Source organism: Zingiber officinale, chromosome 4B, assembly GCF_018446385.1.
Source record: "Zingiber officinale cultivar Zhangliang chromosome 4B, Zo_v1.1, whole genome shotgun sequence".
NCBI classification, from domain to species: Eukaryota; Viridiplantae; Streptophyta; class Magnoliopsida; order Zingiberales; family Zingiberaceae; genus Zingiber; species Zingiber officinale.
In genome coordinates, this window is record NC_055993.1 from 82,733,295 (window position 1) to 82,803,257 (window position 69,963).

At 40.8% G+C, this 69,963-nt stretch overlaps 8 protein-coding genes, 1 non-coding gene and 1 pseudogene across 14 annotated transcripts; 4 read left to right on the forward strand and 6 right to left on the reverse strand.

The window, feature by feature from the left end:
• The first annotated feature begins 20,484 nt into the window (after positions 1-20,484).
• On the forward strand, positions 20,485-23,204 carry LOC121975302 (dolichol-phosphate mannose synthase subunit 3-like). 3 transcript variants are annotated; one of them, XM_042526872.1, is made up of 5 exons: positions 20,485-20,862; positions 20,953-21,167; positions 21,962-22,096; positions 22,181-22,288; positions 22,981-23,204. In XM_042526872.1, the coding sequence occupies exons 3-5, from the start codon at positions 21,995-21,997 to the stop codon at positions 23,038-23,040; spliced, it is 270 nt and encodes an 89-aa protein (XP_042382806.1). In that variant the 5' UTR covers positions 20,485-20,862; positions 20,953-21,167; positions 21,962-21,994; the 3' UTR covers positions 23,041-23,204. The 3 variants fall into 3 exon arrangements, with proteins under 3 accessions (XP_042382806.1, XP_042382807.1, XP_042382805.1); XM_042526873.1 differs by lacking the exon at positions 20,953-21,167 and having other exon boundaries at positions 21,967-22,096; XM_042526871.1 differs by lacking the exon at positions 20,953-21,167 and having other exon boundaries at positions 20,486-20,862.
• A 2,442-nt stretch (positions 23,205-25,646) lies between these two features.
• Positions 25,647-26,638, forward strand: LOC121975303 (endochitinase EP3-like). Its single transcript, XM_042526875.1, has 2 exons — positions 25,647-26,085; positions 26,182-26,638. Exons 1-2 carry the CDS (start codon positions 25,899-25,901, stop codon positions 26,592-26,594), a joined length of 600 nt encoding a protein of 199 aa, XP_042382809.1. The 5' UTR covers positions 25,647-25,898; the 3' UTR covers positions 26,595-26,638.
• Positions 26,639-27,969: 1,331 nt separating this feature from the next.
• LOC121978340 (zinc finger protein ZAT9-like) lies at positions 27,970-28,614 on the reverse strand. Its single transcript, XM_042530699.1, has one exon. It carries the CDS (start codon positions 28,612-28,614, stop codon positions 27,970-27,972), a length of 645 nt encoding a protein of 214 aa, XP_042386633.1.
• A 754-nt stretch (positions 28,615-29,368) lies between these two features.
• On the reverse strand, positions 29,369-32,989 carry LOC121975305 (annotated as a pseudogene).
• A 272-nt stretch (positions 32,990-33,261) lies between these two features.
• Positions 33,262-35,359, forward strand: LOC121975308 (dolichol-phosphate mannose synthase subunit 3-like). Its single transcript, XM_042526877.1, has 3 exons — positions 33,262-34,277; positions 34,362-34,469; positions 35,145-35,359. Exons 1-3 carry the CDS (start codon positions 34,176-34,178, stop codon positions 35,202-35,204), a joined length of 270 nt encoding a protein of 89 aa, XP_042382811.1. The 5' UTR covers positions 33,262-34,175; the 3' UTR covers positions 35,205-35,359.
• A 1,616-nt stretch (positions 35,360-36,975) lies between these two features.
• On the forward strand, positions 36,976-38,064 carry LOC121975304 (chitinase 6-like). The gene is made up of 2 exons (XM_042526876.1): positions 36,976-37,444; positions 37,541-38,064. Exons 1-2 carry the CDS (start codon positions 36,976-36,978, stop codon positions 37,951-37,953), a joined length of 882 nt encoding a protein of 293 aa, XP_042382810.1. The 3' UTR covers positions 37,954-38,064.
• An 897-nt stretch (positions 38,065-38,961) lies between these two features.
• Positions 38,962-39,606, reverse strand: LOC121978341 (zinc finger protein AZF2-like). The gene has a single exon (XM_042530700.1). The coding sequence runs from the start codon at positions 39,604-39,606 to the stop codon at positions 38,962-38,964; it is 645 nt and encodes a 214-aa protein (XP_042386634.1).
• A 614-nt stretch (positions 39,607-40,220) lies between these two features.
• On the reverse strand, positions 40,221-43,345 carry LOC121975309 (40S ribosomal protein S14). Of its 3 annotated transcripts, none has more exons than XM_042526879.1 (5): positions 43,242-43,345; positions 42,903-43,025; positions 40,927-41,012; positions 40,703-40,832; positions 40,221-40,466 (listed from the first exon to the last, which is right to left on the reverse strand). In XM_042526879.1, the coding sequence occupies exons 3-5, from the start codon at positions 41,005-41,007 to the stop codon at positions 40,399-40,401; spliced, it is 279 nt and encodes a 92-aa protein (XP_042382813.1). In that variant the 5' UTR covers positions 41,008-41,012; positions 42,903-43,025; positions 43,242-43,345; the 3' UTR covers positions 40,221-40,398. The 3 variants fall into 3 exon arrangements, with proteins under 3 accessions (XP_042382813.1, XP_042382814.1, XP_042382812.1); XM_042526880.1 differs by having other exon boundaries at positions 40,927-42,806; XM_042526878.1 differs by having other exon boundaries at positions 40,927-42,816.
• Positions 43,346-43,473: 128 nt separating this feature from the next.
• Positions 43,474-43,553, reverse strand: TRNAL-UAG. Its single transcript has one exon. It is a non-coding gene; the product is annotated as a tRNA-Leu (tRNA).
• A 7,111-nt stretch (positions 43,554-50,664) lies between these two features.
• Positions 50,665-60,177, reverse strand: LOC121975311 (phosphatidylinositol N-acetylglucosaminyltransferase subunit C-like). Of its 2 annotated transcripts, none has more exons than XR_006110299.1 (4): positions 56,520-56,774; positions 56,335-56,393; positions 51,386-52,483; positions 50,665-51,163 (listed from the first exon to the last, which is right to left on the reverse strand). XR_006110299.1 is itself a non-coding variant. In XM_042526881.1 (4 exons), exon 4 carries the CDS (start codon positions 52,441-52,443, stop codon positions 51,562-51,564), a length of 882 nt encoding a protein of 293 aa, XP_042382815.1. In that variant the 5' UTR covers positions 52,444-52,483; positions 56,335-56,393; positions 56,520-56,633; positions 60,136-60,177; the 3' UTR covers positions 50,665-51,561. The 2 variants fall into 2 exon arrangements, 1 of the variants encoding a protein (XP_042382815.1); XM_042526881.1 differs by adding an exon at positions 60,136-60,177 and having other exon boundaries at positions 50,665-52,483; positions 56,520-56,633.
• Positions 60,178-69,963: the final 9,786 nt, after the last annotated feature.

A 69,963-nucleotide genomic window follows, 5' to 3' on the forward strand; every position in this document is an offset into this window, starting at 1 on the left:
CACTTAATTATCTTGAAATTAAAATTCTATTAAAATTAATACTTAATTAAAATTAATTAGAAAATTTAAAACTTAAATTTTAATTAAACTTAAACTTAACTTAAACTCTAAGTAAAATTTTAAACTAAATTAAAAAAATAATAAAAAAACTAAAATTTTAAACTTAAGATTTAAACACTTAAAATTCTATTAACAAACCTTGATCTAACTCCTACGTTATATATAGGAATCTAAATTTTTAGATAAATGGAGTTTGGACAATGACTGCTCCAGGCATATGACTGAGGATCGGTACAAATTCATAAGTATCAAGTTCAAAAATCTATTATCAGTTACCTTTGAAAACAATGACAAACTAAAGATAATTAGTATATGAGAAATTCAATTACAGTCGAATATATAAATTAGGAAAGTATTGCTCCTTGAACATTTTCATTAAAACTTGCTTAGTGATCCGGCGGTAAGAATGGGGGACCCACTTCCTGAAGGGTCCCAGCTTGAGGACAGATGGAGGGCTGACTAAGCGGTTAATGGTCGCGCCGAGCAGTTGAGTAGGTCCGAGCGGAGCCAAAGATAACCCAGCCATGGGCTTGGGTTTCCGACGCCAAGGCGGGAAGACTGAATGGCCGAGCGGGTGTCCGCCCGGCTGGGACCGAAGGGCCGAGCGGGTGGTCCGCTCGGCCAGGATAAGGGCGAGGATACAAAGATTAGCCGAGCGGCCTATTCGTTCGGCTCAGGATTGTTGGGATCTCTTCGTACTCGGCTAGAGAGGGGGGGTGTGAATAGCCGCCCCAAATCGCTCGTTTCTTCCTACAATTCGTTAGCGCAGCGGAAAAATAAACTAGAAACGAAAGGAAGAATACAAACCTCAAACAAACCGATGTAACGAGGTTCGGAGATTAGGGCTCCTACTCCTCGGCGTGTCCGTAAGGTGGACGAGTCCAGTCAATCCGTCGGTGGATGAGTCCCCGGAGAACCGGCTAATACAAACTCCTTATGGGTGGAGAAACCTCGCCAACACACTCTTACACAAGTAAGGAAATCTGAAATACAAAGAAAGACAAGAAATACAACGATGAAAACTCTTGCTTGCCTTCTCTTGGAAGAAGCGGCAGCTCAGCGCCTACAACGGTGACCCGGCCAAAGGAAGCTCACGAAAGCGCTTCAAGAACTCAGAGCTCAGCGGCGAAGAAGAGAAGAAGAAGAAGAGAGGCGCCAAGATGCCTCGATCCTTTATACTGCGAAGAAGAAGCGGTGAAGAAACTAGCGTTCCGTCAGCTAGGACCTGACGGTCCACGGACCGATCGGGGAAAATGAATCGGTCACGGACCGATCCCTTCCTTCCTTCTCGCGATGCTCGTCTCGATCGGTCCACAGACTCGATATAGTTCGATCGGTCGTGGACCGATCTAGCCTCGCCTTTTCGGTCTCATGGGGTACAACACCTAATTCGATGCTCACTCGACACAGTCCGATCAGAGAAAGTATCACTGGATCGGTCTGGTGACCGATCCAGAGCTTGGTTTTTGCCCAAACCAAGTCCCAAGACTTCCAAACCAATATCCGGTCAACCTTGACCTATTGGTACTTCATCCCTAGCATCTGGTCACTCCCTTGACCTGCTAGAACTCCCTGCCAAGTGTCCGGTCAATCCCTTTGACCTACTTGGACTTTCCTCAACACCAGATGTCCGATCATCCCTGATCCATCTGGATTTTCCCTTGCCTGGCTTCACTCACCAGGACTTTCCACCTGGCTTCACTCACCAGGATTTCCACACTGCCTAACATCCCAGTTAGGACTTTCTCACTGCCTGGCTTCACTCACCAGGACTTTCCAACTGCCTAACATCCCAGTTAGGACTTTCCCACTGCCTGGCTTTACTCACCAGGACTTTCCAACTGCCTAACATCCCAGTTAGGACTTTCTCACTGCCCGGCTTCACTCACCAGGACTTTTCCCGTGCCAAGTCTCCATACTTGGACTTTTCGCGTGCCAAGCTCCCTGCTTGGACTTTTCCAGTGCCAAGTCTCCATACTTGGACTTTTCCAATGCCAAGCTCCCTGCTTGGACTTTTCGCGTGCCAAGCTCCCTGCTTGGACTTTTCCAGTGCCAAGTCTCCATACTTGGACTTTTCCAATGCCAAGCTCCCTGCTTGGACTTTTCGCGTGCCAAGCTCCCTGCTTGGACTTTTCCCGAATCAGGTCAACCTTGACCTAAGGTTGCACCTACAATCTCCCGAACACCTATTCTTGTCAAACATCAAGAATACAACTCTCTTCTCGTCAAACATCGTCAAACATCAAAACACAACTCGAGTCAGGTCAACTCGAGTCAGGTCAACCAAGTCAACCTTGACCTAAGGTTGCACCAACAATCTCCCCCTTTTTGATGTTTGACAAAATCCAAAATCAAGTTAGGTTAACCCGATAACCTAACTTAGGTTTTCCAACCATCTTCCAATGTCCAATGTTCTTTTCTTGAACATTCTCCGGACATTCTCCCTTGAACGTTAATCCCCCAAACTTAGGTTCTCCATAATTCTCCCCTTTTGACACACATCAAAAGTATTCCAATGTTCTTCCTCGAACATTCCTTGACATTCTTCCCTAGCTTAGGTTAACCCGATAACCTAACTTGGGTTCTCCAATAATTCTCCAATGAACGCCTCCCTTTTGACACACATCAAAAGAAAAGGAGGGTATCAAGGTCAAGAGTTTCTTCCTAATGAAAGTCTCATACCTTTCATTGAAACTCTTAATTTCCCTTGATACTAAACTCAACAACCAACTTAGTGATAATCCCATATCACTAATCCTCAAGGAGTAAAAACTCCCCCTAAAAGTCAACTCCCCCTCGACCATTGCACCAACAATGTCTTGGAGAGTTTCAAACCTTTAGAAATCCACAAAACCCAACTTCCAGCTGAAATTTCAGACCAACAGCTGAAAATCAGAAATTGGCACGCACTGATCGGTCCCCAGACCGATCAGAAGCCCCCTGGATCGGTCCCCAGACCGATCCACGCTTCACCGATCGCACTGGATCGTCACTGATCGGTCACCAGACCGATCAGAACTTCCCTGGATCGGTCCGGTGACCGATCCACACTCTGAAATCAGAGATTTCTGATTTTCCTTCCCGGAAGAAGTTCAGAAACTCATAGAAAATTACAGAAAATTCCAAAAATTACAAAACTTTGAGGATACATTCCTCATGTCATACACTATCAAGGAAAAATAGTTTTCTATGAAAATAGTTTCCATTTTTCAATCTTGATACAAAGTTCAAAAACTTTGAAATAGTTCAAGTTTAAGTCATCTTTGTATCATCTTGCTCAATGAAGAATGCTATCACTAGGAAAGCTTCATCAAGGTTTTTCAAATCAATTTTAAAATGTTTTAAAACCATTTGAATTTAGGACCATAATCTTAGGGCTAGATGTACATGACTTGTACACAAGCTTTCCCTATGATCCTTAATTTCTTGAATTAGGGTCATCTAGGTACAATGACTATGCACCTTGATCCTAACTCATGATCCTAATATCTCACACACATCTAAGGTGCATCAAACCACATTCAAGTCAATTTGATGTGAGATATGGGTTAAGGTCAACTTAGGCTAAGGTCTCATGCATTTTCTAAACACAAATTTGATCTCAATATCAAGATGTGTTCTTCATCCTTAAATCAATTCAATTGATTATTAATGCAAGAGATGATGACATGGCATAAATGATATCATAAATGGAAAACATGTGCCAATGTCATGATGTCATGGCATAAAGTATGAAAACTTAAATAGAGCATGACATATAAACTAGCCTAAGCACTATCATGACATTTCAAATGATGATAAAACTAAACATGATGTCATGACATGTCATATGGCAAACAACCATGGTAAGTTAACACAAATAAAATACCTAGATTACCTATCTAAGTATCCTTAATCACTTAGTTAACTTAAATTCTAATCCTAGATTGCCCAAAGTGCTCCAAGAAAATGTCAAAACCCAAATTGGCATTTCTTGATCTCTTGTTTGATTTATACCATTTTAAAATTTTACAAGAGTAGCACTTCTAAATTAAGGCCCGGATTGCCTTGATTACCTAAGAGAATATCAAAATCCCAATTTGATATTTCTCTAGGTTTTCCACATTGTGTCAATTTAAAGTAAGATTTATATATTCTCACTTTGGCACACTTTACTCTTCCAAGGAGTGAATGATAAAGATTATTCCATTTCATTTTCAAAGGTTCCCAAAACCCTTGAAAATGCTCCTTGAGTGTCAATTTCCTCAAAGTTGGGTTAACTACCCTTCTTATTGGAGTTGACACTCTCTAACCCATCTATGGGGTAGAGAAAATGCTCCTAGGAACCCAATACCTACTTGAGCTCATTGGGTTCACTAAAAATTCACTAGGGATGACTTCCCTAGCAACCCTCCTAATGACCCTCTTAGGCTTTAAAGCCTTGGTCATTTGGGTCTCATCAAGGTCAACTATAGGGGTGACTCCCCTTGTGACCTTGGTAATGGTCTTCCTAGCCTTAGGTTTTGTTCCATAATCGAATGGAACATTATGATAGGTGGGCTTGACCATTTGGGACTTAGGTTTGTGACCCAAACCCTTTTTGTCCTTGGACATTGGTTTTTGACCCTTAAACCCTAGAGATGACTTCTCCAAGTTTTTAAGAGCCTTTTCCAAAGTATCAAGTCTTGACCTCAAGACTTGATTCTCCTTCTCTAATACCTCAATTTTTGATTTGTCATTCTTCTTTGAGGCATTCCTAGGCATGTGTCTAGTTGATTTGGGGTTTCTACCTAGGTTTTCCTTAACCTTAGAAGTGTTAATCCTAGGGTTAGCATTCCTAGTAGTATCCCTATCTAGGTTGACATGTTTAGCACCTAAGCACATGTATTGATTTCTAGTGTTAACATGTTTATCATTATTGACTAATGCAATAAAATTACTAGCATGTATCCTACTAGACTTGCACGAATGAGCCTTAAAAGATACCTTAGGGTTTGCCTTAGCTCCCCCTATCGATGTGCCCGGTCTCTTGCCCTTGTGAGGTTGCCTCCCCCTCGGACAATGGCTCCTATAGTGTCCCCGTTGCTTGCATTGAAAGCACACCACGTGCTTCTTGCCTTTGCGTGTTGGGACTCCGGCTACCTTGACCTTTGGCGCCGGTGGAGTCTTCCTAACTCTCTTTGGACATTTGCTCTTGTAATGTCCATACTCCCTACACTCAAAGCATAATATATGTAATTTATTTGAAACTAAAATGCTTGAGTTACCTAGGGTTTGGGATGGATGACTCTCTCCTTCATCCCTTCCGGAGGTAGAATCTTCTTCTTGCTCCGATCTTGAACAAGAACTCTCCTCCTCTTCTTCCTTGGATGTTGAGTAGCCCTCAACTCCCAATTCGCTCCCTCCATGATGTGAGCTACTTGGCTCACTAGGCTCCTCTTCATGGCTTGAAGTGGAGCTCTCCTCATGGTACTTGGCCAAGTTATCCCATAATTCCTTGGCATTGTTGTAACCTATCTTACACAAGATGTTAGTAGGCAATGAAAATTCAATTATTCTCGTTACCTCTTCGTTGATTTCGGATTTGTGAATTTGTTCTCTTGTCCACTCCTTCTTCTCAAGTGGTTTTCCTTCCTTATCCACCGGAGGAGTAAAACCTTCTTGTACACAAAACCAATTCATTATGTTAGTCATAAGAAAGTACTTCATCCTTACCTTCCAATACGCGAAGTCGCCGCATTCGTAGAAGGGTGGAATGGTGATGTCTTCTCCATAGAGATCCATCTCTAGCCCGTGCTCCCCCGGGTGTTGATCCGTCGAAGAGCGGCCTCGCTCTGATACCACTTGTTGGGATCCTTCGTACTCGGCTAGAGAGGGGGGGTGTGAATAGCCGCCCCAAATCGCTCGTTTCTTCCTACAATTCGTTAGCGCAGCGGAAAAATAAACTAGAAACGAAAGGAAGAATACAAACCTCAAACAAACCGATGTAACGAGGTTCGGAGATTAGGGCTCCTACTCCTCGGCGTGTCCGTAAGGTGGACGACTCCAGTCAATCCGTCGGTGGATGAGTCCCCGGAGAACCGGCTAATACAAACTCCTTATGGGTGGAGAAACCTCACCACACACTCTTGCAACTAATGAGAATGAATACAAAGAAAGACGAAGAAAACAAGAAGAAAACTCTTGCTTGCCTTCTCTTATTGGAAGAAGCAGCGGCTCAGCGCCTACAGCGGTGACCCGGCCAAAGGAAGCTCACGTAAGCTTCAACGCTTCAAGAACTCAGCAGAGCTCCACGAAGAAGAGGAAGAAGAAGAAGAGAGAAGATGCCCTCGATCCTTTATACCGCGAAGAAGAAAGCGAAGAAACTAGCCGTTGCGTCGCATCGGCTAGAACGATCGTCCGATCGGTCCATGGATGGATCGGTCCACGACCGATCCCTTCCTTTCCTTCTCGCGATGCTGTCTCGATGGTCCACGACCGATCGGGACATACTTGATCGATGCATGGACGATCAGTACCTCTTCGCCTCTGTTTTCTTGCGATGGGTCACGGGCCGATCGATAAACGAAGACGTTGATATCGATCGGTCACCGGACCGATCGAGAAAACAAGTATCCGGATCGGTCCGGTGACCGATCGAACTTTTTTGCCCAAACCAAGTCCCAAGACTTCAAACCAATATCCGGTCAACCTTGACCTATGGTACTTCATCCCTAGCATTTGGTCACTCCTTGACCAAGACTCTCCACCAAGTGTCCGGTCAATCCCTTTGACCTACTTGGACTTTCCTCAACACCGGATGTCCGATGTCATCCCCATTTGGATTTTCCCTGCCTGGATTCACTCACCAGGACTTTCCGCCTAACATCCAGTTAGAGTTTCTCATTGCCTAACATCCCGTTAGGACTTTCCATTGTATCACCTTCACACTGCCTAACATCCCAGTTAGGACTTTCCCACTGCCTGGCTTTACTCACCAGGACTTTCCAACTGCCTAACATCCCAGTTAGGACTTTCTCACTGCCCGGCTTCACTCACCAGGACTTTTCCCGTGCCAAGTCTCCATACTTGGACTTTTCCCGAATCAGGTCAACCAGGTCAACCTTGACCTAAGGTTGCACCTACAATCTCCCGAACACCTATTCTTGTCAAACATCAAGAATACAACTCTCTTCTCGTCAAACATCGTCAAACATCAAAACACAACTCGAGTCAGGTCAACTCGAGTCAGGTCAACCAAGTCAACCTTGACCTAAGGTTGTACCAACAAGGATATGGGATGTCAGCAAAGGCATGTCTGATGATTACGCCGTACACAAGAGTGCACGATGGAGGATCTCGCCGTCACATCATGGAGAGGTTGATACAGTAGCGGTATGGCCTTATGGATGTCCTTCTGACAAACTCATACCTGAGCATGGTCGAAAGCAGGTGATTGCTTTGATTGGCGCGCCCAGGCTCCTTCGAGAGGTCTATATAAGGCCTCCATTTCTTCATCGGAGGTGTTAGGACCGTTCGTACTCGGCTAGAGAGGGGGGGTGTGAATAGCCGACCCCAAATCGTCGTTTCTTTCTACAAAACGTGTTAGCGCAGCGGAAAATACAAAGAAACGAAAGAGAAGAAAACCAAACCTTAACACAAGGATGTAACGAGGTTCGGAGATTAGGGCTCCTACTCCTCGGCGTGTCCGTAAGGTGGACGAGTCCAGTCAATCCGTCGGTGGATGAGTCCCCGGAGAACCGCCTAATACAATATACTCCTTGTGGGTGGAGAAACCTCGCCACAGCGTCACAAAGAAATACAAGAACAGAATGAAAAGCAATACAATATGAATACAATAGCACTCTACCAATTGCTTGCTTTCTTGTCGTCGAGGTGAAGCAACAACTTCACAACCCAAACGCAGCGACGATTGGAAGCTCACGCGAAGCTTGAGGCAGCTCAATCAAAGCTCGTGAATCAAGCACAGAAGAAGAAGTTCTAGAAGAAAGAAGAAGAAGTCGAAGTGCATCGACCCCTTTATACTGCGAAGAAGACGAAGAAACACAGAAGAAATCGATCAGACTTCAACCGATCGGTCTGGGGCTGATCCGATCGGTCGTGGGGACCGATCGGGCGTATCTTGATCGGTCCCGGACCGATCGAGAGGCTTCAGAGTTGCCCAACTCTCGTGTGGAATCTGATCGGTCCGGACCGATCCCTCTCCAGATCGGTCGTGGGGCCGTCAGGCATACTGATCGGTCCTGGACCGATCGAGCTCTTTCTTCACTGATCGTCGCTGATCGGTGCGTGGACCGATCGGAACTCCTGATATGCTCTCGGTGGAATCGATCGGTCACCGGACCGATCGAGGAAGTTCTGATCGATCGCCTGCAGACCGATCCAACTCCTAGGTTTAGAGTGCCCTCTCTAACTTAGTTCGGAACGAGCTACCGAGCCCTCTCCGACTCCATATGCCAAGCTTCACTCACTTGGACTTCTCAACACGGATGTCCGATCACCCTTGATCTATCTGGATTTTCCTTGCCCGGCTTCACTCACGGACTTTCACCCGGCTTCACTCACCAGATTTCCACCGCCTAACATCCAGTTAGGACTTTCTCCTGGCTTCACTCACGGGACTTTCCAACCGCCTAACATCCCGTTAGGACTTTCCCATCAAGCTTCACTCACCGGGACTTTTCCACCTGCCTAACATCCCAGTTAGGACTTTCCACCTGGTTTCACTCACCAGGACTTTCTACCTGCCTAACATCCCAGTTAGGTCTTTCCCTCGTGCCAAGCTCCCTGCTTGGACTTCTCCGTGCCAAGTCTCCATACTTGGACTTTTCCAGTGCCAAGTCTCCACACTTGGACTTTTCCGAGTCAGGTCAACTCACCTCGGGTCAACCAGGTCAACCTTGACCACGGGTTGCACCCACAATCTCCCAAGCTTGTATCCTTGTCAAACATCAAGATACAACCATTGTCAAACACAACTCGTCAAACATCAAAACACAACTCGAGTCAAGTCAACTCGAGTCTGGTCAACCAGGTCAACCTTGACCTAAGGTTGCACCAACAGGAGGTACGCGGGTCTTAATCTCTGAAGCCACCTCTTTGTTATTCCTCGCCTGACTTGAGCGTCGGAGGGTCGTCGCCGGGACACCCCTCCCGGCTCGGTTTGTTGCAGGTTCGCCGGAGCACTCGAGGGTCCAGCAGGGAGCGCCACGTCCCCAGCGTCCGTTGACTTCTGATTCGGACAGGATCAATTTGGCGCCGTCTGTGGGAACGCTCCTGCTTCCGATCGGAAACAATGGACGAAGCTGGACGACCTCACCGTGACGCTCTCCCAGGAGAAACTCGACGCTCTAATTGAGGCAAGAGCAGCTAAGCTTGTGGAGCAACAGAAACAGAAGGCTCAAGCTGAGCGGATATCCGAGCGGCCCAGGAGGAACGACCGGAGAAGCATTAAAAATGGGGTTCCGACCGGAATTCAAGTGCGAGCAACGCCTGCCCCGATATCGGTCCGACGAGGAAGCCTTGATGAGTTTCGACAAGTATATATATTCTTCTCACTCCACGGGTATTCGGGAGTCAAGAAATTGGGTCAGATCCCCTGCTGGTCGGCAGGTCAGTTCTTCAAATTTCTGTTGCTCATAAATTTGTAGTTTCTTGAGTAAAAACTCCCGCGCCGCTCGGCCGGGAGTGTATTAGCCGAGCCAAAGGCTCGATGGGAAGACCCCGAGCTGCTCAGCCGGAGGTATAGTATCCGAAGGCCCCGTGCCGCTCGGCCGGAGGTAAATTATCCGAGCCAAGCGCTCGACGACGAAGGCCCCGAGCTGCTCAGCCGGAGGTATAGTATCCGAAGGCCCCGTGCCGCTCGGCCGGAGGTAAATTATCCGAGCCAAGCACTCGACGACGAAGGCCCCGAGCTGCTCAGCCGGAGGTATAGTATCCGAAGGCCCCGTGCCGCTCGGCCGGAGGTAAATTATCCGAGCCAAGCACTCGACGACGAAGGCCCCGAGCTGCTTAGCGGGAGGTATAGTATCCAAAGGCCCCGTGCCGCTCGGCCGGAGGTAAATTATCCGAGCCAAGCGCTCGACGACGAAGGCCCCGAGCTGCTCAGCCGGAGGTATAGTATCCGAAGGCCCCGTGCCGCTCGGCCGGAGGTAAATTATCCGAGCCAAGCGCTCGACAACGAAGGCCCCGCGCCGTTCGGCCTGAGGTAAATTGGTCGAGCCAAGCGCTAGAGGAACGAAGGCCCTGCGCCGTTCGGCCGGAGGTAAATTGGTCGAGCCAAGCGCTCGAGAAGTGAAGGCCCCCGAGCCGATCGGCCGGGAGGTTTATATATTTAAAGACTCTGTAAGCAAATAGCCCGTGTTGTTCGGCCGGGCATAAATATTGTTCGAGCACGGGATATCGAACGAAGGCCAAGGCCGCTCGGCCTGGTAAGGAGGTAGCCTTGAAAGGCCGACGAGCTCCGTCGTTAAAGATCGAGAGCCGCGCCGATAGACTATAAATATCCGCGCCGATGAGCTCCGTCGTTAAAGATCGAGAGCCGCGCCGATCAGCTATAAATATCCGCGCCGACGAGCTCCGTCGTTAAAGATCAAGAGCCGCGCCGATCGGCTATAAATATCCGCGCCGACGAGCCCCGTCGTTAAAGATCGAGAGCCACGCCGACCGGCTATAAATATCCGCGCCGACGAGCTCCGTCGTTAAAGATCGAGAGTCGCGCAGATCGGCTATAAATATCCGCGCCGACGAGCCCCGTCGTTAAAGATCGAGAGCCACGCCGACCGGCTATAAATATCCGCGCCGATGAGCTCCGACGTTAAAGATCGAGAGCCGCGCCGATCGGCTATAAATATCCACGCCGACGAGCTCCGTCGTTAAAGATCGAGAGCCGCGCCGATCGGCTATAAATATCCGCGCTGACGAGCCCCGTCGTTAAAGATCGAGAGCCGACCGCTATAAAATCCGTCGAGCTCCGACGTTAAAGATCAAGAGACGAGCCGGCGTCTATAAACGTCCGAGCAGAAGGCCGACGAGCCCCGTCGTTAAAGATTGAGAGTCGCGCCGACCGGCTATAAATATCCGCGCCGTCGAGCTCCGACGTTAAAGATCGAGAGACGAGCCGGCGTCTATAAACGTCCGAGCGGAAGGCCGACGAGTCCCGTCGTTAAAGATCGAGAGCCGCGCCGACCGGCTATAAATATCCGCGCCGACGAGCTCCGTCGTTAAAGATCGAGAGCCGCGCCGACCGGCTATAAATATCCGCGCCGACGAGCCCCGTCGTTAAAGATCGAGAGCCACGCCGACCGGCTATAAATATCCGCGCCGATGAGCTCCGACGTTAAAGATTGAGAGCCGCGCCGATCGGCTATAAATATCCACGCCGACGAGCTCCGTCGTTAAAGATCGAGAGCCGCGCCGATCGGCTATAAACGTCCGAGCGGAAGGCCGACGAGCCCCGTCGTTAAAGATCGAGAGCCGCGCCGACCGGCTATAAATATCCGCGCCGACGAGCTCCGTCGTTAAAGATCGAGAGCCGCGCCAACCGGCTATAAATATCCGCGCCGACGAGCTCCGTCGTTAAAGATCGAGAGCCACGCCGATCGGCTATAAATATCCGCGCCGACGAGCCCCGTCGTTAAAGATCGAGAGCCGCGCCGACCGGCTATAAATATCCGCGTCGTCGAGCTCCGACGTTAAAGATCGAGAGCCGCGCCGATCGGCTATAAATATCCGCGCCGACGAGCCCCGTCGTTAAAGATCGAGAGCCGCACCGACCGGTTATAAATATTCGCGCCGTCGAGCTCCGACGTTAAAGATCGAGAGACGAGCCGGCGTGTATAAACATCCGAGCGGAAGGCCGACGAGCCCCGTCGTTAAAGATCGAGAGCCGCGCCGATCGGCTATAAATATCTGCGCCGACGAGCTCCGTCGTTAAAGATCGAGAGCCGCGCCGATCGGCTATAAATATCCGCGCCGACGAGCTCCGTCGTTAAAAATCGAGAGCTGCGCCGATCGGCTATAAATATCCGAGCTGGGAGCTCGAGAGAGAAGGCCCCCGACTGTGAACTTACTGGACGGAACTAAGGACGCCAAATAACGAGCGTTCGCAAGTACTAAATTGATTAAGTCCGATCGGCCATCGGTTTGCCAATACTTCGCATTCACTGAATACAAATAGTGCAGCCAATCGCTAAACGATTTCGAGGAAAACAAGCCAATTGATTAACCTGATCGGTCGTCCAGTGGGAAACACGTGGAGCTTAACTGATTCTACGAATAAGCACCAAACAGACTAAAAAAGGGCAATGAAGGGCAAACAAAAATACAGGCAAAGGAACACAATTTGGCCGATCGGCACATGCAAAAATTTACATCAGCAGAGCGGATGAAATACAAGAAGTACTTGGAAGAACTCGCCTCACTCCGGGTCCTCAAAATTAAAAAAGGCGTCCGGGATATCATCTATCATGGCCGCCAGGTCGGAGGCAGGAATGTGCATTCCCGCAGGAAGGTGGCCACCCTTCTTCAAGTACGCCATGGTGACCTTGACCGCCTCGGCGAAAGTTGAGGAGACGTTGCCACCGAATTTTGTGCCGAACCGCTCCGAGCGGAGGTATTCTTGGCGCGCTGCTGCTAGGCGACTCGGCTCTCCCTCCTTATATTTTCTGAGCGCCGCCCGGGAGGCAATAAGTGAATCTTGGAGAACTTTCTGGTCGACCTCCGCTTTAGTACGTTCAGTCGAGCGCCCCTCCCGTTCAGCAGTTAGTTGGGCTTCTAGTTTCTTAGATTGCTGATCTAGGGCTCGGACTTCAACTTTCATCTTGTCCAGATCAGCAATCGCCCGCCTCTTCCGGCTACTGGCGCGCTTCACGTCTCCGTCGCGCTTCTTCACCAAGTCTTCGAGTCGAGCCACCTCTGTAGCCAGGTCGGCGGCCTTCTTCTGTTCGGCCTCGAGGGCTTGTTTCTCCCGCTCGGCTGATGGACCCCCCGAGACTTGGAGTTTTTCCATGAGATCCTCCAGCTCGGCTAGCCGATGGCTAGTGGCGATTTGCTCGGCCCAATGCTGTAAGGAAAATAATAAAATCAGGAACCGAACAGTAGCAGGGTACAAGAAGAAAAATGAACCTACCTGAGTGGCCTGTTGCATGTTGTTATCGCCTAGCTGCTTAGGCGTCATGAGGGCCACCCGAATCTGGGCGTCCTCGAAAAGCTTGGCGAGCGGACCCGTCAAGGTTATTTCATGAACGGGGCTTGATAGCCGATCGGCGGACAATAAATATTCCTCCGAGGGGAATCGAAGGGTAGTCTTGATGGTAGGGTGGCTGACCGACACTTCCTCAGACGCAGTCGCCTGGCCCGAGGACTCCCCTATGGTTGAAGTTTCGCCCAACCGTCGTAAGCGACGACGAGTCCGTGGAGGAGAGCCAGAGGGCTGTGCGGTGGGCGAGGCCACTGGGGTCCCGATCTGCGATGGCGTGCGATCTGGCGAAGCGACCCCGATCGGCGCTTGTGGATCGCCCTCTTGGGTCGGCGGAAGGCTAGAGCCTCTTCGACGTTTTCGCCGAACTTCCAGTGGTGAATCCTCAGCTCGGGGGACTCCCAGCTCGGCTGGAGCGGAGGAAACAGGATCCGCCTCAACCTCCGTTGAAGCGGACGGGGCAACCTCTGTTTCAGGGGCGGACTGCGCCCCCCCTCTCCTGCATCTGCCGGGCGGCTGGGGATGAGACCCCGCTCGGCGAGTTCTTTTTTGGTAGCCGCCTCGATTTCCACGGCCTTCAGTTTCAGATGATCGGTAGCCTTGGAGCGCCACATGACTTCAGCTGCAGTGGAAAAAATTAAAATCAGTTAGATAAAAAAGGCGAAGGGAGTAAAGAGTCCTTACTCATGCGGTAGGGGAGATTGGCCCGAACGGGAGATAGTCCAAAAATGTACAACACCCCCTTGAGAAGCAACTGGTCGATTTTGTACCGCTGACCGGACAACCAGTTTGCCGCATGAAGGTAGGCTGGATTGCTTCTGAATTTGCCGAGCTCCGGTTGGGTCGGCACAGCGGTCTGCCATTTGGTTCTGAATGCTGGCCACTCGGGAAGTCGTATATAGAAGAAGAACTCCTTCCAGTGCTTGTTGGAGGTCGGCATATTCTCAAAAAATTTGAAGTCTATTCTACTTTGGAAAATAAAAGTACCCAACTCGGATTGTTTGGGGTAGAAGAAATAGTGGAATATCTTGGGGTCGAGTGGGATACTGTGCAGCTTAAAGAGGACGACCACCCCGCTCAGCAGCCTAAAGGAATTCGGCACAAGTTGGCCGAGCGGGATGCGGAAATAATTACAAACCTCCAAAATAAAGGGATGGGTAGGAAATCTAAGGCCGCCCTGGAATTGGTCTAGAAAAAAACAAACGGTGCCGATCGGAGGGTCATGGGGCCGGTTGGTCGGGTCGGCTATAACTATTTCATGGTCATCAGGAATCCCGTACGTCCGAACAAGGCGCCGAGCGCCCTCTTCATCAAATCAACTCTCCATGGTCAGATACCAAGGGCCATGAACATCAACAGTGGGTACGGAAGTGCTTGCCATGACTAAAGTACCAAGAAAAAGAAAGAAGGAAGCCGAAAGAAACTCGGAAACGGAGGACAGATAAAAGTTCGCAAGCAAGGGAACGAAAGAAGTCCCACGCGAAAGGGAAAGGCCGAACGAAAGGAAGGGAGAAGCTTACTGAGGGAAGATGAGCGGAGAAGATCACCAGAAAGCCGAAAACCACCAAGAGGCAAGAACTAGGACAACAGGAATGAGGCAGCCGCGGGCACCTTCGACGGAAGACGCGGAATGAAACAGAGACTGCAGTGTAAAGGCGAAGACGAAGGCTTTATGCGAACGAGGTTGGTCGGCCTCGTCCGTCGGATGCAGGTCACGAGAGGCGAGGTCATCATCTAACCGTCCATTTCAAAGTAATCGGCGTCCCATCGTACGGATCATCACCGCCACGCAAGAAGAGCCACGTGGCGCTCTGTCACCAGGCGCAATTAATGCGCCCATACCGCGCATGCTTCGGCTTAATGAAGAGGATTTGCGTGATTTTCGAGAAGATTTAGACAAGCAAACATCCACGTTGAGCGACAAGACAACCAAAACGAAGAGCCGAGCGGCTGAATTTGGCATAAGAGTCGAACGGCTCAAGGGATATTATAAGCGACGGTAAGGCGACGACCGCCCGCTCGGATACATAATCCAGTCAGTCGGACTCACTGCCTCCTTCGACTAGACTTGAAGGGAAGGCAAGTGATCCGGCGGTAAGAATGGGGGACCCACTTCCTGAAGGGTCCCAGCTTGAGGACAGATGGAGGGTTGACTAAGCGGTTAATGGCCGCGCCGAGCAGTTGAGTAGGTCCGAGCGGAGCCAAAGATAACCCAGCCATGGGCTTGGGTTTCCGACGCATAGCCGAGCGGGTGTCCGCCCGGCTGGGACCGAAGGGCCGAGCGGGTGGTCCGCTCGGCCAGGATAAGGGCGAGGATACAAAGATTAGCCGAGCGGCCTATTCGTTCGGCTCAGGATATGGGATGTCAGCAAAGGCATGTCTGATGATTACGCCGTACACAAGAGTGCACGATGGAGGATCTCGCCGTCACATCATGGAGAGGTTGATACAGTAGCGGTATGGCCTTATGGATGCCCTTCTGACAAACCCATACCTGAGCATGGTCGAAAGCAGGTGATTGCTTTGATTGGCGCGCCCAGGCTCCTTCGAGAGGTCTATATAAGGCCTCCATTTCTTCATCGGAGGTACGCAGGTCTTAATCTCTGAAGCCACCTCTTTGTTATTCCTCGCCTGACTTGAGCGTCGGAGGGCCGTCGCCGGGACACCCCTCCCGGCTCGGTTTGTTGCAAGTTCGCCGGAGCACTCGAGGGTCCAGCAGGGAGCGCCACGTCCCCAGCGTCCGTTGACTTCTGATTCGGACAGGATCACTTAGTATAAATCAATTATGCGATTCTGGATTTAAAATAAAATTTCTATCTTCTGAATGTCTAATAAGTTACACTAAATCAACAAACATATTATTGAAAGAATTTAGAGATAATAATATTTACTCAATAAATCTACCAAAAGCCTCACCCAAGTATCTTTTGACACAATAAGAAGAAACATGGTTGTGGCATAGGAAATTAGCTCACTCCCATGTTAGAAATTTACTAATATTAAACAAAAATAATTTAGTTAAAGGTTTACCTAAATTAGGAATCTTTGAAAATAAAATCGGTAACTCTTGTCAATAAGGAAAATAATTAAATCAACACGTAAACTAACTAACCAAAACATAACAAATAAAATACTTGAATTATTACACTTAGACTTATTCAACTCCCATGGAGTTAAATTATTAAATGGAAGCCTTTACTGCCTAATTATAATAAATGATTATACCAAATATACATGGGTAAAATTCTTAACTTATAGAGATAAAACTTTTGAAATATTTAGTAACTTCTACAAACAAATAGAAAATGAAAAAGAAAATTAGAAGTGATAATGGAGACGGGTTTAAAAATAAAAATTTTACAAACTTATGTCTAGAAAATAGTTATCATCATGAATATTCATGCCCCAAAACCTCATAAAAAAATTAACTAGTAGAACGTAAATTAGAACCTTACAAGAAGCTGCAAGAACAATACTAAATGAATATAATTTACCTAACTATTTTTAGCCTGAAACCATTAATACGGCTTGTTACGTCTAAATAGAATTATAATAAAAAAATTTCTAAATAAAACATTATATGAAATTTATTTTAATAAAATCCCAAACATAAAATACTTAAAAGTATTTTGATGCAATGTACACATTTTAAATTTTAAAGATTACTTAAGAAAATTTACATCTAAAACTCAACAAGGAATTTTCCTTAGATATTCATCTACAAGTAGAGCTTATAGGATTTATAACTGATCCTGTCCGAACCGCTGAACCAAAGGACGCTGGGCACGTGGCGCACTCCTAGTCGATGGAATGGATCTCCGGCTGGTCAAACGAAGCTCCGGCGATCCTGCACCAAAGTCGAGCCGGGAAGGGATTCCCGGCGGCGACCCTCCGACGCTCAAGTCAGGTAAGTGGTGGAAAAAGTGGCTGCCAAGCTTGTATCATGCGTACCTTTGGCGGAGTAATAGGCTCTTTATATAGGACGAAGAAGGAACTAATGCACGTCCACCGAGGTGCATACGTGTCAGCAACCTATACCCCGGTATGCACCTGTCAGAGAGCTTACCTGACACCATACTGCTACATTCCGAGCATGTTCTTCGATGGGACAACAGGACCCCCCGTTGTCAGACTAGGAGTATGGCGTAGCCATACGACTTGACGGCTGTCAGAAGATGTTCCCATCTGTTACCCACTGCCTGACCGGAACGTCCGACCGGCCGGGCGGGCGAAGAACGTCGTCCGGACGGCCTTAATTCCTTGAGCCGACCGGGAGGCACGTCCTTCCGCTCGGTCATTATGTACTGCTTTATTTGAGCTTCGGAACCCTGGTCCCTACCAGGGTGCCTTTTACTATCAGATTTCCCTTTCTTCCGAGTCCGATCGGCTCGTCCCTTTCCGGCGAGCCACTGGACCCTTTGACCTCCCCGTGACGTTGACCCCTCCTTATGGGGTTCCGGATTCTTACCGCCGGATCAATAACAAATCTACTCTAAAAATTAAAGAAACAACAAATGACATTTTTGCTGAAAATATTAATAACAATTTAAATAATGAAATAATTAATCTTAAGAAAAATAATAATAAATCTAATTCAACAAATTATGAAGAAGAAGAAGAACAACTAACACAAAATGAAGAGATAGTAAAAACGAACCCAAGAACAATACATCTAAAGCCTGATCATCTAATTGAACAAATAATAGGAAATTCCGAGTTAAGAGTTCAAACCTGATCATCCTTTAGGAACTTAAGCCAAATAGCTCTAATATCTAAAATTGAACCCAAAATCATAAATGATGTATTGTTTGAGCCTGATTGGGTAATTGCAATGCAAGAAGAGTGAGGTCAATTAGAAAGAAATCAGGTTTGAGACCTAGTACCTCCACCAAAATGTAAGTTGATTACTGACACTAAGTGGATCTTTAGGAATAAATTAGACGACAAAGGAGAAATCATTAGGAATAAAGCCTGACTAGTTGCCAAAGGTTCAGTCAAGTCGAAGGACTCGACTATGATGAGACTTACGCCCCAGTAGCTGGCTTGAATCCATAAGGATGTTGTTGGCGTATGCAACATACAAAGAATTCAAGTTATTTCAAATAGATGTTAAATCTGCATTCCTAAACGGGCAAATTAAAAAGGTGGTCTATGTTGTTGGTGCAATATCCCTAGGTCAATGTTGACATGATTAACTAAGCTTGAGTTGGCTCAAGCTTGAGTCTGATGTTTGAGTTTTGATGTTTGACAATACATGGAGATTGCAGATGCAATCGTCCGATTGGGGAGATTGTTGGAGCAATTCCCCTCTGGTTAAGGGATGACCAGTTTGATGTGAAGAAGAGTCAAACAGTCAAGGTTGACCGGATATTTGACTGAGAAAGTCCTAACTGGAGGTTAGGCAAGGAAAAACCCTGGTGAGTGAAGTCAGGTGAAAGTCTCGGTGAGTGAAGCCGGGCAGTGAGAAAATCCTAGTAAGTGAAGCTAGGTAAAAATCCTGGTGAGTGTAGCCAGGCAGATAGAAAGTCCTGGTGAGTGGAGTCAGGCAGAAGAAAATCATAGTGAGTGAAGTTAGGTGAAAGTCCTGGTGAGTGAAACCAGACAAATGGAAAGTCCTGGTGAGTGAAGCCAGGTAGATGGAAAGACCTGGTGAGTGAAGCCAGACACGTGAAGATCCAGATGGGTCAAGGCTGACCGGACACCTGATGTTAGAAAGCCCAAGTAGGTCAAAGGATTGACCAGATACTTGGCACGAGGAAATTCAGATGGGTCAAGGGTGACCGAACATCTGGTGGAAGTCCAAGTGGGTCATGGAGAACCGGACACTTGGCACGAGACGGTAAGCCCAAGTGGGTCAAGGTTAACCAAACACTTGGCACGAGGAGAAAAGTCTATGTGGGTTAAAGGATTGACCGGACACTTGGTGAAGAAGTCCCAACAGGTCAAGGTTGACCGGATGCTAGACATGAGAAGTTTCAACAGGTCACGGATAACTAGATGTTGGGTTTGGGAACCTTGGACTTGAGTTTAGGCAAGTCAAGGTTGGGGCAATCGATCAGTTGATCGATTGACCTAAGCCCAATCGATCAGCTGATCGATTGGGAGAGTGATGCGACAAGTAACGGCTCAATCGATCGGCCGATCCATTAGGGAGAAATTGTCGCGAGCATAAAGAGCTGCCCAATCGATCAGCCGGTCGATTGGGCAACGCCAATCGATCGGGCGATCTATTGGGCAACTGGGAATCGTGCGAGTCACGATAAAGGCTGAATCGACCGGGCGATTGATTCAGGCATTCTCTAGCAGAGCACAGAGGCGGTCTGAATCGATCAACTGATCGATTCAAGCCTCCCCAATCGATCAGCCGATCGATTGAGATATGACCGTTGCACAAGATGTAGGTTTTGGATGGCTGGGATCGCGCTGATCTGACATGGAAATCGACTGTGAGTAAGCCCAATCGATTGGGAGCCCTAGAAGCGCAAGGTATAAAGTTGTGGCGAATCTTCGTCTTCGCAACACTTCTCTCGATTCACAGACATTCTTCCTCGACACTCATCGCTAGTTCTTGGAAGCTCTTGGAGACAAGTGCAAGTGCACTTCCAAGGTTCAAGAGGCATCAACAATCAACAAGTGAGCAAGAAGAAAGTTTTTATTTGTATTCTTGTATTTTTCTTCTTGCGTGTGTTGTATCTTGTTGTGTGAGTATTGTATGAGGTTTCTCTACATCCGGTAGTTACTGAGAAGGAGCATTTTTCTTAGTGGAGAGCGTCGTGTGTGTGGATTCTTGGATTAGTCACCTCTTTTTGAGATGAATACTAAGTAAATCCTTCGTGTTACCGTTGTAAGTGTGTTTCGTGTTTCATTCCGCTGCATATCATCATTACGAAGCAAGACAACGAATGCGACGAACTATTAACTCCCCTCTAGCTACAAATCAACCCTAACATATGTAAGTCAACATCATACTTTGAAAACCTAGAATACCCAAATCAAGTTTTTAAACTAAAAACGACACTATACGGATTAAAACAAACACCTAGAACTTGGTATATAAGATCTGACAATGAAAATAATAATTTTATTAGATTTTTTAAAAATTTATAAAAAAAATTTAAAATTTAAATAGAGTCCGTATTATATATTTAAGGAATGAATCGAATAGAGGTCTATTTGATATAACCATTAAATGGGAGTTAATTAGGGAAATTAACTTGGGTTAAGTTGATTTAACCCTACGAATATAATCTCTTCATCTTCCGCTAATACCGATCCCCACTCACGCCGACGCGTCTCTGCCCCGACGCAACCCGGACGCCATAGTCTCCGATCGCGACGGTGTTGTTCCGCCGATCGAGCCCCTCCTCCACCGATCGCTGGAGTTCAGCCGGTGGTTCTTCTTCTTGAGCCGTCGTTCCTGCACGGGTAGATCGTTCGTTAAGAGGGGTTCGATCCCTAGATTTGATCTATCGCCGCCGCACCTCTTCACATCGCAGTTCCGACCACCGGACCGTGTTACTCTAGCCAATCTGTGCCCTAGTTGCGGTGTCACCCTATCATCTGCCTCGGCTTACCATCACAGCGGTATTCCGACTCTCCGTGAGAGATCTCGGATCTGATAAGGGGTAAGTTATGCTTAGTGTTAGATAAGCATAGATTTGATTTCGTATGCTGTTTTCGGATGTCAAGCTTAGTGGTGCGACCTATTATTGTAGCTCCAGCTAGGAGATTGGCCGCGGGTGGCTAGCCGCTGCCACCAGATACTTTGCTCCGGCTAGTTCTCTAGCTCTAGGGTCAGTGTTGGACCTTTATCTCGGGTTCGACGTGAGGTTTTTGGCCTGGATCTCCTAAAGAGCGCAGTTCCAGCCAAACAACTCTGTTCCGGTCAATTTCTCTTTTGATTTCCTCACATGGGAAAGTTGAATTGCTGGTGATGCTTCCTATTCCTCTCAGGATGTGGCATAGCAATCTACTAGAAATGACCGAACTATTTCTGCTTGTATGTAGTGGCTATTCAATAGGAAAGATGAAAAGGTTGAAACAGATGCGAGAGTTAAGAGGAGCTAGAGGAGAGGATGAATTGGTAGGAGAGAAGATTAGGCTACAAGTGTTAGATTTGATGGTTATATTGATTTAAACAGAAATGAAAACCGCGTTAAACCTAGTTCCAAATTGTTGGTTGAATCGTGATTGGCATGATTTTTTTGAACAGCACTATATCAGGTGGCTGTTACATTCTTGTTTGGAACTTATTTAGCCATAGATTTGGTTGGCCCTGGAGAAGCTTCTGCAGACGTTTATTTTCTTCCTAAGCAAGTATAAGATTTTCTTTTTGCAGTAGCAGCAATAGCAGCTTAGTTCAAATTTACCTAGCTTGATCTATGATGATGATTGTATGCCGATACTGTATCTGGTTAGGCAAATTGTTCTGTAACTGACTTCATCACTATATATTAATACTAGTAGGTAAGTCCTGCCTATTTCTTGCTTTCCAAAATAGAGAAAATAAAATGGAAACCAAATACCTTTGTCCGACCGTTATTGATATGGATGGAATATTTAGTTTACTTCTGTTCCATTACATTATTGAATAGCACATTCATATCAAATTCTAGAATACTAGGGAACAAATGTGTCAAAGTGTGTACACTATCAAGCCAATTAAATAAAAGGGATACAAATTGACATGACTAAAATGTTTGCAATACTTTTCTTTCCTTATAGATCAGAATTCCAAGTAATTGTTTTGAGCTGAATATGAAGCACATTCTAAAGATCTTGGCTTTACTGGTTGTTGTTGCTGCCACTTGGATCACCTTACTTGAAACATCAATAGTTCCTCATCACTACACTTGGCTGGTCAGGTTTTTGTTATATGTACTTCCTCTTTAAAATGGTCTAGTTTTTTACTAAGTATTAACAATTTTGTTTTCTCCTTTCCAGCTTCCAGTTTATCTAGTCGTCTCATTAGGCTGCTATGGCCTTCTTATGGTAGGAGTTGGTTTGATGCTGTTTCCAACATGTCCCCAGGAAGCTGTACTTTTGCAAAAGGTTGTTTAAGACCATATCTTCTGTTTCTTATTAATTTCCCTCCCAATATTCATGTTCTTTTTATTAATTTCCACCCAGTCTTCTGTTTCCAACATGTACTTTTGCAGAAGGTTTATTTTCTGATATATTACCAACTTCAACCACCAAATTACCTTAACTGAATTTTTAGATGCTAATCCTCCACAAACTCAAGAACTGAATGATCATTGTTAAAGTGTTTGAGAACGAAATTTTTATGCTCTGATCTGCAAGAGGCTTCTTGGTCTTTGGCATTGTCTAAAATTTAGGCGAATGCTATTATAGGTTCAATTATTGCTCGGTTCCTTTTTTCTGATGTTTTACCATTAGATGCTAAACCTGCAGAGTTGATCTAGAAAAACTCAGAGGCAAATGTTAAAGTGTTTGAGGATGAAATTGTAACATTGTGATCAACATAAGGCTTCTTGGTCTGTGGCATTGATTTCTCTTCATCCACTTGCTCGACTAATCCATTGAAGAATAAATGTCTTTATAGTATCATATTTAGTATTTGTAATTCAGTAGAAAATAAGTTGCATTGTTTCTTTGCAAACACAATTCTGTGTTTACTTGTAGGTGCTTGTAGTTTATGGTTAATATTGGAACTTTTGTTTGCATCACTTATAGCATTGTATTTGGACGCCAGAAACTGAATGTTTATTCTTTCAATCCAGGATATTGTAGAAGCCAAGGAGTTCTTGGGACGAAGAGGGGTGGATGTGGGTTCTGATTAAAGTGACTTTCATCATTCATCGCTCATCAGCTAATGTTGCTTCTTCATTCATCTCGGTACGGTCTCCAGCTCCATTGATTTTCCCTTTCTCTGTCATTCTATGTAGCTATTCATGCAGGATGAAATTTACACTTTTCAAGATAATGTTAACTCATTTTGTGTCCATACTTGTTTTCTCTATCACGTGAAGAAAAAGGAAAAAATCATTTTTCCTATGAATTTTATGATTTGAATGAGATATTGAATTCTGTTGGCAGAAAATTGCAGCTCAAGTAAATGAAGTTTTGGAAGTGAATTAAGTACTTATCTTAACCATATAATATATTTGGTTACTCAAATCAAATAATTGCTCACTGAATTCAAAGCTCTCAAGAATGGTAGAAATTTTCCTACCAAAAAATGGTAGATATTGTGACCGTCTCTGTCTTCTTTTCTTTCTGTATATTTGAAACGGCATGTGATGTTGATGTTTCCAAAGGAAGTTTGACTAATGCTACAACAATAATCAAGCTTTATCTCATTAGGTGGGGTCAATTTGATCAATCTAACTAATAATCAAGCTTTATCTCATTAGGTGGGGTCAATCTAATCAATCTGACTAATGCCATGAGGAAAAATTCCTACATCCATTAATTTTCATCCATTTGATAATTTTTTGGATCATAATTCAACTACAATCTGGAAAAGTTGTTATGGGACATGACACTTGGAAAGTCAGATGAATAGTTGTTCATACCTGTTTTAAGAGTTCATCTTAATAAATTATTTAGTAGGGATTTACTAGAACAATTTTCTATCAGTCTCAGATTGAGAAAATTCCCAACATACACCAATCCATACTTTTTCCTTTTCTTCTTCAAAATCATTTCTCATAATTCACAAAAATTTAGTGATTCTTTCATCGTCTGTTGAATAGCTAATAATTATTGAATCAAGTAGTTTTTTCTAAAAATTCTGAGAAACATATATGAACAATGGACTTATTTATTTTGAGAATAATGGTGATGCCTCTTGAGTAATGTCAACCAATTAAGGAGCCATTTGACCAATTCCAATGTCAAATAGCAGGAGGAATTCCATGTTTTCTTCTTCATTTATGGCTTGATTTTTTCCAAAATGATTGCCACCAACATGGCTTATTGCTAGTAGTTGTTGACTAATCAAGGATTCTCGATGGTGTGATCAATTTGAACATTTAATTAATTTCAGAAGAAAATTAACAGAGGGGAAAACATATATTATGAACAGAATTTGTTTGTTTTTCTCTCAAATTTGAGGGCATTTAAATTTTTTTTTAATTATTATATTTCACTTCTAGAACATTGGTTCTTCTTTGACATTTAGATTGCATGCACGCTGCTGCGTTCTCATTCGTTCTCTCGCAGTCGCGGGGAAGTTGTGAGTTGCAGTTCTGTCTTTAGTTTCTTGATATGAAGAGATAAATTTATCGGAAAGGGTGTTTTAGGGCATCCAGTCTTTGATACCCTCAAAGAATTCTTTTAATATCACGTCAATGTCAAGTAAAAATAAAAATTTCTCTAATTTTTTCTACTATTAAAAAATCTCCCATCAACTTCTTTGTAAGAGCATATGCTGTTAATATCTCAGCGTTAATGCCTGCGTGGAGTTAGCTGTAGAAGTACTGTGAAAAAGTATATATATATATAATAAAATATTATGTTAAATTGAACGTGTTAATGTTACAAATTACAAAAAGTATATATATATATAATAAATTATTATCATTAACGCGTGATGCGTTAATGATATTGTAGTTATTCTAAAGGGTTCTACATTTTTTTTCATATATATTCCTTATCTCTATTTATTTAAAAAAAAAATAAATACAAAAAAAATTAAAAAAAAATAAAAAACTGACGAAGGAAGAGGTGAGCTCCCACTGGAGTCCAAAAAGATAATTTAACAATCGACGATATTAAATGGGAAAAGTTGATGATCGATGACGACAATGATAAAAATGAGTAGGGCTATGGTTCAAAACGGTTTCTGAATCAATAAAAATGTTGAATCTTTGTTTTTCCATCCAAATTCTAAAAATCCTGCGCGCGTATACGCGCAACCCTTCCAAGTCAAACATTCAACACCGACACAGCTCACAATCCACCACCTCCTCTCAGCTCTATAAATTCCTCTCATTTCCATCGTCTCTTCTTCCACCTCTGACCGGAACTGAATTCATGGCTCTCCTCGGATCTAACCCCATGGCACTTTTTGTAACGCCCCGGCCCAGGCGGGCCCCACCTAGACCGTACCGGGAACGTCACTAGAATTGTCCATCGGGTTGACGACTAGCTCCACAGACCACCGGAGGTCCTTTCAGCGTGCTTTGTCCTCACTCGCACGCACCCTGGAAAACTTCCCAGGAGGTCACCCATCCTCAGATTTCTCCAAGCTAGAATTGTCCATCGAGTTGACGACTAGCTCCACAGACCACCGGAGGTCCTTTCAGCGTGCTTTGTCCTCACTCGCACGCACCCTGGAAAACTTCCCAGGAGGTCACCCATCCTCAGATTTCTCCAAGCCAAGCACGCTTAACTTTGGAGTTCTTTGAGTTTGGGCTTCCGAAAAGGAAGGTGCACCTTGGTGATATGGATAGTATCATCTAACCCTTTAAGTCATACTTAATCAGAATCTCAGAACCGGGGTATTACACTTTTGGTGGCCTTCCTTCTCGTCGGAATCACAGCCGTGGTTGCCCAGAACTGCGGCTGTTCCGCCGACCTCTGCTGCAGCCGCTACGGCTACTGTGGCACCGGCGACGCCTACTGCGGCGTCGGGTGCCGGGAGGGCCCCTGTTACTCCTCTCCGACCAACGACGTCTCGGTGGCCGACGTGGTGATGCAGAGCTTCTTCGACGGCATCATCAGCCAATCAAACAGCGGCTGCGTCGGCAGGCGATTCTACACGCGCGACGCTTTCCTTGTCGCCGCCGGCTACTACCCCAACTTCGGCCGCACCGGCTCCGCCGACGACTCCCGCCGTGAGATCGCTGCCTTCTTCGCCCAAGTCACTCACGAGACCGGACGTGAGTTTGAATCGGTTTGCTTTCTTCACCGGCCGTTCGGAAGTCTAATTAAAATCTCGATCGACGTCTTTAATTAATTTCCTAAATTCTTTGCAGATTTCTGCTACATCGAGGAGATCAACGGTGCATCGAATGACTACTGCGACGAGACCAACACCGAGTGGCCGTGCGTCGCCGGGAGGAACTACTACGGCCGTGGCCCCATCCAACTGTCGTGGAACTTCAACTACGGCCCCGCCGGGCGGGACATCGGCTTTGACGGCCTGGGCGCGCCGGAGACGGTGGCCAACGACGTCGTCATCTCCTTCAGGACCGCCCTGTGGTACTGGATGAACCATTGTCACTCCCTCATCGTCTCCGGGCAAGGATTCGGCGCCACCATCCGCGCTATCAATGGCGCGCTCGAGTGCGACGGCAACAACCCGGCGACGGTCAACGCTCGGGTGGGCTACTACACGGACTACTGCAGGCAGTTGGGCGTTGACCCCGGCAGTAATCTCACTTGTTGAGTGAGACTTCTTCGTAATAAAATATAGTAATAAAAAATAATAATAATAATGCATTTTTCTCTTTCAAAATGAATAATAAAATGTTCTTTCACAGTAGAGAACAAAATAGAAACCAAACGTGTCCGGGTAATGGTGGCTAAATAAATAAAAAAATAACCGATGATTTTTAACATAGATTGATTTAAGAAAGTTGGATTGATTAGTACTTTCGAATTTATTTTGATGGTATATAAAATTAATAAGTTTAAAAATTAATCGTACTTAAATTAATTAAAAAAATAGAAATCAAATAAATAAAAAGTAATAATATTAAACAGATCAAACTGTCATACTAAAACGGAATAAATCAAATCGATTAAAAATTAATTAATTCCATAAAAAAATAAAATAATTAATTTTTTATTGACGGATGAATAGTCGAATCAAATTTCTAAATTAATCATACATTTCGTTCGATTAATACACTTTGATTAATATTTTACTAACCCTACGAATGACACGAATAAACTTAGTTTACATTCATAAATAATTTATAAATAAATATATTTTAAAAAGTAATTATAAATCTATTTATTTTTATTTTTTATTTCAATTTATAAAAAGCATATAATTCATAAACTTTTATAATTTAAACTATTCATAATATATTATAGATAAAAAACGGTAGGGTACTATAAAAAAAAACCTTAGAATCTAATTTAGTATTTGATAGATAATCAAATTAACTAATGAAAATAAATTCAATTAAAATATCTTATATTAATAATAATAATATTAATGACACTAATAGATGAAAAAATAAATAATAAATAAACATATATTTTTAATAATTTTAATATATATATATATATATATATTATTAAAAATAATAATATTAATGACACTAATAGATGAGAAAATAAATAATAAATAAACATATATTTTTAATAAATAAGATTTTAATTAAAAATTAAGGATGAATATTTATTTATTTATTTTGTTAATAAGTCTAAAATTTAATATGCGAGTGTTTTATTTCCCAAAAGGCCAAAAAAAACGAAATTAAATGAAATTGCAATGAGATAATTGCAGATAGAAATATCAATCAGTCAATGTTTCTTGACAATTGCAGTTGAATTGCAATGAAATTGTGGACAAACAGTCAAAAAAACAAAACAAAAAGATAATTTTGTAGTTTAATCACTTTTATAACATTTTAAATGATTAAGTACAGAAATATTAACAGAATTTACAAAAACTAGTTAATCACAATCACTATCCACAAACTAAAGCAGTAATTAATCAAACTCATTGCCCTAAGATGAAATTAAAGCAGCGAGGAGAGGAGCAAATTGATCGGCGGCCAACTCCCACCGCCGCCTCTTCTTCCATAACCCTAATCCATTCCTATCGCCGGCTGGTTGAGGTCGGTGCTCAGTCCCTTCTTTGGCGAGCACTCCGTCAGTGAGGCCGATGACATCGCCATTGCTCTTCTCGCCATGACAAGTCTCCTCTGCTTTTCTGTCCGGTCGTTGGCCGCCCGACGCTTCCGGTGAATGCTTTTGTGGCCGCCGAGGGCCTGGTACGAAGAGAATGCTCTTCCGCATTCCGAGCACTCGTAGCGACGCAGATCGGCCGTTGAAGGCGTCGCAGGGGAAAGCCTCTCGTTCTGCTGCCGCCGTTGTTGTTTCAGCGCCGTGGACGAAAGCAGAGGCTGCTTTTTCTCCGGCGGAGGCAGAAGCGGCATTAGCCCAGGGAATGAGATCAGATGCGGCGATTCTTGCTCCTGCGCCTCCGCCGGCGGAGGCGTCGGCGATCGGGGAGGAAGAAACAGCAGCTGCTTTGGGGCTTGCGGCGGCGGAACCCCGCGGCGAAGGTCGAGCAGGGCATCCGACAGCATGAGGAGCCCGAGGATGCAGTCCTCCTCATCTTGACTGACGAAAACCGAGGGCGGAGGCGAAGGGCGACGGCCCTTCGTTCGCCGGCGCTTTATCCCCCAGGAGGCAGCTGGCAGCGTGCATCGGAGGAGTCTAGCGGCCATGGCGAAACAGAAACGGAATTTGCGAAGCAAAAGCTCTTCTTGAACCCTCGCCGTTTCGGACGGAGAAAAAGCGAGAATGTAGAACGAGTGCGGGTGACGGCGCTATTTATAGAAGCGGTCGGAAATGGGCAATTTCAGTCCTAATTCCCTAACGGTAATAAATTTGTTTTTAGTTCCTTCTTATAAATTATAGTGTTAGAGCACCCCAGTTTTTCTATCCAAAATGAATAATTTAAAATAAAAAAATTACTTTATTAAATTTAGATATTTATTTTTCAATACATCATATATCAGCTTCTCTATTTCTTATTTTTTAACTACTTTATTTAAAATTTAAGGTAAAATATTTAAATAGGATATATTATGTGAATGCTTTAACTCTTCTTAAATTAACTCTTAAAGGAGTCTTATAATATTTATAGATAATCATAGTACATAAATAATTTAGTTTTACATTCACAAATAATTTATAAACTATTATAATTTTATAAAAAATAATTTATATATTTATTTTATTAATTTTTATTTAAATATATGAAAAGTATAGTAATTTATACACTTTAGGATTTTAAACTATTTATAATATATTAAGGATTAAAAAAATACTATAAATTTCATGAATATGAACATTGATAGTTCAACTCGCTTACCCACTTATTCGCAAAGCATAAAGAGTGTGGAGGCCCTTCACATCGACTTCGCAATTGCAAAATGCATAATAAATTCTAAGGATAAACTATCACAGCAGTAACAATTATACTGAACCAAAGTAATTTGATGTAACGTCCATCATCGTATCACAACCAGGCCATAGCACCTTTCAGATAATCGAATCGAACAAGTGAAAAGTCACTCGACTGTTCAAAATTTACAAGTAACACAGTTGGGTTGAAACATTTCGATATTGAGAAAAAGAAATTGAAGAGAACTTGAAGAATTAGAGCCTCCTTCCTCTCCTTCCACCCTTTCTTTCTGCGAGTGCTGTCTGTGGGTATGGGAGTTACATCCTCTGTAGTACCAGGAAAAACAGAATTAAAAGAGACTATATTTCGTGCCACAAAAACAAATAACTTTTTTAAGTTTTTAAAATCCCAAGCATGATGTAAAGTGAATAAATAGATTTTACTGAATTGATTTTGAAGATGCCGACATGAAGTGAATCAAGGAGTGATTTTAACCAAACAAGAACACTAGCAATTATGCACAAGGGGGAAAAGTTTGAATAATAATAGGAAAAGAACTTGCCGATACGCCCAATTTTCATGCCAGCTCGAGCAAGTGCCCTTAGAGCAGATTGAGCACCAGGACCAGGTGTTTTTGTTTTATTCCCGCCAGTGGATCTTAGCTTAATATGCAAAGCAGTAATAGCAAGTTCCTACAAAGAAATGCAGGAGAAGAAAGTTATGAGAATCAGTTTAAAACAAAGCATGGATATCGAGGAAAAAAATAACAAGTTGAAGGACAGACTTTGCATCGCTGTGCAACATCTTGGGCTGCAAGCATAGCTGCGTATGGAGATGATTCATCCCTGTCAGCCTTGACTTTCATTCCACCTAAAACAGCAAAAACTTTTCAAGTCCAAACTCATTTATCAAATAAGATAATAGAACAGGCAAGAGTAAGAAGTAAGCTTGTGTGAATGAGAACAAAAGTAAGGAAAGAGACCAAATAAAGGACAAATTTTACATCTCATGTAGATAAAATGAAGCTTCCAAGATTGCATGAGATGATGATTTATTCATTCAAGCATGCACCACAATTATTCAATACTCAGAAAAATGTTGCATTAATAGTCGTTCAAATTAATTGCTTCTACTCTGTTCTGGAAAAAAAAGAGAGGAATCTATCTCAACCTTGTTATTTCATGATTCAGTAATTCTTCTAGAAGAGAGTGGGTTATCAAAAGTATGCTAAAAACTTACCTAAGGGAGTAGGCTTAGCTTTTAAGTACTCCTCAAGCTTCATAGAAAACTCAAAAAAGATGTGCATAAATATTCTTGGACAGTTGGATTTCATAAAATGAACCACTTGAGAAAATGAACATCAAATTCCAAGCACCATCAGATTGATAATTTTGAAGATAAATCAACAAAACTTTTTCATATGAGTTTAGGTTTTAGTTTAAATAGTATAAAAAAGGAATGAATATGAATGTGCTCCTCATCCATAAACTAAACACCTTCACAAGAAAGTTGGCATGAGGTATCCACTGAACAAAAAATAGATGAACAACATAAAAGATGCAGCACATCTATAATGCACATATTTATGGATAATCCAATGCCACATCAGAAGGGCCTAAGATTCAATGAAACAAGGAAAGCTCTCAAAGAAAAACTCTCTGAAACCAAAATATTCATATTGCATGGCTATGACTCGAAACGCTTCCACAAGGTACAACTGTACAAGGAAGGCGATCTTAAGGGCCGTGCTTCAGAAACTGGAGAACAAGAACAATAATCATTGACCAAATTGTTGAGCTCAACCATGCACAAATAGAGTAATAACAATATAATACATAAAGAGGCAACTTGTTCCAACCAAAATCATGTCTAATAGCATTAAGCACAACTACTAAAAAGCCCATTTTATGACCATCAAACATGTTCATGCAGCTTAAGAAAAATAAAATGAATCACTTAAGAAAAATAAACATCAAATTCAAAGCACCATCAGATTGATAATTTTGAAGATAAATCAACAAACCTTTTCAGATCACTTTAGGTTTTAGTTTAGATAGCATAAAAAAGAATGAATATGAATGTGTCCCTCATCCATAAACTAGGCACACTTCACAAGAGAGTTATCTTAATATTTATTAATGGAGATTTAATTGGGGCAATTTAAATATTTATTTGTCCAAATTATACTAAAGAGTACCATTGCCAAAATTAAAGATCAATTTGCACAATTGGACAGATAGATCAAATGGAAAAATTAATTAAAAGGCTAATTGAAATTTCAATTTGAATTTAATTAGAGAAATATATGGATACAATCTTAATTTTCTACGAGCTTTAAGATCCAATGGATGAGATTTGAGCTCAATAACAAATGTTGGATTCAATCTTAATGGATTATAGGTTTAAAAGGCATCTTCTAGATGATTATTCTAAGGAATGCTCTCCATATCTTCAAGAGAAGCAATATTCCACTGTATGATACAAGATGCAGTGGGTTGCGGATGGGACCTTATAGACTTACGTCTCTAGTTCATGATCTTGTGCTAAAGAAAAGCAAAAGCATGGCTTCCCCTAGCCCCTAGTTCATGATCTTGTGCTAAAGAAAAGCAAAAGCATGGCTTTCCCTAGCCCCTAGTTCATGATCTTGTGCTAAAGAAAAGCAAAAGCATGGCTTTCCCTAGCCCCGTTGCTCCCGACCATCTAATGCCTTTCCTTCTTATGTGGTCAAATAAGTAATTAAGTAATAAGATACCAGACATATGTGCAGTTTTTCAAAACCATCATCCTATTGAAATTCCATTTTGCCTTATTTTTTGAATATTTTCAGTAAATCCAATGTCAAAGAAAGTATCACTGCAAAAGAAAGGCCTGTTTATGCAGAGAACAAACGAATCATGTCATCAATCTGAAACTCTCCTAGAATCATAACTTAAGTCATCACTCTCCCTTTAGAAAGAAACCCTTGCACAAGTTTATCTGATCAGCATCTTGATAGCGAGCGAAGCATGAAGATAAAGTTTATAGGGAAGCAGGAGACTAGTATTTTTTTAGAACCAGGCGTTATTCTTTCCGAACAAAATGACAAATTGATTCTTATAAGTAGAAGGACAATAAGAAAAATACAGATTGGATAAAAAAAATAGTTAATACAGAAATGATAATAGTTGTCGACAAAAGTTCTGAAATTGACGGAAAACCCTATGCACACACTCTAATCCGACCCTGAATAAAATTTCCATGTCAAATATCAAATAATTCAACGATCAAATCAAAGCGATTATCCATACCGATGATCCAACTACCAAAAGGGGCGAAATTAGGGGGTAATGGTGGAATTTGGGCATCCCACTCACATCTTATTGGAGATTCTCCGCCGCGCATCGGGCTGGAGCTGGATCCTCCAATCAGCGGAGCTCCCATCTGGCACGGCTGATGGCTTCCTCTGATCCGGCCTGCAACTGTTGCCCTCCATCCAACCGACCCGAACAGTTAACCACTCTGCGCTAACTTTGTGAACGAAAAAGGCGCAACCCCTTGAAATAGTCTCACACAGAGTAGATCATAGCAGAATCGAATGTGAGATAGAGAAGGAAAAGGAAGAAAAGTAGATCAGAGAGAGAGAGAGAGAGAGAGTTTGTGTGTGTGAAGGAAGAAGGGAGTAGGAAGAAGGAAGCGAGAAAAAGTGACGAAGTCGTCAAGACTCAATCAGCTGTTATCGGAGTAAACCAAATGGGCCGACGTCGCTGTCGGCCCACTAAGCACTAAATGGGTCGTATCTGGATCGAACCCGACCCATCAGTGTAGTCAAAACCTAGCCCGCTACGTTCAGAATTTCTCTCTCTAACCTCCGCTCAACTCCCCCCTCTTCTCTCCCCGGACAGAAGATCACCGACGACGATCGCCTCCTCTTCACGATCTTCTCCTAGCGCCTGATCATCCGGATTCTTTGATCATCCGGATTCTAAGGTTCTCTTCTTCTCTTCCTTCCTTGTTGGTGAATCTTTCTCCTTTGTGCTGCTTATTCCGATCCCTGGTCTCCCCTACTGAGCTAGATGGAAAGCCAATTTCTCTTTTGATTTCCTGTTATGGGAAAGTTGAATTGCTGGTGATGCTTCTTATTCCTCTCAGGATGTGGCATAGCAATCTACTAGAAATGACCGGACTATTTCTGCTTGTATGTAGTGGCCATTCAATAGGAAAGATGAAGATAGATGCGAGAGTTAAGAGGAGATAGAGGAGAGGATGAATTGGTAGGAGTGAAGATTATTAGGCTACAAGTGTTAGATTTGATGATTATATTGATTTAAACAGAAATGAAAACCGCGTTAAACCTAGTTTCAAATTGTTGGTTGAATCGCGATTGGCATGATTTTTTTAGCAGCACTATATCTGGTGGCTGTTACATTCTTGTCTGGAACTTATTTAGCCATAGATTTGGTTGGCGCTGGAGAAGCTTCTGGAGAGGTTTATTTTCTTCCTAAGCAAGTATAAGATTTTCTTTGTGCAGTAGCAGCAATAGCAGCTTAGTTCCAATTTACCTACCTTGATCTATGATGATGATTGTATGCGGATACTTTATCTGGTTAAGCAAATTGATCTGTAAGCTAAGTCCTGCCTATTTCTCGCTTTCCAAAATATGGAAAATAAAATGGAAACCAAATACCTTTGTCTGACTGTTATTGATATGGAATAGAATATTTAGTTTACTTCTGTTCCATTACATTATTGAATAGCACATTCATATCAAATTCTAGAATGCTAGGAAACAAATGTGTCAAAGTGTGTACACTATCAAGCCAATTAAATAAAAGGGGTACAAATTGACATGACTAAAATGTTTGCAATACTTTTCTTTCCTTACATTGTTTTGAGTTGAATATGAAGCACATTCTAAAGATCTTGGCTTTACTGGTTGTTGTTGCTGCCACTTGGATCACCTTACTTGAAACATCAGTAGTTCCTCATCACTACACTTGGTTGGTCAGATTTTTGTTATATGTACTTCCTCTTTAAAATGGTCTAGTTTTTTACTAAGTATTAACAATTTTGTTTCCTCCTTTCCAGCTTCCAGTTTATCTAGTCGTCTCATTAGGCTGTTATGGCCTTCTTATGGTAGGAGTTGGTTTGATGCTGTTTCCAACATGTCCCCAGGAAGCTGTACTTTTGCAGAAGGTTGTTTAAGACCATATCTTCTGTTTCTTATTAATTTCCCTCCCAATATTCATGTTCTTTTTATTAATGTCCACCCAGTCTTCTGTTTCCAATATGTACTTTTGCATAAGGTTTCTTGTCTGATATTTTACCAACTTCAACCGCCAATTACTTTAACTGTATTTTTAGATGCTAATACTCCACAAATTGTTCTAGAAGTTGTTAAAGTGTTTGAGAACGAAATTGCTATGCTCTGATCTGCAAGAGGCTTTGGCATTGTCTAAAATTTTGGTGAATGCTATTATAGGTTCAATTCTTGCTCGGTTCCTTTTTTCTGATGTTTTACCATTAGACGCTAAACCTGCATAGTTGATCTAGAAAAACTCAGAGGCAAATGTTAAAATGATTGAGGATGAAATTGTAACAGTGTGATCAACACAAGGCTTCTTGGTCTGTGGCATTGATTCCTCTTCATCCACTAGCTCGACTAATCCATTGAAGAATCAATGTCTTTATAACATCATATTTAGTGCTTGTAATTCAGTAGAAAATAATTTGCATTGTTTCTTTGCAAACACAATTCTATGTTTACTTGTAGGTGCTTGTAGTTTATGGTTAATATTGGGACTTTTGTTTGCATCACTTGTAGCATTGTATTTGGATGCCAGAAACTGAATGTTTATTCTTTCAATCCAGGATATTGTAGAAGCCAAGGAGTTCTTTGGACGAAGAGGGGTGGATGTGGGTTCTGATTAAAGTGATTTTCATCATTCATCAGTTCATGTTACTTCTTCATTCATCTCGGTACGGTCTCCAGCTCCATATATTTTCCCTTTCTCTGTCATTCTATGTAGCTATTCATGCAGGATGAAATCTACACTTTTCAAGATAATGTTAACTCATTTTGTGTCGATACTTGTTTTCTCTATCACTTGAAGAAAAAGAAAAATCCTTTTTCCTATGAATTTTATGATTTGAATGAGATATTGAATTCTGATGGCAGAAAATTGCAGCTCAAGTAAATGAACTTTTGGAAGTGAATTAAGTACTTATCTTAACCATATAATATATTTTGGTCACTCAAATCAAAGAATTGCTCATTGAATTCAAAGCTCTCAAGAATGATAGAAATTTTCCTACCAAAGAATAGTTGATATTGTGACTGTCTCTGTCTTCTTTGTCTTCCATATATTCGAAACGGCATGTGATGTTTCCAAAGGATGTTTGATTAATGCAGTAACAACAACAACCTTATCCCACTAGGTGGGGTCGGACAAATGAGGAAAAATTCCCACATCCATTAATTTTTCTCCACTTGATAAGTTTTTGGATCATAATTCAACTACAATCTGGAAAGGTTGCTATGGGACATGGCACTTGGAAAGTCAGATGAATAGTTGTTCATACCTGTTTTAAGAGTTCATCTTAATAAATTATTTAGTAGGGATTTACTAGAACAATATTCTATCAGTCTCAGATTGAGAAAATTCCCAACATACACCAATCCATACTTTTCTTTTCTTCTTCAAAATCATCTCTCATAATTCACAATAATTTAGTGATTCTTTAATCTTCTGTTGAATAGCTAATAATTATCGCATCAAGTAGTTTTTTCTAAAATTTCTGAGAAACATATATGAACAATGGGCTTATTTATTCTGAGAACAATGGTGATGCCTCTTGAGTAATGTCAACCAATTAAGGAGCCATTTGACCAATTCCAATGTCAAATAGCAGGAGGAAATCATCCGTGCTTTCTTCTTCATTTATGGTTTGATTTTTCCAAAAAGATGGCCACCAACATGGCTTATTGCTAGTAGTTGCTGACTAATCAAGGATTCTCGATGGCCTTATCAATTTAAACATTTAATTAATTTCAGAAGAAAATTAACACACTTCACGGAGGAGAAAACATATATTATGAACAGAATTTGTGTGTTTTTTCTCTCAAATTTGAGGGAATTTAATATGTTTCACATCTAGAAAGTTGTGACTTATAGTTGTGACTTATAGTTCTCTCTTAGTTTCTTGATCTGAAGAGACAAATTTATCGGAAAGGAGGTGTCAATCCAAAAACATAATTTAACAATCTATCGATGACGATAATATTGAAAAGGAGTACGGCTATGATTCAAAATGGTTCCTCAATCAATAAAAGGGTATGTCGAGAGTAAACAGACCAAGATTCAGGTCGCCATATTGAGCTCTATCTATAATCTGCAACCTAACGTCTAATAGTCATTCAAGACGTGTTGTATGTTGATCAAAAATTGACGAGATAAACAACTTATCTTTAGTTCTTTTCAGTCTAATTTTCAAAATATAGATTGAATTAACATATCATAAATTTATTATTTTTTTTTTACCAAAAAAACCTTTGACATCTTTGTAACTTATTCATTCTTTGACTTTTGTTTTCCATCCCAATTCTACAAAACCTGCGCGCTTATACGCAACCCTTCCAAGTCAAACATTTTTAATAATCAACGGCGGCACGGCTCACAATCCACCACCTCCTCTCTGCTCTATGAATTCCACTCTTCTCCACTCATTTCCATCGTCTCTTCTTCCACCTCTCACCGGAACTGAATTCATGGCTCTCCTCGGATCTAACCCCATGGCACTTTTGGTGGCCTTCCTTCTCGTCGGAATCACAGCCGTGGTTGCCCAGAACTGCGGCTGTTCCGCCGACCTCTGCTGCAGCCGCTACGGCTACTGTGGCACCGGCGACGCCTACTGCGGCGTCGGGTGCAGGGAGGGCCCCTGTTACTCCTCTCCGACCAACGACGTCTCGGTGGCCGACGTGGTGACGCAGAGCTTCTTCGACGGCATCATCAGCCAGGCAAACAGCGGCTGCGTCGGCAGGGGATTCTACACGCGCGACGCTTTCCTGGCCGCCGCCGGCTACTTCCCCAACTTCGGCCGAACCGGCTCCGCCGACGACTCCCGCCGTGAGATCGCCGCCTTCTTCGCCCAAGTCACGCACGAGACGGGACGTGAGTTTGAATCGGTTTGCTTTCTTCACCGGCCGTTCGGAAGTCTAATTAAAATCTCGATCGACGTCTTTAATTAATTTCCTAAATTCTTTACAGATTTCTGCTACATCGAGGAGATCAACGGCGCATCGAATGACTACTGCGACGAGACCAACACCGAGTGGCCGTGCGTCTCCGGGAGGAACTACTACGGCCGTGGCCCCATCCAACTGTCGTGGAACTTCAACTACGGCCCTGCCGGGCGGGACATCGGCTTCGACGGCCTGGGCGCGCCGGAGACGGTGGCCAACGACGTCGTCATCTCCTTCAGGACCGGCCTGTGGTACTGGATGAACCACTGTCACTCCCTCATCGTCTCCGGGCAAGGATTCGGCGCCACCATCCGCGCTATCAATGGCGCGCTCGAGTGCGACGGCAACAACCCGACAACGGTCAACGCTCGGGTGGGCTACTACACGGACTACTGCAGGCAGTTGGGCGTTGACCCCGGCAGTAATCTCACTTGTTGAGTGAGACTTCTTCGTAATAAAATATAGTAATCATAAATAATAATGTATTTTTCTCTTTCAAATTGAATAAAATGTTCTTTCGTAGTAGAGAACAAAAATAGAAACCAAACGTCCGGATGTTTTTTATTTTAAATTTTTTTTTTATCAATGATTGAGTCTCAAGGATTAATTTTTTTTAACACCGCGTTTTCGAATTTATCCTGATAACACGTGAATTGATCAGTTTAAAAATTAATCATCAAAAATTGGATATTTAATATCAACTAAAAAATAGAAACTAAACAAATAAACCGGCCAAACTTTCTTACTAAAACTGAATAAATCCAATCAATAAAAAATTAATTAATTCTATCGAAAAATTTAAATAATCAATTTTTTATTGACTGATGAATACTCCGATCTATTAATTCACTTTGATTGATATTAATGACACGAATAAATTTAGTTTACATTCATAAATAATTATACTTCATAAATAATTTAGTTTCACATTCATAAATAATTTATAAATAAATATAATTAAATTTATTAAAAAAGTAATTATAATTTTTTTATTTAAATTAGAAATAAGATTTCGATTAAAAATTAAGGATGAATATTTATTTATTTTGATTATACGTCTAAAATTTGATATGCGAGTGTTTTGTTTCCAAAGGGCAAAAATTAAAAATTAAAAAAAAAAGTATACCTTATAAATCATCTCTTATTATAAGAAATCAAAACCAACACATTGTAGATAATTGCAGATAGAAATATCAATCAGTCAATTTTTCTTGACAATTGCAGTTGAATTGCAATGAAATTGTGGACAAACAGTCAAATATCCAACACATTTTGACAAGTGCAGTGAAATTGTCAAAAAATCAAAACAAAAAGATAATTTTGTAGTTTAATCACTTTTGTAACATTTTAAATGATTAAGTACAGAAATATTAACAGAAACTAAAAAGCAGAGAGGAGGAAATTGATCGGCGGCCAACTCCCACCGCCGCCTCCTCTTCCATAAACCTAATCCATTCCTATCGACGGCTGGTTGAGGTCGATGCTCAGTCCCTTCTTTGGCGAGCACTCCGTCAGTGAGGCCGATGACATCGCCATTGCTCTTCTCGCCTTGACATGTCTCCTCTGCTTTTCTGTCCGGTCGTTGGCCGCCCGACGCTTCCGGTGAATGCTTTTGTGGCCGCCGAGGGCCTGGTACGAAGAGAATGCTTTTCCGCATTCCGAGCACTCGTAGCTACGCAGATCGGCCGTCGAAGGCGTCGCAGGGGAAAGCCTCTCATTCTTCTGCTGCCGTTGTTGTTTCAGCGCTGTGGACGGAAGCAGAGGCTGCTTTTTCTCCGGCGGAGGCAGAAGCGGCATTAGCCCAGGGAATGAGATCAGATGCGGCGATTCTTGCTCCTGCGCCTCCGCTGGCGGAGGCGTCGGCGATCGGGGATGAAGAAACAGCAGCTGCTTTGGGGCTTGCAGCGGCGGAACCCCGCGGCGAAGGTCGAGCAGGGCATCCGACAGCATGAGGAGCCCGAGGATGCAGTCCTCCTCATCTTGACTGACGAAAACCGAGGGCGGAGGCGAAGGGCGACGGCCCTTCGTTCGCCGGCGCTTTATCCCCCACGAGGCAGCTGGCAGCGTGCATCGGAGGAGTCTACCGGCCATGGCGAAACAGAAACGGAATTTGCGAAGCAAGCACTTCTTGAACCCTCGCCGTTTCGGACGGAGGAAAAGCGAGAATGTAGAGCGAGTGCGGGTGACGGCGCTATTTATAGAAGCGATCGGAAATGGGCAATTTCAGTCCTAATTCCCTAACGGTAATAAATTTGTTTTTAGTTCCTTCTTATAAATTGTAGTTTTAAACTCTTCTTAAATTAACTCTTAAAGGAGTCTTATAATATTTATAGATAATCATACTACATAAATAGTTTAGTTTTACATTCACAAATAATTTATAAATAAATCTATTATAATTTTATAAAAAATAAATTATAATTTTATTTTATTAATTTTTATTTAAATATATGAAAAGTATAGTAATTTATACACTTTAGGATTTTAAACTATTTATAATATATTAAGGATTAAAAAATACTATAAATTTCACGAATATGAACATTGATAGTTCGACTCGCTTACACACTTATTCGCAAAGCATAAAGAGTGTGGAGGCCCTTCACACCGACTTTGCAATTGCAAAGGATACTTAATAGATTCATGGTTTGCAAAATCCATAATGTAAATTCTAAGGATAAACTATCACAGCAGTAACAATTATATTGAACCAAAGGAATTTGATGTAACATCCATCATCGTATCACAACCAGGCCATAGCACCTTACAGATAATCGAATCGAACGAGTGAAAAGTCACTCGACTGTTCAAAATTTACAAGTAACACAGTTGGGTTGAAACATTTCGATACTGAGAAAAAGAAATTGAAGAGAACTTGAAGAATTAGAGCCTCCTTCCTCTCCTTCCACCCTTTCTGCGAGTGCTGTCTGTGGGTATGGGAGTTACATCCTCTGTAGTACCAGGAAAAAAAGAATTAAAAGAGGCTATATTTCGTGCCACAAAAACAAATAACTTTTTTAAGTTTTTAAAATCCCAAGCATGATGTAAAGTGAATAAATAGATTTTACTGAATTGATTTTGAAGATGCCGACATGAAGTGAATCGAGGAGTGATTTTGACCAAACAAGAACACTAGCAATTATGCACAAGGGGGAAAAGTTTGAATAATAATAGGAAAAGAACTTGCCGATACGCCCAATTTTCATGCCAGCTCGAGCAAGTGCCCTTAGAGCAGATTGAGCACCAGGACCAGGTGTTTTTGTTTTATTCCCGCCAGTGGCTCTTAGCTTAATATGCAAAGCAGTAATACCAAGTTCCTACAAAGGAATGCAGGAGAAAACAGTTATGAGAATCAGTTTAAAACAAAGCATGGATATCGAGGGGAAAAAAAAAACAAGTTGAAGGACATACTTTGCATCGCTGGGCAACATCTTGGGCTGCAAGCATAGCTGCGTATGGAGATGATTCATCCCTGTCAGCCTTGACTTTCATTCCACCTAAAACAGCAAAAACTTTTCAAGTCCAAACTCATTTATCAAATAAGATAATAGAACAGGCAAGAGTAAGAAGTAAGCTTGTGTGAATGAGAACAAAAGTAAGGAAAGAGACCAAATAAAGGACAAATTTTACATCTCATGTAGATAAAATGAAGCTTCCAAGATTGCATGAGATGATGATTTATTCATTCAAGCATGCACCACAATTATTCAATACTCAGAAAAATGTTGCATTAATAGTCCTTCAAATTAATTGCTTCTACTCTGTTCTGGAAACAAAAAAGAGAGGAATCTATCTCAACCTTGTTATTTCATGATTCAGTAATTCTTCTAGAAGAGAGTGGTTATCAAAAGTATACTAAAAACTTAACTAAGGGAGTAGGCTTAGCTTTTAAGTACTCCTCAAGCTTCATAGAAAACTCAAAAAAGATGTGCATAAATATTCTTGGACAGTTGGATTTCATAAAATGGACCACTTGAGAAAATGAACATCAAATTCCAAGCACCATCAGATTGATAATTTTGAAGATAAATCAACAAAACTTTTTCATATGAGTTTAGGTTTTAGTTTAAATAGCATAAAAAAGGAATGAATATGAATGTGCTCCTCATCCATAAACTAAGCACCTTCACAAGAAAGTTGGCAAGAGGTATCCATTGAACAAAAAATAGATGAACTGCATAAAAGATGTAGCACATCTATAATGCACATATTTATGGATAATCCAATGCCACATCAGAAGGGCCTAAGATTCAATCAAACAAGGAAAGCTCTCAAAGAAAAACTCTCTGAAACCAAAATATTCATATTGCATGGCTATGACTCGAAACGCTTCCACAAGGTACAACTGTACAAGGAAGGCGATCTTAAGGGCCGTGCTTCAGAAACTGGAGAACAAGAGCAATAATCATTGACCAAATTGTTGAGCTCAACCATGCACAAATAGAGTAATAACAATATAATACATAAAGAGGCAACTTGTTCCAACCAAAATCATGTCTAATAGCATTAAGCACAACTACTAAAAAGCCCATTTTATGACCATCAAACATGTTCATGCAGCTTAAGAAAAATAAAATGAATCACTTAAGAAAAATAAACATCAAATTCAAAGCACCATCAGATTGATAATTTTGAAGATAAATCAACAAACCTTTTCAGATCACTTTAGGTTTTAGTTTAGATACCATAAAAAAGAATGAATATGAATGTGTCCCTCATCCATAAACTAGGCACACTTCACAAGAGAGTTGGCAACAGGTATCCACTGAGCAAAAAACAGATGAACAACATCAAAGTGCAGCACATCTATAATGCACATATTTATGGATAATCAAATGCCACATCAGAAGGGCCAAAGACTCAATGAAACATGGAAAGATCTCAAAGAAAAACTCTCTGGAACCAAAAAATTCATATTGCATGGCTATGACTCAAAACGCTTCCACAAGGTACAACCGTAAAAGGAAGGCGATCTTAAGGGCCGTGCTTCAGAAACTGGAGAACAAGAGCATAATCATTGACCAAATTGTTGAGCTCAACCATGTACAAATGGAGTAATAACAATATAATACGTAAACAGGCAACTTGTTCCAACCAAAATCAAGTCTAATAGCATTAACACAACCACTAAAAAGCCTATTTTATTACCATCAAACAAGTTCATCTTGCTTAGATAGCTTGCTAGTGTCAACTGAAGCAAAGAATTCACAATCATATGCAAAGTGAGAAAAAAGAAATATAGATTAAGTTAACACTTGTAATACGAACAAGTGTTTCCCTCCCAGACAAATCTGTAACATGCTGCAAGTCCAAAACAGATGAGAAAAATCAAAGCTTTAATTCCTTTTCTAAACCAACAGATCAGAAAGTGGACTTATTTGACTCACAATGAAAGTATCATTAAAAGAAGCAAAGATGTGGGCAACACCGAACACTTGCTCCCCTTCCCGTACAGTTGGCCCAAGCGTCACATTCTCCTCCTTGGGCTCCCTAGTCTTCTTTCTTCCCGACTACAAAACCAACAGGCAATAAGCAAAAAGAGAAGGAAAAAAAAATTTGACTACACACTAAATCTGAAGTTACATAGGAGAAGAACATATCAAGTAAGTTCATGCAGGCGCACATTTGCAACCTCGTGAATCCGCAATTAACAGATTTCGACTAAAAGGGAAATCATTCGAGGTCACAACACTGTATTCTGTTGTGCAAACTGACGAATAACTCACCATGGTGGTAGTGAGACGAGAGAGCAAGTGCAACGAAGATGGCGAGGGCGAGAAGCGGATCGAGCTTCGACTGGGAGGATGAATAAAACCTAATCGATTCGTCCTATTTGTAGTGCTTCTGCAAGATTGGCTCGTAGTCGTAGATGGGTCAACTGATTAAAAAAAGGTTAGGCCATTCTTTATTTATTGGGCCGAGTCCAAGAAAAGGTTTAAATGATTAAAAAAAATCATTTGACTGCTGTGGGATTTGAACCCACGCCCTTTCGGACCAGAGCCTAAATCTGGCGCCTTAGACCACTCGGCCAAACTGTCTGACATTTCATAAACAACTTTTAGCAATATAATAGTATTTTTAAATTGTTTATGAATTGAGATTAATTATATTCAAATTTGTTTTTATTGAACTCAAACGCCTTCAGAATGGTTTACCCAACTTCTCAAAGTTTTCATCCCATCGAAAAATATCATGTAATCCTACTATTCGAACCGCGTGGGTATTTTGAGAGTTGCTGAATTTTATTTTATTTTTTTATTAGTAAAAACGATGATGACATCGTATTTACAATCCGTCCTTAAGTTAAGTCACAGGGTTATCCAAAATGACCTATATACATTATGTTATACTTGACTGTACTTTAGATATGGATAATGTGAAAATTTGGATTAACAACTACTGCATCGTATTTTTTCCCTAAATTCTTATTACTTATATCTGATAGACTTTATTCAATTGAGTGGGCATTCTAGATGCCCTCAATTTCCTTTGCATTGATATATGACAATTGTTTTCAATTTTTATAGCTCAATCTTCTCATCTTATGTTGTGCCCTTTTTGCATATATTTTCCTTATTTTCTCTATTGTTTGTGCTAGACGCACAATAAAATCCTTTTCTTTAACCTCATTAAAATGCATTTGCACTTGAATCTTCTTCACCATTTTCCAGGAAGAAATTATAGAAATAAGATATCAAAACTTATGCTGGGTACTGCTCATAGCATTTGGCTCATTTTTCAAATTGTTCCGGTGAATTTGCAGATTGGTAGCACAAAGACACAAATTGATGCTTCTTTAAGCAATGATCTTAGCTTCTCGGTGAGCCAAGCCACACAGTAGGCAGATTGAAGGTGGTACTGATCAAACCATGGAGCGTTCTAAGTGGAAGAAGGTGGCATATGGAGGGATGCAGCCAGGATATGATGACAACTACACTGATGAATCATTCCTTGAAGAAATGGTTATGAATGCTAATGTGGTAAAGAGGGACATGCCGAAAGTGATGCTTGATTCCGTTTCCATAACTCAATATGTTTGCATTGTATCTCTTGTGGTCTCTGTATGGGCTCATACATTGAGTTTGCACATTGATGAAGATATAGCTCTTCTTGCACTAGGATTTTCAGTCCTTTTGCTCACTGCAAGACAACTTTCCATCCAACTTCTCTTACATTATCTTCTTAATATTTCATTCTTCATTAGTGGATTATATGTTTTCGCACCAATCTGTTACACTCTTACTAAATCTATCAGTTCAGATTCAATAGTGGCATTGACCGTATCACTTCTCATAATTTTATTCTGGTTCCAATATAAGACCTCCTGGTGCTCTAAAGAATCCAAATTTGGCTAGTAATATCTCTTTGAATGCATCAATAGTGGCATCTGTTGGTTCAGGTTGTACTAACGGTCTAATTCAAATTTTGATAAATGACAAAGTAAGTTAAGTTAGATTTATTATGATCTAACGGGTTAACTAAGTGTATAGGAGAAGTCCAGATAGGTTGATGGGTTGATTAGAAATCTGGAAAGAAATTCAGCTATGTCGACGGGCTGACCGAATAGCTGGTACGAAGTTCAGATAGGTCAACGGGTTGACTGGATATCTGGCACGAAGTACAGATAGGTCAACGGACTGACCGGATAGCTAGCATGAAATCTAGATAGGTCGACGGGCTGACCGGATGTCTGACAAAATGATAAGTTAAGGTAAGTCACTGGAGGGGAGTGACTTGGTGAGGACGCGTTCCCCGTTTGAAGGAACAGTAGGTGTCGATCCAACTTAGATCCATTTAAAAAATCTAAGTTAAGATCTTGACTAGATTTTGGTTTCGAGGAGACAACATCTAATTACTACTCTATTTGCTATATTGTGCTAACTTTGTTTTGCAGGGTAATATAATTTTTATTGTCTCGGACTAACCTTTTTTTGGAAAGCCAGGTTCGGATGCTCGGAATGCAAAAATCTATCTCAACGTCAATTTGGAGCACGCTAATTGGATGGACTGACATCACGGTCCAGGCATCCGGAAGGGATCCAGGCGCCCGGAACTGCTTATATAAGCAACCTTCCATCAGGAGCAAAGACAACAAGTTTCTTCTGCGATTACTCTCTTGCGTGTTGCTCCAAAGAGCTCCTGTGACTCCATGACGCAACTCTGACGACTGAGTGACGCTGCTCCGATGACTGAGCAACACAACTCCGGACTCTGACGACTGAGTGACGCTGCTCCGACGATCGAGCAACACAACTCCGGCGACAAAGTGACGCGGCTCCAACAACTGAAAGCACAATCTTTCAGATCTCTAAGAAGTTGTTGGTATACTTGTTTATTTTTGCTCTTAAATTATACATTCATTGTATTCCTCTTGTAAAGATTTGTGAATTGTTAGTAGATTGCCTAACGAAAGCACTCGACGAGTGCAGGCCTTGGAGTAGGAGTCGACGAAGGCTTCGAATCAAGTAAAAATTGATTTGTTAGCGTTGTTTTTATTTTTCTCTTCCGCTGCATATTCGATTTAATTCTCGATTTTCGATGATCGCTATTCACCCCCCCCCCCTCCCCTCTAGCGTTCTTCACGATCCAACAAGTGGTATCAGAGTAGGTACCGCTCTGATTTGGTGCAACCACCAATCATGAAAAGGGGGTGAAAATCTTTGTTTTCTCATTTTTTAGTTTTAAGTTTTTCGACATAATCCAAATTGGTATCATTACCCCTTTGGAAACATTTTTCCGTAGCAAACCAATCTGAATTGGTGCAATACCAATTCAGTTTTAATACTTTTATTTTTATCCCACACTACTAATCCAAGACCAAAAGTCTTGGGATCATCTATGTTTGTTTTTATTATGCACAAGAGTAATGACCCAAAATGAAGAATACAACACTGTCCGTCCTCCCCTCTTCAACGACGATGACTTCCCATACTAGAAGAAGCGAATGGAGATCTATCTGAAGACCGATTTCGACCAGTGGTTCAGTGTCACCATAGTCTATAAGGCTCCCGTCGACAACTCTGGAAATCCAATGGACCCGGAACATTGGAATCCGGAAATGAAGAAGAAAGCCCAGACCAATTTCAAAACTCTTAACACACTACAATGCGGGCTAACAAAGGAAGAGCTGAACTGTGTAGGCCCACACGAAATGTAAAAGAACTATGGGACAAGCTCATCAAATTGCACGAGGGAACTAGCGACACGAAGGTAACCAAAAGAGACATCTATGTGAATAAATTATTTAATATAAAAATACAGGAAGGAGAATCCGCGAGTCAACTTCACGCGAGCATAAAGGACATTCTCAACGGGCTCCATACCATCTGCCACCAAATGGAGAACCGTGACTTGATAAGGTACGCCCTAAACACATTTCCTCGAAATGCACTGTGGGCATCCATCATGGATGCTTATAAGATTTTGAAGAATCTTTCTAAATTAAAAATTGATGAATTATTTTATGAACTAGAACTCTATGAGCAGACTAACTCAAAACAGGCCGAGAAAGGTATTGCCCTTTTTGCAGGTTCCTCAAAGGAAAATTCAAGAACCAAATCTGAACATGAAGGTGAGCCTGACCAAAACTCAGAAGACGAAGAATACCTGGTGAACTTGATAAGAAAAACGTTCACCAGGAGAAAGAAGAACTTCAATAGAAATGACCTGCAGAAGAACAATTCCACCACCGACCCTAACAACAAAAATGTGACCTGCTTCAGATGTAACAAAAAGGGTCACTACAAGAATGGGTGCCCAAAACTGAAGAATGACAAATCCAAGACAACCAAGAAGAAAGCACTCAAGGAAACATGGGACGAATTGTCTTCAGATGAATCAGATGTCGGAGATCAGAAGCACCGAAGCTACCTCGCGCTAATGGCTCGCGAATCAGAATCGGAGGACGAATCGGAAGACGGGTTCGAACCCGAATCAAACCACGAGTCTGTATTCATTTTCGAAGGTTCCGATGAGGTATATCTTAATCTAAGCAAAAAATTTTTCAATATTATTGCATGTTTAAATAAACAATTAACCGAAAATGATAATCAAAATAAAATACTCCTAGAGGAAAAGGAACAAATCGAAAATTCTAATACAAATCAAGTTGTAAAACTTAAAGAGGAAAACTCACCATTAAAAATAGAAATTAATAAACTTAAAGGACTGTTAGAAAATTTTACAACTAGATCCAAAAACTTGGATCTAATACTTAAAAATCAAAAGGCTGTATACAACAAATCTCGGCTTGGATACAAGTCCAGTTCAACAAATAAATTATTTATATCACTAGTAACTCAAAATCAAACACAAACTAAAGCTTGGGTTCCAAAAGCGTACCTAACCACGCAAGTAGGAATTAACCAATACTATATACCCAAAAAGAAAATATATTATGTAAAATCAAATAACCCAAATCTAAATCCAACATCTAAATCTAAATCAACTAACCAAAGTCAAACCATAGAAAGAACTACATAACCAACTCAAACTCAAACTGTCATTAAGTCTATTATAATTACAAAAGTAATCGACATAAACCCAAAACTAAACTTAAAAAATCCAGATCAATAATTCGAGGGGAGGCTCCAAATTAGTTGACACCTCCAAAAATAACCTACCTGACAGGGTAATTAGGATTAGAGTAAAAAGGGATAAAAATTTAATTTGATCTAAGGTATTGGTGAAGTTTTGGACAATAGTATGTTAGGGAAGCTCTGTCTATGCGTGTCTAGAAAGATATGACTTCGACCTGGTGCATTTGACTTAGTAGAACTAACTGAATCTACACCTTACGGATCCTAACTAGTTAGACCAATGTTTTGTATTAAATTCAGTAGATGTGACTATTTAAAAAATCTTGAAGGCATGATTACTCTAATGATGTCCAGGTGACTTATCATAACCTAGAAGTTTATCCAAAGGATGCCTGTTTGTTGAGATCAGAGCAAAACCTGAATCTAACAAAAAGTTAAACCAAATCCTGAAATTGAACTTAACTCATCTGATAAAAATTATAAGATTCTCTGATTGAAAACATAAATCGGGTGAGATGACTAAGGATTTAAATTAAAATTAAATTAAAATTAAAATTAAATTAAATTTAAACTAAATTTAAATTAAAATTAAATTAGATTTTAAATTAAAATTTAAATTAAAATTAAAATTAAATTAAAGTTAAAATTAAAATTAAAGTTAAAATTAAATTAAATTAAAGTTAAAATTAAAATTAAATTAAATTAAAATTAAATTAAATTAAAATTAAAGTTAAAATTAAATTAAATTAAAATTAAAATTAAAGTTAAAATTAAAATTAAGTTAAAATTAAGTCAAAATTAGATTTAATTAAAATTAAAATTAAATTAAAAATAATTAAAATTAAATATTAAATAAAAATAAAAATAAAATAAAATAAAATAAAAGTAAATTAAATTAAATTAAAATTAAAATTAAAATTAAAATTAAAATTAAAAATAAAAATAAAAATAATTTAAAATTAAATTAAATTAAATTTAAATTAAAGTTAAAATTAAATTAAAATTAAAAATCTTTTACCCCGAATTGTGCATTTAAGTTGCTGTTTCGATGGCAAAATATTCAGACATTATCTTCTGAAACATATATAAAATTTCCATTCCCCTAAAGACTAACTGAGGATCGACTAACCAGATAGATTATACTGTTTAGCGGCGTTCGACTTCTAGTAGGTTAACCGATGTTTCTTATTTTTCAGGTGATATGTGATGCTTCTGGCGTCCGATTGCATGCTGGAAAGCAGGCAGAGGTATGTAGTAACTAGTAGCATCATGACTTAAATTGTTGTTTTCTTTTGAACATTCAACAATTTGTTGCTATAAACACTTCACTGAATTTAGAGCCTAGTTTTAATTCATTCTGAGCCTGGAAAGCCTAAAAAATAGAAGAAAACATAACCGAGGATTAGGCGTATCGACTATGGAACTAAATCTAATGTGAGCTAAACGATCCTAGAGAAAACCAGAGTGAATCCTGCGTGTTCTTTGATGGTGCTAACTTACCACACCCTCACTCAAATGGAAGCTTGTATATTATTTGTGCGAGCTGAATGCTCTCTGAACAACTTGTTTAAACACCATGAATGTTTCTTGGGAGATCGTCTGAGGCCGTTGGGTGACGGATTCCTACTATGAATGTTTCTTGGGAGAGTAAGAAAGTTTCTGTCACGTGCAAATTTAGCTTTTTAAAAGATTGGAAATTCATAGAAAAAGAAGGAACTACCCATGTTGTGATTCTCTGCAGTTACTTTTTTACAGTGAGATATTGTGCTAATACAAGAAAGTGTCATTCTTATCGAATTCTCGAGATGTAAAATTCTTTTCGAAGGCCAAGTAAATATGCAGATTTTATTACAACATACTAAGGGCCAAGGTATTACATGATACCTTGATGAATAGTTGCAGGACTTGATCCTGTAAGCATGCGTCTTGGTTGGCTAGGTTCATCTCATGTGATTAATAGAATTATTCTTTCTTGCCCATTTCAGGTGTTAAATCAGCTTCTATATGCACTTCCAGAAGGACATCCCCTCTATGACTACAGACCACTGCGCAAACTTCTCGGCCATACTCCTTTTCAGGTTTGATCGGATATGCAAACACCTAGTTCATCTTATTCTACACAGACATCCATTGCTCATCAGGTCGCAGTGGGTGCGGTACTGGGCTGTGTTGTAGCTGTAGTAGATTAATTAGTATGCACATTGGCTCGAAGCTCATGGCAAACAGAATTAGTGGGCACACTGGTTGATATCAATTGACATTAAGCTGTGCCTACATCTAAAGAAATATTAGTTTTGGATAGTTAAGTTGTTCATACAAAGAATGAAATTTAATACGCATATTACTGTACCATTCTTTCTGTAATATATCAGAGTTTGTTGAAATTTGTGCTTTGCAATATCAAGTTTTAGAGATGTAAACAACCAACAAGAAGAAATGTCTGTATGATTGAAAATGTTTGTCCATACTTTGATCGATTGATAGCATTTCCATTTAATACCATGCAAAATGGCGTTGGACTATGCAAAAACTGGAAAGCTCTTTTCAAAATGATGAGGCTTATGCTTGCTGAAAGATTGATAAACATGTTTGAAATTACTGAAAACAAATATAATCACTGAAAGATTGACATAATCTTTATAAAACAATGCTAATACAAAATTAACAAGTGATTCTTACACAGTTACAGCATCGACAGATGAACCATTATCAAAGAATAAAAAGGTTCATATTCAAAGGTACAAGTTTTATCAATGATGTTGTCTATGCACCATTTACTAGAGCAGAGTTTTCCTCCTTTTTGTTCAGATTTTTCACTCGAGCAAATTTTTTAAAAAAATTGTTTATATGCTCATCTTTGCCTTGATTACCACAGTGGTCAATAGCCATACACATACCTCTTCCTATGGTATTTCAAGTTCTCTCTTTGCCACATCTTTGGCCTTTAGTCACAAGTTTCAAGCTACTGTGACCATCATCACTTCTCCCTAAACCAAACACCAGAAGTTATATGCTCTTTTAGCTCTCGCAACCTCAACTTTTCATGATCCATGACTCTATAAACCGAAACCATCACCAATTCTCCATCTGTGCCAACTAGGTGTAATCAACTGGAAGATGCACAAGACTAAGCTTACTAGGACAAAAATGAGGTAAAGTTACACAAAATTAAAGATAATATAATAAGATAAAAAAACTGCATGCGTTGAGAGCAAATATAGATCTACTTAATACAAGTATTAAAACTCTGTCAAACATTTGACAAGCATTAAAAACTCTGAAAAATTTGACAAGCAGGAAGACATTTTAATGATTAGGCATTAAATGCATACATCAGTATTCAGTATCTTGTTTGGGCTTGCTTTCCTTTATGGAACAGAGCTCACCAAGTTTGCAGTAGTAGCATTCAATTATTCTTGTCCATCGAAACATGAGAAAAATTATTCAGTTCAAAGATAAGACAGACAACTGCCAGATATAAGCCTTGAGCAACACTAAAAGTCAATGATTACTCGGTGATGTCAAAGCAGAGCTTAGCCTCGTCCCATGAACCATTTATCTCAAATTTGTATTCTTGTATCCTTATAAGCCAGTAAGGGCAAACTACAGAGATGAAGAATAGAAGGCCCAACAATAGTGTAAACAGCATGCTATGCAACTGGTACACCACACTCAAGGCCATGCTCATTAATGCAAAGGAAAAAAACAGATGTACCTTATTGGAGTACTTCTTAATGCAAAATGTGATAAGTGGTGCAAAAAGAAAGACTTGCAAAGAAAAAAGCATTATGGTAAAGACATGAAGTCTGGATGGAAGACGAGAAGCCACAAGAACCGATGCCACTATTGATGCATTCAAGGAGATATTACTAGCCAAATTTGGATTCTTTAGAGCACCAGGAGGTCTTATCGTGGAACCAGAATAATCATGAAGGAAAAGATGAATTATGAGAAGTGATACAGTCAATGCCACTATTGAATCTGAACTGATCGATCTAGTAAGAGTATAATATATTGGTGCTAAAACATATAATCCACTGATGAAGAATGAAATATTAAGAAGATAATGTGAGAGAAGTTGGATGGAAAGTTGTCTTGCAGTGAGCAAGAGGACTGAAAATCCTAGTGCAAGAAGAGCTATATCCAGTTTAAGGAGAGAGATTTCATCAATGTGCAAACTCAATGTATGAGCCCATACAGAGACCACAAGAGACACAATGCAAACATATTGAGTTATGGAAACGGAATCAAGCATCACTTTCGGCATGCCCCTCTTTACCACATTAGCATTCATAACCATTTCTTCAAGGAATGATTCATCAGTGTAGTTGTCATTATATCCCGGCTGCATCCCTCCATATGCCACCTTCTTCCACTTAGAAGGCTCCATGGTTTGATCAGTACCACATTCAATCTGCCTACTGTGTAGTCTGCAAATTCACCGGAACAATTTGAAAAACGAGCCAAATGCTATGAGCAGTACGCAGCATAAGTATTGATATCTTATTTCTATATCTTCCTGGAAAAAGGTGAAGAAGATTCAAGTGTAAATGCATTATAATGAGTTCAAAGAAAAGGATTTTATTGTGAGTCTAGCACAAACAATAGAGAAAATAAGGAAAACATGTGCAAAGAGGGCACAACATAACATGAGAAGATCGAGCAAGAAAAATGGAAAACAATTGTCATATATCAATGCAACGGAAATTGAGGGCATCTAGAATGCCCACTCAATTGAATAAAGTCATATCATAAACAAGTAATAAGAATTTAGGGAAAAAACATTTATCTTGAGGATTTTAGCACACTTTAAAGATCCCACAAGGAGATACAAGTAGTAAGAATCTGGCACAATCCATTCACCTCTTCTACAAATTGGTTCCCAATTTGATACAAAATGTCTTGGAAAGGAATTTCCAATCAATGGTTAATTCAGGATCACAATTAATGTTAGACAGACGAGATCTAATCTACCAATCCCTCGCTAGTCGCTTCTGAAAGTACTACAAATTTCCTTCTAAACCTCCTTAAACTTGCAGGAAATCAAACCCTACAATCTCTCATAGACCAACTTAAACTCCTTCAAAAACTTTCACAACCCATACGTTCAGCAATCACCAATTTGTCATTCAATGCACAACTTAAATCAACACATGAAATTACTAGTTCAACAGATAATCCAAGTTAAGGAAACATCACCCTTATTACTCGACCAACACGCCACAATCCAAAATAAGAAAACTCAAACACAAGTCAAAGTCTATTATTACCAACATGTCTATATCAAAGCTGCACAAAGCATGACTGGAGGGGTTTAAGAGTAATCCTACAGTTACAAACACGCACGGATCCATGAATTCAAGGGAGAAGAAGAAACCTGCCTTGGTGAGATTTGGTTGGTGTTAGCATTTGTCACAATTCCACTCATCATTGCTAGAACAAGGGGTTGATTAAGCAACCGAGTCTCCTGTAACCTACAGGAGGCTCACCAAGGCCTCCCTTATAGATAAGGGAAGAGAGGATGAATAAGGCAAGGGAGGAGGAGGATTGTGTCACGTTCTATGGTGTAGGATCATCTACACAGGCATTGATAAACAACGTTTGATGCATTTTCACTAATGAAGGTTCCATTTTTTAAGGTTGTCGCACTATAACTAGATCAAGAGGGGGTCAATCGACTAGGAGTAGAGGAATCAATATTGGTTGAGTGATTTGTGCAGCTCATATACACGGATTAAAGGAAGAAGGCCTCATGGCGCCGAGGTTGGAGATAGAAGGATCTGTTCTTCGATTATAGAAAAAAAATAATCTAGACTTTTTGTGAATACATGAAGCAACTGACTACAAAAAAAGATTTTATGCATCGATTGATCCAGAAATGAGTGATTTGTATATCAAGAAACTTGACCAAGACATTAACACCATAAGATTTAGCCAGCAAATTCGTCTCAAAGGTTTGGTAGGTGAAACCTAGGAACATAGTTGAAGGTTTGATTGGAACTAACACAAATTTGGCAAATACAACTTCTAATCATAGTGATAATTCCTAAATCGTTGCCTTTAATTTAATCATAGCACAAATACTATAATTGTCTAAAATAAATCATCGAATCTATTTATTCTTTTCTCTAATGCTTCATAGAGTTAAAGATGTAGCGGTTTCGGTTTCTATTTAAATCAACATAACCATCAAATCTGACACTTGTAGACTAATCTTCTTTCCTACCAATTCATCCTCTCCTCTATCTCATCTTAACTCTCGCATCTGTCTAAACCTTTTCATCTTTCCTAATGATTAGCCACTACACACAAACAGAAATAGTTTGGTCATTTCTAGTAGATTGATATGTCACATCCAGAGAGGAATAGGAAGCATCACAAGTAATTCAACTTTCCCAGGTCAGGAAATCAAAAGAGAAATTGGCTTCCATCTAGGTTTGTAGGGGAGACAAGGGATCAGAATAAGCAGCACAAAGGAAAAAGATTCAGCAACAAGGAAGGGTGAGAAGAAGAGAACCTTAGAATCCGGATGAATAGGCGCTAGGAGAAGATCATGAAGAGGAGGCGATCGCCGTTGGTGATCTCCTGTTCGGGGAGAGAAGAGGGGGGAGTTGAACGGAGGTTAGAGAGAGATTCTATACGTAGTGGGCTAGGTTTTGACTACATTGTTGGGTCGGGTTCAGACCGCTTCCATCATGAGTCAGTGTTTAGTTAGGACGAGAGACGGCCCATTTAGGGCTTAGTAGGCCACTAGTGGCGTCAACCCATTTGGTTTACTCTCGCTAACAGCCTGTTGCGACTTCGTCACTTTTTATCTCTTCCCTCCTCATCGTTGCGGCTGCGACTTCGTCACTTTTTATCTCTTCCCTCCTCATCGTTGCAGCTCTCTCTCACTCAGAGACTATTTCAAGGCACAACCCTTCCCTCAGGACTTTTTCAAGGCGTTGTGCCTTCTTTCATTTGCATGGTCGAGTTGGTACTTAAATGGTAAATTATCATAAGAGGATAGGAATTAAATTCCCGAGATGCCGCTTGGGTCATCGTGATTTACCTCCCTTGGAGGCGGATGGCAGAGTGAGCACATCATCTTTTGCCACAAGGTGTTGAGCCTTTTTTGTTCACAAAGTTAGCGCAGAGTGATTTCACAAAGTTAGCACAAGGTGTTGAGCCTTTTTGTTCACAACCACATAACCATCTACTAATATGCTTAGCAAGACCAATAACTGGGAGTACATACTGTACATCCAAACTTGCACGAACTAATGCATAACCAGCATATAATAATATTAAGTCATCATACATGGGAGTAAACGCTCTACCATAAGAAATACAAATGACCAAGACATCTAGCTAGGAACTGTGAGAGAAACGTTCTACCACGAATGATCTCGTGGGCAGTCTAAAATGTCAAGGTCCCTATCTGCAGGAGAAATGTTCTATCATGAATAGTCTCGTGGGCAGACAGGTAGTAGCTATCTAGCTACGGACTGCAGGAGAAACACTCTACCACGGATATATCCCGTGGGCAGTCCAGATATATAAGTAACCACTATCTATAGGAGAAACACTCTACTACGGATGGTCGGGTGGGCAAACAGGAAAGGTAACTATCTAGCTATATGCATCATGATCGCTAACGACTCTCTCAACCACGAATGAGAAACATTAGTCGACAGGATATACTAACGGTCGTGGACGACTCTATCAACCACGAATGAGAGACAATGGTCGACAGGATATATAAACGGTCGCTGACTCTCTCAACTAGGAATGGGAGACAATGGTCAACAGGATATACCAATGGTCACTGACGACTCTCTCAATCACGAATGAGAGACAATGGTCGACAGGATACCTCAATGAAATGATATACAAGAGGATCTAACCTCACTAGCGTATAGGCATGAGCCTAATTAACAACCAAAGATTTAGTAGGATACTCGACATCTTACATTACGGTATAATCTTACTAATATATAGGCATGAGCCCACATAACAAATCAAGGTTTAGTAGGATACTCGATATCCTATACTACGGTATGATCGCCCTAACCATAAGCACAACTCAAAACATCAATCAGGGGTCTAGTAGGATATCCAACATCCTACATTATGGTATGATGATATCATACATATATAACAAAGTCAAGCATGTAGAATAATTAGAGTGCATAGATATAAAATGGATCGGCTATAAGGTCAAGCAAAATAAAACTACCAATCAAGTCATAACTCATGCACTAAAATCAAAGATCTAATGAAACAAGTCAAAAGTACTCGCCTTTATAGTAGATAGTCTTGAACTATCTCCCTTCGGAATGTCCGTCTCGTATCAGAGTCCTGAAACATAGAATACTTATCAACACTTAGATCTAACATAGATCGGCTAATGAAACCAAATCCTAATCTGCTTAGGAGCACTAATCAATTTAACCTAATGATCCAACCATCTTTCACAACCATTACCTTCACTCTCACTGGTACAGTGAAGTCCCAGCAGGGCAACAGGATGTCCGACGACTCTTGCTTTGGCACGGTGGAGTTGCTGTTGTGGCTGGAGCAAATCTAAGTGGCAGTGACCTGAGGAAGAAGAGTAAGAAACATAACATAATCATATCTAATCATGGCATATCATAAATCATAGCATCATCACAACATGATCATAAGGTATATGCAATATGATTTTGAAAACATGTATCCGAAAAACATGTGTATGTCTCATGATCTTTAAAACCATTTCTTCTTACATATATACTTGAACATAATCTCAACTTAAAGGAGATCCCGGCTATGTACCACTTACATATTGCGCGCAACCTATGTAGGTCCAAGGTAGCAAGTCTTGAACCCTACAAGGAAAACATACTAGGTCCAAGTCTTACTCCATCGACCTAGGGGCACTTAGGAGCCCATCCCTAACGAGGCCCGAGTCTTATTCCATCGACCCCAGGGCGCTTATGGAGCCCACCCTTGGTACAAGCCACATAAAGTAAAGTACATGTCATACTTATACATATCATACATCATAAAAGCATGCATCACTTAGGCACACATCATATCATAAAAGTATGCATCACTTAGGCATACATCATGTCATAAAAGTATGCATCACTTAGGCATACATCATATCATAAAAAGTATGCATCACTTAGGCATACATCATGTCATAAAAAGTATGCATCACATAAAAGCATGCATATTTTCACCACATAGCATATCATGAGAGCATGCATATTTTAGGCACATAGCATATCATCAAAGCATGCATATTTCTATCCACATAGCATATCATAAAAGCATGCATATTCTAAGCACATAGCATATCATTAAAGCATGCATAATTTCTACCCACATAGCATATCATAAAAGCATGCATATTCTAAGCACATAGCATATCATCAAAGCATGCATATTTCTATCCACATAGCATATCATGAAAGCATGCATATTCTAAGCACATAACATATCATCAAAGCATGCATATTTCTAAGCACATATCATATCATGGAAAGTATAAATCATAAGCATACATATTTAAGCATAAGGGTGTATCATGTGATTATACTAACATAAGAAACATGGTAACATAGTTAACTTGGGTTCTAAGCTTCCTAATCCCTTGGGTTCTTATCATGGCCGAACCCCCTTAGATCTCAATTTAGGTAAAAACAACCTCCAAGCATGTGGAACCTAAATTATCATCACATCAATTTCATAGGAAGCATTATAAGCATGATTAACTTGGTTTCTAAGTTCTCCAAGTCCCTAAAACTCATGTGGCCGAACCCTATCAGGTGTGAAACAAGGTCTCAAATGTCATGAAAGCATGGAAACCTTACACCATATTATAGCATTTTTTTCCAAGTAACATAGTAAGCACATTTGAGCTAGTTACTAAGTTCTTCAAGCCCTTAACATATGTCCTGGCCAAACTTTTAACAAGTATTCTTTAGGGCTAAAAACAAGTATACAAGCATGTAAACTTGAACTAACATCATGTATAAATTCATAATAAGACATCATACAATAGGTATGGCCGAAATTTACCCTAGCCTCATTTAGGTCACTAAATAACATATAGCATGAGAACTTTGGTTTTCTACTTATCATATTTCATGTAGAGTGACATAAGCATATTTAATTTTTGTTCTAGGGTTTCTAGGGCATCTATCCCTTCATGGCTGAAACATACAATGGTCCATTTAGGTCTTGGAAAAATTATACAAACATGTGACACAATCAACATATTATCATATTTCCATAAGAAGCATTTTTAACACCATTGGTTTCAATTCTAAGGCTTCTAGGTCTTTTAAACCCTACTTGGCCGAGACTCATCAGTGAATAAACTTGCTTCAAATAGCCTAAAAGCATAAGAAGTCATACAAGTTTCATAGCATATATAAAGACAAGTATAATAAACATACATGTGAATTGTGTCTTAGGCTTCCTAGGTTTCTTTCCTTTTTTTTTCTTTTATTTTTCCTCATGGCCGAAACCTACCAATCCCTAAACTAGGTTTTAAGTGGCCTAAAGCATGGAAAACCTAAGTAAGTTTCATGGTAAAAATTACTAAGAACATCATATACAAAGTTGGTTCATAAACAAGCTAGGACCCTTGTGATCTTACATGTTATATATCATGTAACTAAATTTTCTATACTCTAATTAAGCATAAGAGCATCAAACAACTTCCATATCATAATATTACAGAGGTCTTGAGCATGTTAAAATTTTGTTTAAACTTTTCTAACTATCCATCTTATCATGGCCGAAAATCTAAAATAAGAGTTCATGAATTTCTAGCAATGTTCAACATGCAATTCTTTAAGAAAACTCTATATTCTATCATACAAACATGGTTACTTAAAATTTAAAGGTCTTCCTAACCCTAAGCCCTTTTCTTGGCCGAAACATATAAATGGATTTCTTTTGGTTCCAAGTAACTTTTAAGCAAGAAAACCAATAAAAGATCCTTAATAGTTCATGGAGAGAATCTTGCATTAGTTTGATTACACAATATTTTCCCTAACCTCTTTAAAATATTTTTGGCCGAAATTCTAGGGTTAGGTACTCCTATGATCAAGCATCATTTAGGTATAAAAACATGAAGAAAATCCTTCCTACATAGCATAGAAAAATATCATGAAATAAGGACTTGTTTAAACCTTCCTAGATTTGAAAACCCTTTCTTTGGTCGAATTTTTCTTAAATTCCTTCCCAGGTTTTCTAATCCTTATAAAATCCGAAAATCACATAAAAAGCCTTGTACCACAGGTGAGGGGAAGCTTACATCCTTTTCGCTTGTGGATCTAAGGTATGGTGATGGAAGAAGTAGCCTCTTCTTCTAGTTCCCTTCCCTTGTTCCTCTTGCTAAGTCCTCCTTGTATCTTAAGCTTTCTTAGGAGAAAACCTTGGCTTGGGGCCGATGGAGGAGAGGGGGCTGAGGGTTCGGTGAGGGAGAGGAGAGAATGAGAAAAATAGAATTTTCCCTTTACATATTCTCTTTTATGTTAAGGGAAAAGAGGTAGCAAACTTGGTTTTTGCTTTCCTTCTCCCTTAGCCTTTTTTTTCTATTTTCTTTTATTTATTTTATTTTCTAATTTATTCTCATCATTCATGATGAAACAAGGGGGAATGAATCCCTTTAATTCCCTCTTAAATTTTCGGCAAAATGAAGAAAGAAAGAGGGAGAGAAAGAAGGAAGGCAAGTTGCCTTTCTCTTGCTCTTTTCTTGTTTTCTTTTGGCTAACTTTTACTCTCACCCTTATCATGAGTTTCCCTCCTTTGCTACCAACCTGTAACGCCCGCCCTCCCTGCTAACCCTAAGGGACGGGGCTACGATACTCTACGTACATATTACAGCGGAAGACTTAAAATAATTTTTCTTGGATTAATAAAAACTTTTCTTTTGTTTGCATATCCGAACTACACTAATATGGTTTCCATAACATGATAACAAGATAAATAGAAACATAACATCAAGTCACCCATTTAGTACTACAATTTATGAAACTAAAGCGTAATTCTTAAAAGTTCTTAAAGCAGGTTCTTATTGGGTTGCCTAGCCACAGCCACACACATCTCCTTGCCTCTCCTGCTGCTCCTTTAGCACATCCAGCTTTTTCCTTTATCTGCGGTACAAGGAAAGTAAGCTGTGAGCACTCATGGCTCAGTAAGTTCCTTTCCTACTCACTAAAACCAAAAATCGTTACATAATCAAAGAATATATCAACATAACATGATTTCAACTAGTCATGGCATAACATATCATACTCTTTAATCATATCATGCAACATAACAAAATCATAATTAGTCATGGCATATCATCTCTTAAAGCATAGCATGAAATATAACATAATCATATCTAATCATGGCATCTCATCCCTTAAAGAATAGCATGGAACATATCATAGTCATATCTAATCATGGCATATCATAAATCATAGCATTATCACAACATGATCATAAAGTATATGCAATATGATTTTGAAAACATGTATCCGAAAAACATGTGTATGTCTCATGATCTTTAAAACCATTTATTCTTACATATATACTTGAACATAATATCAACATATTGGGGATCCCGGCTTAGTACCACATACATACATAATGCGCGCATCCTAAGTAGATCCAAGGTAGCTAGTCTTGATCCTACTAGGAAACTAGGCCCGTAGCTCGACCTAGGGGCACGTAAGGAGCCCACCCTTTACTAGGCCCGTAATTCGACCTAGGGGCACATAAGGAGCCCACCCTTTTGGTACAAGCCATTAAAAGTAAAATACATGTCATACTTATACATATCATACATCATACAAGCATGCATCACTTAGGCATACATCATATAAAAGTATGCATCACTTAAGCATACATCATGTCATAAAGGTATGCATCACTTAGGCATACATCATATAAAAGTATGCATCACTTAGGCATACATCATGTCATAAAAGTATGCATCACTTAGGCATACATCATATAAAAGTATGCATCACTTAGGCATACATCATATTAACATGCATATCATAAAAGCATACATATTTTAAGCACATAGCATATCATCAAAGTATGCATATTTCCTTCCACATAGCATATCATAAAAAACATGCATATTCTAAGCATATCATCAAGCATGCATATTCTAAGTACATAACATATCATCAAAGCATGCATATTTCTAAACACATATCATATCATAAAAACATGCATATTCTAAGCATATAGCATATCATCAAGCATGCATATTCTAAGCACATAACATATCATCAAAGCATGCATATTTCTAAACACATATCATATCATAAAACATGCATATCTCTATCCACATATCATATCATAAAAAGGTATAAGTCACAAGCATACATGGTTAAGCATAAGGGTGTATCATGTGATTATACTATCATAAGAAACATGGTAACATAGTTAACTTGGGTTTTAAGCTTCCTAAACCCTTGGGTTCCTATCATGGCCGAACCCCCTTAGGTCTCAATTTAGGTAAAAACAACCTCCAAGCATGTGAAACCTAAATTATCATTACATGAATTTCAGAGGAAGCATTATAAGTATGATTCACTTGGTTTCTAAGTTCTCCAAATCCTTAAACTCATGTGGCCGAACCCTATCAGTATATAAACAAGGTCCCAAATGTCATGAAAGCATGGAAACCTTAAACCACATTTATAGCATTTTTTTCCAAGTAACATAGTAAGCATATTGAGCTAGTTCCTAAGTCCTTCAAACCCTTAACATATGTCATAGTCAAACTTTTAACAAGTGTTCATGAGGGCTAAAAACAAACATACAAGCATGTGAACTTGAACTAACATCATGTATAAATTCATAACAAAACATTATACAACATGTATGACCGAAACTTACCCTAGCCTCAATTAGGTCATTAAACAACATATAGCATGAGAACTTTGTCTTTCTACTTATCATATTCCATGTAAAGTGACATAAGCATATTTAATTCTTGTTCTAGGGTTTCTAGGGCATATATTCCTTCATGGCCGAAACATACAATGGTCCATTTAGGTCATGGAAAAATTTTACAAGCATGTGACACAATCAACACATTATCCTATTTTCATAAGAAGCACTTTTAACACATTTGGTTTCATTTCTAAGGCCTCTAGGTCTTTTAAACCCTACTTGGCCGAAACTCAACAGTATATAAACTTGCTTCAAATAGCCTAAAAGCATAAGAAATCATACAAGTTTCATAGCATGTATAAAGACAAGCATAATAAACATACATGTGAATTGTGTCTTAGGCTTCCTAGGTTTCTTTCCTTTTTTTCTTTTATTTTTTCCCTCATGGCTGAAACCTACCATTCTTTAAACTAGGTTTTAAGTGGCCTAAAGCATGGAAAACCTAAGTAAGTTTCACGGCAAAAATTACTAAGAACATCATATACAAAGTTGGTTCATAAACAAACTAGGACCCTTGTGATCCTACATGTCATATATCATGTAACTAATTTTCCTATACTCAATTTAAACATAAGAACATTAAACAACTTTCATATCATAATATCACAGAGGTCTTGAGCATATTAGAATTTTGTTTAAGCTTTTCTAACTATCCATCTTATCATGGCCGAAAATCTAAAATAAGAGTTCATGAATTTCTAGCAATGTTCAACATGCAATTCTTTAAGAAAACTCTATATTCTATCATACAAACATGGTTACTTAAAATTTAAAGGTCTTCCTAACCCTAAGCCCTTTTCTTGGCCGAAACATATAAATGGATTTCTTTTGGTTCCAAGTAACTTTTAAGCAAGAAAACCAATAAAAGATCCTTAATAGTTCATGGAGAGAATCTTGCATTAGTTTGGTTACACAATATTTTCCCTAACCTCTTTAAAATATTTTTGGCCGAAATTCTAGGGTTAGGTACTCCTCTGATCAAGCATCATTTAGGTATAAAAACATGAAGAAAATCCTTCCTACATAGCATAGAAAAATATCATGAAATAAGGACTTGTTTAACCTTCCTAGATCTGAAAACCCTTTCTTTGGCCGAATTTTTCTTAAATTCCTTCCTAGGTTTTCTAATCCTTATAAAATCCGAAAATCACATAAAAAGCCTTGTACCACAGGTGAGGGGAAGCTTACATCCTTTTCGCTTGTGGATCTAAGGTATGGTGATGGAAGAAGTAGCCTCTTCTTCTAGTTCCTTTCCCTTGATTCCCTTGCTTAGTCCTCCTTATATCTTAGGCTTTCTTAGGAGAAAACCTTGGCTTTGGGGCCGAAGATGGAGGAGAGGGGACTGATGGTTTCGGTGAGGGAGAGGAAGAATGAGGGAAAATGAGAGAAAAATAACTTTCTCTTTTCTTGCTCCCTTTTATGTTAAGGGGGAAGAGGTAGCAAAATTGATTTTTGCTTTCCTTCTCCCTTAGCCTTTTTTTCCCTATTTCCTATTTATTTTATTTATTCATTTATTCTTACCATTCATGATGAAATAAGGGGGATTGAATCCTCTTAATTCCCTCTTTAAATTTTCGGCAACAACAAAGAGGAAGGAGGGAAAGGGAGGAAGACAAGTTGCCTTTCTCTTGCTCCTTTCTTATTTTCTTTTGGCTAGTTTTTAGTCTTACCTTTATCATGAGTTTCCCTCCTTTGCTATCAATATCTTCTCTCTATCCCAATTGGTTTCTACTAATTAATTCTATGAAATATAATATAAGAGGTTCATGGTTCAATCCTTGACCTCCTCTTCTTTTTATTTTATTTTATTTCTTTTTGCTTCAACTCACTTCCTATTATTTTTCTAAGGAAAAATCCCACATTCATATATTTATCTTACAAGCTTAGTGGCTATTACAGTACCCCATACCTCATAAAAAGTTCGTCCTCGAACTTTAAAATAGCTCCGGGTACTTTTGTTTCATATCGTCCTCGCGTTCCCAGGTGGCTTCTTCGAATCGTTGATTCCGCCACAAGACTTTTACTAAGGGTATTTCTTTGTTCCTTAACCTCTTTATTTCTCGGTCCAGAATCTGGATGGGTTTACTTTCGTAACTCAGGTCTTCCTGCACCTGTACCGACTGAGGCTCAATCACTTGATCTGTGTTGGGAGTACATTTCTTGAGCATCGATACATGGAACACGTTGTGAATGGCGGTCATGTCTGAAGGTAGTTCTAGTCTGTATGCAACTTGGCCCACTTTTTCCAAAATCCGATACGGTCCTACGTATCGTGGGCTTAGCTTGCTCCTCTTTCCGAACCTCATTATCCCTTTCATGGGGGATACTTTAAGGAATACCAAGTCTCCGATGTTGAATTCTAGCGGTCTGCGCCGTTTATCGGCATAATTCTTCTGCCGACTCTGAGCAGTTTCTATTCGTTGACGGATCTTTTGTATAGCTCGGGTGGTCAATAAGTTCCGTTCGGAACCCCATTCCTTCTTTTCACCACTTCATACCAACATAGGAGATCTACACTTCCTCCCATATAGAGCTTCGTAAGGTGTCATTCGATAGTAGCTTGGTAGCTATTATTAGTAAGTTCGCCGGTATAAATATCGGCCTCCCTCAAGTCCGAGGCACAAGCTCTAACATATCCTCCAATATTATGATTTACCGCCCCATCACGTGGGTGGAAGTCGTTAAACAACAACGTCTTCTCGAACGACTCCCAAAAGTGCGAGACAAAACGTCCGTCTCTATCGTAAATAATGGTCTTAGGGATACCATGTAATCTGACGATTTCCTTAACATATAGTTGAGCTAGTTGTTCGATCGCCAAAAAGTTTGCAGACTTCGTCAGTCTGTCCACGATCACCCATATAGCATCATACCCGTTTGTCGTCTTGGGTAGACTGAAATGAAATCCATGGAGATTTCTTCCCATTTCCATTCTGGAATTTGGACAGTTGTAATAATCCACCGGGTCTCGTGTTCGACTTTTACCCTTTGCACGCCGCATAAGTAATCGACGTCTTGAGCCACTTCTCTTTTAATACCGGACCACCAAATTTCTTTTCGTGTCCCGTACATCTTAGTGGGGTGCATTCGTAAGGCGTTGTATGGGCTTCTTCCGATCTTCTTTGCGACTCGGATCCTCCTAGAATCATAATCGATCCACGAGGTATAATATTCCATCGTCTGCGATACGGAACCTTCTTTCCTTCTATGGTCTCTTGTTTAATTCTTTGAAGGCTCGGGTCCCTGGTTTGCTTCTCTAACATGTTCTCGAATAACGTTGGTGTTATGGTGAGGGTAGAAAGTCGTCCGGACATGGTTTCAACTAATGGATACGAAACATGTTTCGGTTTCTCGATGGATTCCCTCATCAGTTTTCGGCATTGAATAAAATTCTAGCATCTGGAATTAGACTGAGACGATAGCAGAGGCGTTCGCCACGTCGTCTGGCGAGAGTAGACTCGACATTGGTCATAGTGGGAGGGCCTCAATCTTCCTTGGTGATCAAGTCCCACATCTGCGTCTGGTGAAGGCGTCTGGGGCACTCTCGAAGTCCGCGAGGTTGTGCACGGTGAGTAGGCAATTTCTTACAAATGACCTTCCTTTCAGTAGCACTTTCTCGGTGCTCAAGACATACTCGAATCGCATCTTCCCATGTGGCACTGCGAGGGTACTTAGTCCGCTTATCGCCGGACCACCTTTGTTTTATTCCACTGTTTCTCTTTCCACCGAGTTTCCCTTCGATCAGTTCTGGTATTGTGCGATTTTGTCCTCCGGTCGATGCTTGGTTCTTGCCCTTGTTCATTGCCTTTCTGATAGTGCTCGGTAATCGTGGCACCTCGACTAGCTCCTCCGCGATCATGGTCTATTAACTCTGCGGCACGCTCGTGAGCTATCTCGGGTCGGAGCATCTTTAACATTAACCGACCCTTTCTTTTCAAGACGGACCGCCTGGCACAAGAAGCTAAGCGGTTGAACCTCTTAACGGCTTCGTTAACCGACGTCACCTTGCGGAACTCGTGAACTCGTCGTAGTGCTTGTTGGTCACTCGCATATGGAAGAATTCCTCTAAGAACTCTGTCTCAAAATTTGTCCACTGCATTTGGTTTATTTGTCTTTTCGCCTTTACTCGTCCCACCACATCCGGCATCTCGGTAAGACAGAACGACCTTCTCGTGTTCGGTCAATCCAATAATTCCATTATGTTCTCCACGGTTTGAGCCGGCTCATGCGATCCGGTTCCGCTTCCGAATGCTTCCGCTTAAGCCTTTGCATCGAATCGATAGCCTCTTGTCGGACCATCTGAGTAGCCGGGCACTCAAGCTGAACAGTAGGCACAATGAGTGGATTCACCGGTGGGGTGTGGTTTGTGACCCATTAAGGTAGTGATCAGCTGCTGTTGCTCTGCGATCTGATGCTGGAGGTCTGCGACTACCTGTGTCAGATCTGGTGGAGTCACTGTTCCTCCGATTCGGGCATTGCGTGTCCTAACCATGTTTATCTAAATAAGGACAAACAGACTAGTGTAAGTGGTTATCGTTTTTAGCCAATCTAACCTATTGTTTTGTTTCTATCTATTTGTTCTGGTATTATTCCTAACCTACCAATATATAATCCTAATCTAATTTATAACTAAAAGTATAGAATAAAGCATAAGCAAGTAGAACATGAAACTAAAGAGAAGTTATTGTTACAGGTTGGTATCAGAGCCAAAGTTATTGCCAGCTCACTACACACACATCAAGCCTCCTACCTGCCGCTCCAAGTAAGAATGTTTATGCTAAATTTACTTGTTATATGCTTATGTTTAATTTTCTTGTTACATGTTTATGCTTAATTTTCATGATTATATGACTTATGCTCTATTTTTTTTCTTTCTTGTTATATTGCCTATGCTTCATTTTCTTTACTACATTGCTTATGCTTTATTTCCTTATGTTACATTGTTTGTCATTATATTCCTTATTTTTCCTTATGTTGTTTATGCTTTAGTTTCATGTTCTACTTGCTTATGCTTTATTCTATACTTTTAGTTATAAATTAGATTAGGATTACATATTGGTAGGTTAGGAATAATACCAGAACAAATAGATAGAAACAAAACAATATGTTAGATTAGCTAAAAACGATAACCACTTACACTAGTCTGTTTGTCCTTATTTAGATAAACATGGTTAGGACACGCAATGCCCGAATCGGAGGAACAGTGACTCCACCAGATCTGACACAGGTAGTCGCAGACCTCGGCGATCGATCGCAGAGCAACAAGTGATGATCACTACCTTAATGGGTCATGAAGGCAACCCGCCACCCCACCGTGAATCCACCACCGTCAGGTTTAACCGCACGGCTGAACCCCTACTCCAATGGTCCGACAAGAGGCTATCGATTCGATGGCAAAGGCTTAAGCCGAAGCATTCTCGGGAAAGCGTGAACCATGGGACGCGCAAGCCCGGCTCAAACCGGAGAACATAATGGAATTATTGGATTGGCCTGAACACGAGAAGGTCAAATGCGCCTCGTTCTGAAGATGCCGGATGTGGTGGGACAGAGTAAAGGCGAAAAGACAAATAAACCAAATGCAGTGGACAGATTTTGAGACAGAGTTCTTAGAGGAATTCTTCCATATGCGGTGACCAACAAGCACTACGACGAGTTCACCGAGTTCCGCAAGGTGATCTGTCGATTAATAACGGTTAAGAGGTTCAACCGCTAGCCCGATCGCGATCGTCTTGGAAAAAGAAAGGGTTAAGGTTAAAGATGCTCCACCGAGATAGCTCGAACGTGGCCGCGGAGTTAATAGACCGCATCGCAGAGGAGCTAGTCCGTGCCTGATTACCGAGCACTATCGGAAGCAATGAACAAGGGCAAGAACCAAGCACCGACCGGAGGACAAAAATCGCACAATACCAGAATCGGAAGGAAACAAAGTGGAAAGAACAAGGAATAAAACAAAAGGTGGTCCGCCAATAAGCGGACTAAGTACCCTCGTGTGCCACATGTGGAAAGATGCATTCTGGAGTGTCTTCCGAGCACCGAAAGTGTTACAACTGCGGAAAGGAAGGTCATTTGTAAGAAATTGCCTACCCTCGTGCACAACCTCCACAGACTTCGCACAGAGTGCCCCGCGCGGCTTCACCGGATCTGCAGCCGCCATGAAGGGACTTCAATCACCAAGGAAGATTGAGGCCCTCCCACTATGACCAAGTCTACTCTCTCGCTCAGGACGACGTGGCGAACGCCTCTACTGCTGGTCAGCTATCTAATTTCGGTCAGATGCTAGAATTTTATTCAATCTTGAAAGCAATGATGAGGGAATCCATCGAGAAACGGAAACATGTTTCGTATCCATTAGTTGAAACCATGTCCGGACGACTTTCTACCCTCACCATAACACCAACGTTATTCGAGAACATGTTAGAAAGCAAACTAGGGACCCGAGCCTTCAAAGAATTAAACAAGAGACCGTAAGAAAGAATGACGGTTCCGTATCGCAGACGATGGAATATTATACCTGAGGGATCGATTCCGATGATGAAGAGTTGAGAAAGAAGATCTTGGAAGAAGCCCATACAATGCAATGCACCTGTTCCTAAGATGTACGGGACACGAAAAAGAAATTTTGTGGTCGGATGAAAGAGAAGTGGCTCAAGATGCCAAGATTGTCCGACGTGCAAAGGGTAAAAGTCAACACCAGAGACCCAGTGATTATTACAACTCGTCAAATTCCGAATGGAAATGGAAGAAATCTCCATGGATTTCATTTCAGGTCTACCCAAGACGACAAACGGATATGATGCTTGATCGTGGACAGATGACGAAGTCTGCACACTTTGGCGATCAAGATGACTTATTCAACCGAACAACTAGCTCAACTATATGTTAAGGAAATCGTCGGATTATGGTATCCCTAAGACCATTATTTCTAATAGAGACGGACGCTTTGTCTCGCACTGGGAGGCGTTCAAGGCCCTCGACGCGAAGTTGTTGTTTAGCAGACCTTCCACCTGCGGTGATGGGCGATCGAAGAGTAAATCAAATATTGGAGGATATGTTAAGAGCTTGTGCCACGGACTTCAAGGGGAGCCGTGCCGATATTTATACGGCACTCGCCACAATAATACCAAGCTACTGATCGAATGGCACCTTACGAAGCTCTATATGGGAGGAAGTGTAGATCTCCTATATGCTGGTATGAAAGTGGTGAAAAGAAGGAGATGGGGTTCCGAACGGAACTTATTGATGACACCACCCGAGCTATACAAAAGATCCGTCAACGAATAGAAACTGCTCAGAGTCGGCAGAAGAATTATGCCGATAAACGGCGCAGACCACTAGAATTCAACATCGGAGACTTGGTATTCCTTAAAGTATCCCCCATGAAAGGGATAATGAGATTCGGAAAGAGGAGCAAGTTAAGCCCACGATACGTAGGACCGTATCGGATTTTGGAAAGAGTGGGCCAAGTCGCATACAGACTAGAACTACCTTCAGACATGACCGCCATTCACAACGTGTTCCATGTATCGATGCTCAAGAAATGTACTCCCAGCACAGATCAAGTGATTGAGCCTCAGTCGGTACAGGTGCAGGAAGACCTGAGTTACGAAAGTAAACCCATCCAGATTCTGGACTGAGAAATAAATAGTTTGAGGAACGAAGAAATACCCTTAGTAAAGGTTTTGTGGCAGAATCAACGATTCGAAGAAGCCACCTGGGAACGCGAGGACGATATGAAACAAAAGTACCCGGAGCTATTTTAAAGTTCGAGGATGAACTTTTTATGAGGTACGGGGTACTGTAATACCCACTAAGCTTGTAAGATAAATATATGAATGTGGAATTTTTCCTTAGAAAAATAGTAGGAAGTGAGTTGAAGCAAAAAGAAATAAAAAGCAGAGGACGTCAAGAATTGAACCATGAACCCCTTATATTATATTTCATAGAATTAATTAGTAGAAACCAATTGGGATAG

Excerpts from the sequence above, each read along its gene's own strand:
- LOC121975302 (XM_042526872.1), top strand. The coding sequence starts at position 21,995 with ATGAAGCACATTCTAAAGATCTTGGCTTTACTGGTTGTTGTTGCTGCC. Across the intron at positions 22,097-22,180 it reads CTCATCACTACACTTGGCTG|CTTCCAGTTTATCTAGTCGT; the intron begins GTCAGGTTTTTG and ends TCTCCTTTCCAG. Across the intron at positions 22,289-22,980 it reads AAGCTGTACTTTTGCAAAAG|GATATTGTAGAAGCCAAGGA; the intron begins GTTGTTTAAGAC and ends CTTTCAATCCAG.
- LOC121975303 (XM_042526875.1), top strand. The coding sequence starts at position 25,899 with ATGCAGAGCTTCTTCGACGGCATCATCAGCCAATCAAACAGCGGCTGC. Across the intron at positions 26,086-26,181 it reads AGTCACTCACGAGACCGGAC|ATTTCTGCTACATCGAGGAG; the intron begins GTGAGTTTGAAT and ends AATTCTTTGCAG.
- LOC121978340 (XM_042530699.1), bottom strand. The coding sequence starts at position 28,614 with ATGGCCGCTAGACTCCTCCGATGCACGCTGCCAGCTGCCTCCTGGGGG.
- LOC121975308 (XM_042526877.1), top strand. The coding sequence starts at position 34,176 with ATGAAGCACATTCTAAAGATCTTGGCTTTACTGGTTGTTGTTGCTGCC. Across the intron at positions 34,278-34,361 it reads CTCATCACTACACTTGGTTG|CTTCCAGTTTATCTAGTCGT; the intron begins GTCAGATTTTTG and ends CCTCCTTTCCAG. Across the intron at positions 34,470-35,144 it reads AAGCTGTACTTTTGCAGAAG|GATATTGTAGAAGCCAAGGA; the intron begins GTTGTTTAAGAC and ends CTTTCAATCCAG.
- LOC121975304 (XM_042526876.1), top strand. The coding sequence starts at position 36,976 with ATGAATTCCACTCTTCTCCACTCATTTCCATCGTCTCTTCTTCCACCT. Across the intron at positions 37,445-37,540 it reads AGTCACGCACGAGACGGGAC|ATTTCTGCTACATCGAGGAG; the intron begins GTGAGTTTGAAT and ends AATTCTTTACAG.
- LOC121978341 (XM_042530700.1), bottom strand. The coding sequence starts at position 39,606 with ATGGCCGGTAGACTCCTCCGATGCACGCTGCCAGCTGCCTCGTGGGGG.
- LOC121975309 (XM_042526879.1), bottom strand. The coding sequence starts at position 41,007 with ATGAAAGTCAAGGCTGACAGGGATGAATCATCTCCATACGCAGCTATG. Across the intron at positions 40,833-40,926 it reads ATGTTGCCCAGCGATGCAAA|GAACTTGGTATTACTGCTTT; the intron begins GTATGTCCTTCA and ends ATTCCTTTGTAG. Across the intron at positions 40,467-40,702 it reads CATGAAAATTGGGCGTATCG|AGGATGTAACTCCCATACCC; the intron begins GCAAGTTCTTTT and ends CTGGTACTACAG.
- LOC121975311 (XM_042526881.1), bottom strand. The coding sequence starts at position 52,443 with ATGGAGCCTTCTAAGTGGAAGAAGGTGGCATATGGAGGGATGCAGCCG.